The sequence below is a fragment of the Chenopodium quinoa genome, unplaced genomic scaffold (genome assembly GCF_001683475.1).
Source record: "Chenopodium quinoa cultivar QQ74 unplaced genomic scaffold, ASM168347v1, whole genome shotgun sequence".
Lineage (NCBI taxonomy): Eukaryota > Viridiplantae > Streptophyta > Magnoliopsida > Caryophyllales > Amaranthaceae > Chenopodium > Chenopodium quinoa.
Window position 1 is genome coordinate 2,965,826 of NW_018745170.1, and position 72,089 is coordinate 3,037,914.

Here is a 72,089-nt window from a genome sequence, read left to right on the forward strand (position 1 = left end):
GTCAGTAGCCGGACGGTGAATTAGTTTGCCAAACCTTTGGCACTTGTCACATTTTTTCACCATCACCATCGCATCTGCTTCTAAGGTAGGCCAAAAGTAGCCCTGCCGCCTTGCCCGTTGAGCAAGCGTCCTACCGCCTATATGGGAAGCACAGTAACCAGAGTGAAGATCGTCTAGTATCTCTCGTCCCTTTTCTGGAGTAACACACTTTAAGAAGGGTTGAAGGTACCCCTTTTTGTGAAGTTCTCCCTTTATTATTTCAAAACTGGTTGCTCGTTTTTTCAGTGCTGCCGCCTGTTGATGATCATCCGGCAGGGTACCATTTGTCAGATATGCCCTGATTGGATCCATCCAGGTTGAGCTTCTGTCTAGGATTGCAATAGGTTCTTCCTCAATGCTTCTCCTAACCATTACTTCCCAAAAAACAGTTCGAGGAGTATCACAGGAGGCGGATGATGCTAATTTTGAAAGTGCATCCGCCTGGTTGTTTTCTGATCTCGGCACTTGGATCAGATGGAAATCCTCAAGGGAGCCGACTGCTTGTCGGACCGCCTGTAAATACTTGATCATGGCCGGATGGGTTGCTTCGTATTCGCCATTGTACTGACTCACTATCAATTGTGAATCGGAACAGGCGTCTATTTTTCTTGCCCCTGCCGCCTTGCACATGCGGATTCCGGCTAGTAAAGCTTCATATTCTGCCTCATTGTTTGAGGCCTGAAAACTGAAGCGTAGAGCATACTCGTACCTGTCGGCCTCCGGCGACTGACATATGACGCCTGCTCCACAGCCATTTGAAGTAGAGCTTCCGTCCACATATACCTTCCAGACTTGGTCTGGAACTTGAGAGTCAGGAGGACGAGTCATCTCAACAATAAAGTCAGCAAAGGCTTGCCCCTTCACTGCTTTTCTAGGCTCGAAAGTAACTTCGAGGCTCTGTATTTCTATGGCCCATTTGATCATTCGGCCTGACGACTCCATGGTGGTCAGTGGCCGCTTGATAGGTTGGTCTGTATACACGACGACTGCATGTGCCAAAAAGTAGGGCTTCAATTTTTTAACAGCCATGAAGAGTGCAAGACCAAATTTCTCCACTAAGGGATACCTCAACTCGGCCTTTTTCAGTACGTGACTGACAAAGTAGACCGGGAGCTGACAGCCGTCTCTTTCAGCAAGGAGAACAGCGCTTAACGCATGATTAGAGACGGCCAGGTACATGTAGAGTACTTCTTTGGGCAAAGGGCTGACCAGCCTCGGCAAGGAATGCAAGTGAACTTTCAATTTCTGGAAGGCGGCCTCAGCATCCGGCCCCCATTCAAACCTTGCCTTTTTCTTAATTGCCTAGAAAAAGTATAAGCATTTGTCGCCTGGTCGGCTTAGAAATCTTCCCAAGGCCGCCAGACATCCTGTTAACTTCTGAACCTCTCGGATGGTACGAGGCGACTGCATGTCAATGACCGCCTGCACCTTCTCAGGGTTCGCCTCTATTCCTCTCTGATTGATAAGGAATCCAAGAAATTTCCCAGACTCAACTCCAAAGACACATTTCTTGGGATTGAGCATGACATGGTGCCGCCTGAGTGTGGCGAAAGTTTCTCGGAGGTCCGACAGATGATCTTTCTGAAGTTTAGACTTGACAATCATATCATCAATATATGCCTCGACATTTCTCCCAATTTGATCAAAGAACACAGTGTTTATCATTCGCTGGAAAGTGGCCGGGGCATTCTTAAGACCAAACGGCATGACCGTGTAACAGTATAACCCCTGATCAGTGACAAAGGCCGTCTTCTCCTGATCTTTCTTCCATAAAGGAATTTGATGGAAACCAGAGTAGGCGTCCATAAAGCTCATCAAAGCATGGCCGGCTGTTGAGTCGACCAGGTTATCAATTTTAGGCAGAGGGTAACTGTCTTTGGGGCACGCCTTGTTTAAGTCTGTGTAGTCTACACACATTCGCCAGGTGCCATTCGGCTTTTTAACAAGCACCACATTTGCAACCCGGTCTGGGAAGTAACATTGCCGAATGAACCCTGCGTCAAGTAATTTTTTAACTTCGGCGGCTGCCGCCTGACTTCTTTCTTCGCCATGGTTCCGTTTCTTCTGCCGTACCGGCTTCTTTTTTGGATCCACGGCCAGTTTATGTACCGCCAGATCAGGACTAATGTCTGGCATTTCATGGACTTCGAATGCAAAGATGTCCTTGTATTCTTTCAATAGTTTGTGAAAGTCGTCACCAAGGTCTCTCAGAGCAGTCGTCCCAACTTTGACTGTTCGCTCAGGACGTGAGTCGTCTAAGATCAAGTCCGTATGCTCACCAGCCGACTGAGGGCGGAATTCATCCGACCGCTCCTCTGCCAATGATTGCTATTTTTTGTCTTTTCTTGCGGCCCCTGTCTGGGATGCCTTTCTCTTCTTGCCGCCTGCTTCTTGAACAGGCGCACTCTCCTTGACTTTTTCAAGGTCTGTTTTTCCACCAGTCGACCCAGTGGCCATAACAGTGGGCTTGACATCCGAGAGATAGCACTCTCGGGCCATCCTCTGATCTCCCCTTAGGGAGCCGACTGTTCCATTATCCCTCTCAAACTTGAGCAACATAAGAGATGGGAGTATAACAGCCTTGGAATTATTCAGGGTTGGTCGTCCCAGAATCATGTTGTAGGCCGAGAGTTCTTCTACTACCAGGAACCGGACTACCATGTGTCGTCCTTCCCCTTTTTCGCCCAGGCGGATGGGTAAGTCCACTCGTCCCAGTGGGTGGACGACTCATCCGCCAAACCCTACTAAAGGGTGGGATGCCGGATGTATGCAATCAGTCTGATATTTTAGTTTCGACAGATATTTGCTACTGATGAGATCTGAGGAGCTTCCGGTATCTATGAGGATTCGGCCAACTCTCTGGTTGGCCACTTTACATTCAATAACGATAGGGTCGTCATGCGGCCCTCTTACCCCTCCTAGATCTTCTTCAGTGATGACAATCTCAGGAAATGAATATTTGCAGGGTCGTTCTTGGTGAACGGAATTTACATCTAACCGTCTGATATTGTCTTTGTTGCCCCTAATAGTGGGGCCGCCTCCTGAGAAGCCGCCTGCAATGGTGTAGACGACTGCATCATCTGTATCGGAGCTGTCGGCCTGTTGATTCTTTTTGGCCGACTGCTTTTTTGAGGAAGTGTTCCCCGTAGATTTCTTGACATAAGTGTCAAGATCACCTTGCTCAGCCAGGCGGTCCAGATACCGCATGAGACTGATGCAGTCATTGGTGTGATGACCAACATCTTCATGATAAGCACAGAATTTATCTTGGTTCCGTTTGTTTGCAGAACCCTTCATGGGGACCGGCTTCTCAATTGAGATCCGTCCCTTGATTTCTTTTAGGATAAACTGGCTATCCTTGTTAAACGCATACTTTGGGGAGTATGGTTTGAATTCTTTTTTCTTTTTCTGGGCCGGCTGTTTAGAGGAATCAGCCGCCCAGACCTCTTTTCTCTTCTCATCTTTGTTTGACGACTGTTTCTGTCGTCCTTCTCTTTTGTCGAACCTTTTCTCGTCCGACTGTTTTACCGTACAAAGATCAGTCGCCTGTATATAGGCTTCCGCTTCAATCAAGGCCTCTTGAAGAGTCGCCACCCTCTTTCGGACCAAATCAAATTTGAAGGTCGACCCGTCCTTGAGACCTCTGAAAAAGTCAGTATAGGCTACCTCATCCGGTAAACCTTGAATCTGTATTCTCATCAGGTTAAACCGCCTGATGTAAGAACGAAGCCCCTCCTTCTCGCCTTGTTGAATTGTTCCTAAATCAAGGGTCGTCTTCTTCGCAGGGATGTTCATGGCGAAGTTGGAGGTGAATAAGTAAGCAAGCGTCCTGAAGCTATTTACACAACCAGTCGGCAGGTTGCCGAACCATTGTTGTGCGATTCCTTTGAGAGTCGCTGGGAAACACTTGCACCAAGTGGGATCATCCAACCCTTGAAGGTACATCAGGTTGGTGAAGGCCATAAGATGGTCTTCTGGGTTAGTAGTGCCGTCATAGGCGCCTACTAATACATTTTTCACTTTGGCCGGCTGAGCGGCTTCAGTAATTTCCTTGGAGAAGGACGACGGCTGTTCACCAAGTCTAAGCAACCGTAGCTGCCAGTCCATAGGTTGGACGTTTTTTGCTGTATGTCCACCAAACGAAGGTGGCTGTAAAAAATATTGTTGTTGCGGCACAAACGGTAAGTTTGGTAACGCCTGGTCGCTATGAAAGCCGGACTGACGGGAGGTGCCGCCTGACTGACTCTCATGATACGACTGCGTATGCCTCATTGAGGTATTTCGCAGACTGTCTTGGAAGTTTGAAGTAGAGGCCGACTCTGACAATCGGTCACTCTTCTTCTGCTCTAGCAGTAGCCGAGCGTCTGTGTATGATTTCCTCGACCCGTCCGCCTGAATATGACGAACAGGTTTCCTATTTCCTGGAGTAGGAAAACGGTATTTTGTGAAATCAAGGGCAGTCGGCTCCCGCTTCCTAGATTTAGGATGAGGAGTCGCCTCTCGCCCTTGAACTGACTTCCTCTTCAGTGAAGTGGAAGGTTTCTTAGCCGACTGCTCCTTGTCCAGAGCAGGCGGCTTCTTGTTGATCAACTCTTGAATTTCTCGCTTGAAGTCCCTCATGAAGGTCATGAGTTCACTCCTTGTGATGGGAGCAGACCCATCAGTCGGCTGTTGCCGAACAGGCGGTGCGCCTGGCTCGCTTCCAGTATGAAGATGTTCCCGTTCCCTCCTTTCGGTATGACGGGTACGTCGGGCCCTTAGGGTCCCGTCTGAAGCTGTGTGAGCTTCAACTTCAAATTCATCCTCAGTATCGTGGTCCGACTGAACTTGAGGGTCGTCTAGGGGACGCCTCTCTTCAGGAGTCGGTACAGACTTGGATGCCATCTCAGAAGTACTCTCCCCACAGACGGCGCCAAATGTTTCGGGGTTTTCTGATGTCCTGCGGGAGAGTTACAATTCCGAGACTGGAACCGGACGCCTATACCTGCAAAACAACGGAGACTCCTGGTGGTGGGAGCTCCGCCTCCAACGGTCAAGTTAGTACTTGATTAAGGAGTAATTAATGCGGAAATTAAAGTGATTGGGTCTCTCTAGGTGAGAGTGTTTAATGTAGGTAATCTGCTTTGTTAGCGTGATCAACCTGTTATTTCTGTAATCCCCCCTTAATGAGGATTAAGGGAGGTATTTATAACCTTGGGAAACGTGCCAATCCTAGGTTTAGGTTAACCTAGGGCTGATTGGGCTTCCCTCGGAAGTTGGGCCTAGGTGGCCGGTTTCTCCATTAGGCATGGAGTATGCCATGTGTCATGACATAATAGGTCCAAGGTGGACGAATAAGCGTGTGCCACGTGGCAAGCCCTGACAGTTCCAACTAGGGGACACTTGGCAGGACCTGATTGGCCCACGTGGCGCATTTCGATTGGTGGGAGCAAAATCCCCTAATCAACATGCATCAATATTTCAATTGCAATTCAGAGTGCAATGACACATCAATTTCATTGCAGAGATTGCATTGAAGTGTCATGTGGACTTTATATACATGCATGACACCTCAATTTCATTGCAGATATTGCAATGATACATGGATTTCAATTCAGAGTTACTCACATGCAAAATCAGAGCAAATCACATGCATTGATAGTCACTTGGACTATATATACATGCATGTGTTATTCTAAACGGACAGAATCCCAAACAAACCAACTATTATACCATAGCCAAAACATGTCTTTCATTTCCTCCACCTCAAGCTCTAGTTCTTCTGATTTCTCAAATAACGTTGAATTTGATCGGTTAGTTGATGATTATGCTGCTAACCACCTACAACATATTTTAATTCCCCAAGACTCACCACAAGAATTCCAACTTAATAATGATATAGAAAATGTCCCGGAGCCTAAAAGGGATAGGGAAAGAGAAAAAGGGCATGTGCAACTATATAACGATTATTTTGCGAGTAACGCAGTGTATAACGACAACCAATTCCGCCGTAGATTTCGTATGCAAAGATCTTTGTTCTGTCGCATTATGAATAAGGTGGTTGAAGGGGATCAATTCTTCCAACAACGTCGGAATGCAGCTGGAAAGCTTGGTTTATCACCGTTGCAGAAATGCACCGCTGCAATAAGAATGTTAGCGTATAGCGTAGCCCCTGATGTCGTGGATGAATATCTTCGTATAGGTCAAACAACCTCAAAGAATGCATTGCAACATTTCTGTCAGGGGGTTATTACACATTTTGAAAGTGACTATCTACGTAAACCTACAGCTGAAGATCTAAGGAAAATCCTTCACCAAAATGAATTGCGTGGGTTTCCAGGCATGGTTGGTAGTATAGATTGCATGCATTGGGAGTGGAAGAATTGTCCTACGGCTTGGAAAGCACAATATGCTAGTCGTAGCAAAACTGCAACCCTCATTCTTGAAGCCGTTGCTGATCAAGATTTATGGATTTGGCATGCGTTCTTTGGAATGTCTGGCTCATGTAATGATCTTAATGTCCTTTACCGTTCACCGGTGTTTGATGATGTTTTACAAGGTCGTGCACCACCAATAAATTTTTGGGTTAACGGACATCAATATAAGTTGGCCTACTACTTGGCAGATGGGATTTACCCGAGATGGCCAACTTTTATACATGGTATAACACATCCTTAAGTTCAAAAAGACAAGTTGTTTGCTGATCAACAAGCAGCAGTTCGAAAAGACGTTGAACGGGCTTTCGAAGTTTTACAAGCCAGATTTTCTATACTCCGACAACCAGCACTTGCATACGACGAAGATATTCTTTGTGACATTATCAAAGCCTGTATAATAATGCACAACATGATCGTCGAGGATGAACGACACAACTACACCCGTGTAGATGTTTTAAGACGATACTACGAAGAAGATGGACCACAACGTACAGCAGCGCGGCCGGGACCGAGCACAAGTGCCACGGTGAATAACAACGAGCCATTTGAATTCAACGTCGGGCGGCCACCCAACATTGATTTCAACGCGTACTTTCAAAGGAGGATTGCACTTCGTGATAGAGAAATTCATTCGTCTCTCAAACAAGATTTAGTAGAGCACATATGGCAGAACTTTCGTCATAACACGGCCGAATAAGCAAATTTGTAGTTTGTAATCGTATCGTTTTTAGGTTTTAATACCCGTGTTCGTGTATTACTTCAGGCCAAACCGTTTTTTTTAAGTTCGTAACCGTACTGTTTTTTAATATCCGATGTATTTGTATTGCCGTTTATGTGTTCATTTCAAAAATGTGCTTCTAATTAATCGTTTAAGTTAAAAAAAAACATCTTTCGTAGAATCTATAATTGCTGTTATTTGCTTTAGTTTTTATATTCTAATTAAAACGTTAAATAAAAAATTACATTATAAATGGTATATCAGAAATTTTAACCGTAATTAATAGAATAAAAAGAAATTTAAAAAAAAAATTATTACATTATAATTAAAACGTAATTGTAAAAATAAAATAAAATATATTTTTAATTGTATTGAAAAGTTAAATATAGTATAAACATTATTAAAAAAAAAGAGTTAAAAAAATGGTGATGTGTATTATGGTGGGGTATAGTAAATAGTGGAGGATAAAGTGATGAGGGTTTTTTTTTTTTAGCATTGGTGTAGTAAAAAATAAACCTCTCATGAGAGGAATTAGATGGGAAGAGTGAGAAAGTGGGTAGAGAGAGATTGAGGGGTTTATTTTCTCCTCACTGCTGATAGTGGTCTAATGTTCAAAACCGTTTCTACTCTCTCCATCTCAAATCAATAAATTTTAATGTTCAAAACCGTATCTACCATTGGCGGATCTAGGGGGTACACAGAGGTACAAATGTACCCCTATTCCGCCTAAAAAATTAAAAATTAAAAAAACGGATAATAAAGAGACTGGTTGCATCTTATACCCGCTCTCTTAAGTACTGTTATGTAGATAACTCAAGCCACGAACCAGCCCTTATTTAAAAAACTGGTCTCTTGGGTGTTATTTTTAAGTTTTTCCATACCAGATTAGTACTTTTCGATCAAAGAGCATGTTGTCACAAATAAAAAGTCTATTAGATAATTCTTTTTTTTTTTTTTTCCTACCCATACACATATATACTTAGTTACTCATTTATAAGCCTTGTGTCAAAGAATGAGTGTATCGTACCCGTATATACTAATACAATAGTGAAATGAATTAATAACTCAAAATTTAGTTGGAAAAATAAAAAATATTACGCTCCACATATTATTTTGTATTTTTTTTTTAATCAAACTTAACTTTGTACCCCCATTATGTAAATCCTGGATCCGCCATGATTTCTACTCCCTCCATCTTGAAAAAGTCAAAGGTGCAATAAATTTATGTGGAGGGAGCATATAATATCATTTAGTCTAAGGTGCAATAGTAATTAGGCTTATTGCAAATTGGTAGGACAACAAAATCAAATTGGGAGGGCTACCAACGCAATACTTTAAACGTTATGTGATTCGATCATTTCAAAGATTTGGGAACGAGCAACACGACTTTGCAACACAATTAAGTATGCGACAACTGGAAAATGCATCATTGATTGGCAGCTTTTTTTTTTATTAAACTTCTAGTGGAATAAGATTTTTTAATTTATTCTTTTTAACTTACGTTTTAAAAAATAAAAAAATATTAAAGTAAGAGAGTGTATAAAGATGTGTAAATAATGGAAGAAAAAAATTAAATAGAGTAAGAGTGTGAAAAGCTATATTTGTTGTGTCAAAAAAAATAAATAAAAAATAAAAAGGGGTATATTTGTTAGGAAATAAGTGACTTGTTAAGATGATAAAAAATGTATGTCATGAAGTGTTGTTAGATTATTCTCAATTTTTATTATTTCATTGTATTATGAAATAAAGAAATTAGAGCACCAAACTACATATACATACCAATCATCATTTTGAGAAAAATAAAAATAAAAATGAAGTTAGGAAAAATAAATAATTACTTGCCACACTTGCAACACTTTTTGAGTTAGGAAAAATAACAAATCTAATTACTTGCAACACTTTGAGTTATGAAAAATCACATATCTAATTACTTGCAACACTTTGAGTTAGGAAAAATAACATATCTAGCTAATTACTTGCAACACTTTGAGTTAGGAAAAATAACATATCTAATTACTTGCAACACTTTGGAGTTATATATACACTACTTATATAAACTCCACCTTGACTATTTTCGGTGAATTATAGTTAGGAAAAATTTAGTCATGTGGAGTCTTGTTATATTCAGCTCGATTTATACTTTTATAATATCAAATTTTGTAATTTTACTTATTGGAAATCAAAGATATTAGTGATTGAAATCATACATTAACAAGTGTGAAATGAGAAGTGTTATAAGGAAGAGGAAGTGTTATTTAGTTTGTATCATTTGCTATGCATGTGGTCAAACTTAAAAACATTAATTTGACTATGGGTAAACTTATTGATATAAAAAGTTTAGTAGACTAGCTAGGCCAATACAAAAATGATGACTTTAGTTTGTTGGAGGCTTAAATCAACATATGCGTTTTTGTTTTAGCTGGAAGCTAAGAAAAGAAAATACTACCTCCAAGTTTTATTTATTTATTTATTTTTTTTTTTTATGTCTTACAAATAATACCCTTTTGTTGCAAATAACAAGAAACGGAGGTATAATACTTTCCTTTCAGGATTCTCTTAGCTAGAAATTGAGAACAAAGTAACTAGAAAGATTGGTAGAATCACTTTTCCTAGAGGGATCATCTAGAAAGAGTTGTTTTGAATTAACTGCATTCATACCAAAAGTTGGCATAGTTGTTATGGGTGAAATTAATTCTCTTTTGTATTATAATTTCATTCTCCCACCTTAACTTAATATTTATGAATCCTCCATTTTCTATAATTTAAGGAGCCAAATGAAACCAAATGTTTTATATTCGATTTTGAATTAGAGACGTTAAAAGGAAGAAATCAACATTGACAATAAACCCTAGCCTTCCGAGCTAATGATAGATGTGGTGTGATTCCCGCTACCTGCCCTTTTATGTATTAATTAATGCATCATGGAGCTAAATACAACAATTCAAAAACTTGTCTCGTCTTACATAAGTTTTTCAAAACAAAAAATATGCTAAAGCAAATAATGCTAAAAAACCGTAATCAAAATCATCCACAATCTAATGGATAGAACAGAGATTTTCTAAACCTTTGGTATAGGTTCAATTAGCGTTTACTTATCATTCAATATGTTAATTCCGTAGTTTAGAAAATTATGAAAATGTCCAATTTAGAAAGTACACATTAATACGAATCTTATGGTATCTTATACAAGTATAAAATAATTTTTTATCTTAAGAATTAGTTTATAAATAAGTTAAAAATTTTGCAAATGCATGTAAAAACCAAATCAGATCAGAGCTGAAAAATTAAGTTAAATCAGAATAGATGAATAAAACATAATTATAGTGACGTGATCGAAATCATGTTAAATTTATCTTCGTATAAAAATAAAAGCGTTCTTATAATTTTAAATAATAAATGCGACAAATACTAATAAAATAACATATTTAGTACGAGCAATAAATTTAACAACCAATTTAATATTGTTGATTTCAATCCTCAAGTAGATCAGACAACATAAATATGAAACAGATCGACTAGTGACAGGTACTATACGCTATTCTCATTTTTCTAGGAGCCAATAATATCATCAATATTTACTACAACATGATGCATGTAGACAATAAAGTATGTACATGAATATGTGTAGGCAATATAATAATCAAATAATTCTTTAACAATATAGTATTTGCTTGTGTTCTAGTTTGTGTATAAATTTGACCCTCTTTCCCTTCTCATAATAAGCTAACAAATAAAGAGCAATTGTGAAAGAAACAGAGAGAGAAGCAATTTAGCTAGTTTTTGCTTTGAAACAACAAACAAAAATGGCAATAATGACAATGGCAATTGCTTCCCTCTCTTCTTCATCCTCATCACCTCATTTCGTAAGCAATTTCTACTCTTATATATCTCTCACACTCATTGTGCATGAATGCATGCATTTTTAGAAATAAATCTTCAAAAAAATTGCACCTGAATATATAGTGCTTGCTTGAACATCATGATAGAGATCAAATCGAGTATTCTGCATATATTGCCCATCACTTTCTTCCGCATTAGTGAATTTTTGAGTTAGACTCGTATAGCTATAGATTGTTTTAAACATGACATTTATTAATTTTGATTTGCTAAGTGAGATATTGATAAATAACGGATACCCTTTGTTTCATAAATGAGTTGGGGGTAAGTTTGGAATCCCAAATAAATAACAAATGTACAAAAATATATACTTTGTTTAATTAATTTTTTTAATGCTACTTTTAAAAATTATTTTAGTTGCACTATATTTACTTCAGTATAGCACGCACCATTCACATCTTTCGATCTCTAATTTGTGTTTGTATAGGAAAATCATAATCATGTAATTTATTAAGTTCTTGTCAAGATTCATATTAATATAATATGTATTTCTTAATATCAATTATTTATAATTTAAACTTATATATACTTCGTGTATATGTAAGTATAAATAAGGAATGATCAAATTGTGCATTAACAAACAAGCAAAGTTATTAACTTATATTATTATAATACAATATACAAAAAAATAAAATAAATGAAGGAAGCACATTGCTAACTATTTCTCTCACTGCCTTTTCTTATTGGCAAAATGTACACTAGAAGGGATATACTACCTTCATTTTATATTTTTTTGCAACTTTAGGATATTATTTGTAACACATAAAATATTCCAAAGTTATATTTTTTGTAGTGCAATGTACTGATTATTATTATACTTTAATAATTATAACTTCCTTCTATAATCATAGAAATAGTTTGTAAATGATGTTGTTAAGTTCATGCTTTTGCTTCGTTTGATCTTTATCTCAGAATTTCTTTCTTCCTTCTTTGGAACAGAAGTTGGGCTTTGGTTTTTCTCGTATGAGCTCCTCGACCAAGGATAGAAGCTTAAGGGTGATTTCTCTTTCGAAGGCAAGTTTTTCCTTCCTCTTCATTAATCAAATCATTTGGTCACTTTGGGCGTTTTTTTTTTTTTTTTTTTTTAATTGCTCCATTTATGATCTTAATTTTTCTGATTTGATTTGACTTTATTTGATTTATAAATTTGACTTTAAAATAATAAAAATATATCAAATGAGATACCATTAATATATTCCAAATATGGAAGTCTCTAATTTTTTAATAAAGCAATTAAAGATATTCAACGAAAACCAAATGCAAATAAAAATACGTAATTTGATTTGATCCGATTACTCTTTAATTACGGGTGGTTTTGGGGTGTTTAGAGGTGGGTCAACGTCGGAATTTTGGTCAACAGTGGACATTTGGTCAAAGGTAGTATGTTATATTGTAACACTAGGTTAGTTCCCGTGCCTAACTATCATTAAACTATCATTATAATTAGCTTTTTATAAACAAAACAATTTAAAAATATAGTTGACAAATTTTAATCAAAATTAAGGACTACAAAAGATATGTTAGATTTAAAACGACGAAGAAAATTATCAAAATTATGTTAAGAATATTTTTTCTACTTCGTAGCTATACACATATTTGTATTAAGGATATGTCAAATCTTTTTTATATTAAGTAATTATATTTTATAGGAAAAATTGATGGGAATAGTCCCAACTTTGATCACTCTTCTTAAAATAATCCCAACTATAGATATTCTCAAAATAACCACAACTTTGACAAGATCTGCTCATTTTGGTCTGTGACCTGTTGGAAGTGTTTGGTAATCGGTAAAAAAAGTTAATTAGACTTGTGTTTTGTTTTGATTGGTTACAAATTAATTATTCAAAATTTTAATATATAGTTAATAATTAATTTAAGTTTTTAATAATACTCCACCAAGGTCGACGGTATTTAAAACACCGGTGTGACACCACCTCCATTATCACTGCCATGCCAAACACCCCCTTGTTGGGTTTTGCGGTGTCCGACACCGTGCGGAAACAAAATCCGATAACCGGATCGCATGCATAATAAATACAACATATATAAAAGCATCAAATAAACATAAACATAAGAGATGAGAGAGAAAGACTGCTCACCCTAGAAGCGTGCTTCGCTCAACTGTTGAGCTCGGACTTAAAAGGTTCAAGTTCCACAAGTGCGAGAACCTCCGACAGCTCACACCCTCGCTACCGAACCGTAACCGGTCCCTACCCCGTATCTTAGACAGGGCTAGACCAAAAATAACTTAGAGCTTACGAACAAAGGTTTTCTCGCTTTTGGAGTTCCCTTAAAGTTCACCAACTCAAGTGAAGTTCCCAATACCCAATGATGGGTATTTATAGGGAAATGTCCCCAATAATTCTCATCATCTTTCAATGTGGGATAGTTGGTAAAAAGGAAAAATTAAGATTTTGCTATGAAATTAAAGAGAAAGGGAAGAAAATAGGGGAGAGAATAGATCTATATTCTTATTCTTGAATGATGTGGGAGTACATATGTATATATACATGTGATACAATGGGTTTCCTTGTAGCATAATAAACATAGTACATCTAGAATATTCTAGAATTATCATATGGGCATCCACTAAATACATATATTATATAACACTCCCCCTTGGATGACCATTATCGAATAGTGTGACTCGTTAAAACCTTACTAGGAGAAACCCGAAGGGATAAAAAAACCTAGTGAAGGAAAAAGAGTACAACACTGTCGTAATACGCCTTGACATACTGCCTCGTTAAAAACCTTACCAGGAAAACCCAATGTGGGACAAAACCATGATTACGGGAAAAAGAGTGCAGCGCGTATTTTCTCCCCCTGATGAATGCATAACTTGAGATCTTCCAATGTAATGATCCAATGCCTTAGTAACTTCATAGTTGTAGCTGAATAACATTCCTTGATAGTTCATCCTCCCTGATCAAACTTGAATCTTCACTGTAAAACATCTTCATTTCTCCACACTTGTGAGAACAATATCTATGTTGAGTTTACCATTATTATCTTATATGACATTTTTGTTTCAAGTTGTCTTACCATCAAAATTATACCTACTTCTGGAGGTCGTTAAAGTAGCTATTGATAATCAAATATTGATGATAATTTATGGCAACTCATGATATCTTGATATCATTATCTAAGTTTATATGAATTAGTATTAATATAACATAAGTCTTATTATATACTTTACTCATGGTTCTTCTAGACCATAAGAAGATTATCCTTACTGCAAATCTGCAATATAGCTCATTACAATTCTTCTTTAAACATTTTGCATTTTATACGAGAGTTCTTCAATGTGTACAAAATCGATTAACTCTCACTTGGTTAAACTTCAGGTTGATATCTCAATAACTTAGTCACCAATACTCTTCATGAGTTTGATAACAATATCAACATTGTCATTTTTCAGAATATAGAATTTGTAGGGCCAGATATTTGAATACGTTGTATATAAGTTCTGCGGGAACTTTTCATGCATGATTCACAACATGCTATTTGTCATCATATAAACTTTAATCACAATTATAAGCCCATTGGAGTATAAACTTCTTCTTGTAAGCCTTCATCATAATTATAAACTCGTCATACCATAAACAATCACATATAACACAATTGTTGTATAGAACTAATGCATTGCATGCAATATGAGATGTAGACTTCATAATAAAACATAAAACAAAATATATATATGTAATGAGTAATGCATCAAACTACATCCTATACATACGATGAGTAATTCATAAATTTAAAACTCAAACATGCACATAAATAAAAGACTTAAAAATGCAAACTATATAGTGTGGATTTCAGAAATCCATTTTCTATTTGGACTACTAGTCCACGATAAACTTTTGATCATTAGCATTCATATTTCATTGGACTTTTTGTCCATGATAAGATTTTGATTTATTATCTTAGTTTCATGTCGACATCAAAATGGACATATATTTCTGATCCCTTATGCACAAGTCCATTCCTACTGCATATGCATATTGTATATCGGTTCCATCATTTACCAGTATCATCTAATTCCTCAAAGATACAATTTTAATTTGCATGCTATTTTGACAATGATATCTGAATACGTTTCTCATTTGGTACCATCATAATTTTTCTTACATCATAGGCCATCTATTATAATAATTCAGTTATCTATATCACTTTTGGGTATTTCATACACTATGATATTTATATATTATTACAATATTAAAAGTGTTAACCGCACTATCTTGCCACATATCATATCTTTATTTTGGAACCGATCATACCACCCACACTTCAAGTGTAGTGATTCAAGTATAATTGGCAAGATTTTATCTCAATGTATACACATAATATGACCAAAATGTATCTTCAACGCTATGCAACATGAGTCATAACTGAATACAAATCAAATCATAAATGTGCAACATATCTTGATAATACATAGACAAAAGTTGGCATATAACTTTTTAAACTACCTTTATAGGGATCACCAATTATATATTTTCCGATTTTCCAACTTTTGCTAATTTTTCTCCCCCTAAGTTGGTAAAATATCTCATTTATAGGGGTATCTAATTCTATACCAACTTAGTATTGCATTAAAATTCATCTCATGCGAGGATCACAATCAAAATTTATCTCTCCGAAGATTTGTATTAAACAACATTTATCTCTTCTAGAGAAGAATCATTTCTTTATTAACATTTTCCATAATATGTTCTCTTCTGGAGATTAATGTCAATGGAGAGACATTTATTATGCAGTTGTCTATTTTCTTATTCTATTTCTTATGTGCTGACATAAAATAGTCCCAATCAAGAATAATGAAATCACTTGTGTGTAAAGCCACTATATAGTGATCTCCTGGATCTTTGAAGACTTAAATAGTGTATTTGGTGAGCTTCTGATCATCTAATACTTGACAATAATATATAAGTTATTTTGGTGAACTTCTGGTCACCTATTGCTCTTTCGTATATATGAAAATCAAAACCTATTAACTCTAAAAATTTTCATCATTACAAATTATTATAGCTCAATCTCAATGTTATGTCTTGCCATTCAATTTATTTCATATATCTAACATTGAGATAGTGTCAGCACATTATCAAATGAAACTTCAGGTTTCATAACGGGTAATCATTAAACCCGGATGACCTAATTTAATTATCACATCCAATAACTGCTCTGAATTTGAACTTTGGTTAGTTTTCCAACACTAGTGTTCACTTTATTAAACTTACTTTATGCATGGCCATGAATATGATGTGATATTTGAACACCAACATGTGTTTCTTTATACGATTGGCAAGACAATCAACTAATATATTATCTAATAAATAATCATACTCTGCTAGAGTTTTGACTATATCTTAATACATGTTAATCTTGTTGGATATTTCATACTCTTCAGGAGTCTCTTATATTATCATAAAACATATGAATTTTACAAAAAGTGATTTCTTCTAGAAATGTAATGGGATTAATCACTTCCTCAAATTTGTCATTGTCAATAGTGGCTCCCTTCCTTTTCAAAGATATGTAGTTATCTTTAGAACCTATTGATTTATCATGCTTCAGGCGTGCTATAAGTTCATCAATAATTAATGTTGTCATTCTGGACATCAATTTTAATTGGAGTATTTACAACTAGTATATGATTAATGACATTTATTTATATCCATCTTCAGGACGGTATCATTTCAAAATATTTAATTAACATGTGGCCACTTCTATAAAATAAATCGTTGATATGTATGTATCAAACTGACCATAAATATATTTTATTATTTATACATACAATCTCCCCCTAATCCTTGCATATGGGGATATGGAATCAATCCGACAACCTTTAAAATCCTTGCCCCTTTTAAGTTATAAATTCTTTTGGCAATGTCATGTATCAAGTAACGTTTTCCTTTTAGCAAAAACATGCTTAGATAATATTATACTTAATTATAGAACACTTAATCATGTCCTCTTGCCCAATTACATTCATCTTAAAAAAAACCTCTTATATTTATGGGCATAATAAAACGTTGATCATGTAAAGTTTCTCACATTGTCATGTTGCATATTATAAACTCATAAACATTATTTCTTGGCCAATAGTAGATATGTACAAGTAAATATTTTTTTCAATTCTAATTGAACTTTTCAATGAATTGTAATCATGAAAACATCATACAAATTTGCTTTCTTTCAGTCACATGAACTCTCATTCAAAAGGAACTTCAAATCCATATGCATAAGTATTTCATGTTCAATCTACTCATCATCATTCATATAGTTCAACTTAATGCGGGCATAGAGTATCATATATATAATCGAATCCTATCACACATTAATCAATATTTCAACAATGAAATCGTGTCAGTATTAAACAAAAAAATTGAAACTTAGTCCCAAAAAAGGAGGGGGTATACTATTATAGAGTATTAGTTACTAGTAGTACAATACTTGTCTTGACCATTTCGTAGAAATTATATTTATCTCATGTAATAGACATTATTGTCATCACAAACAATACTAATTCATCAATCAACTGCTTTCCCATCTAATTAATAAAATAAATGAATTGTCTTCAAATTCAAAATTACTTTGAATTTTTTTAGCATTGAACTAAATACACCAATGTAGTAATATACCAAACACATGCCATCTATATCTATAAAATAAACATACCTTGAGAAATGTATAATATTATAAATGATGAATTAGAAATTAGCTTAGATAAATATATTCATAATTTATAAACTATCATGAGTAATTAATAACCTTAGATTATTAATAGTAACATATCACATTCACAAAAAAAATATCATGCGATAAAGCTAATCAAGTTTGGTAGCAATCAATAGGCATAATCATGAAATAAAAACAATGATTATAATAGCATAATTTTATAATACCTTTATAAAACCAAATACAAAGTAAACAATAAGAAGCAACCAAACTTGTCCAACTTAAAACTAAAATTATTCTTTATGTCGACCAAAACCAATGAAATAACTAATCCAACCAAATGCAATTCTAATACTTTGTAACATAGTTTATCACACGCTTAACAATCATTTTCTCTAAATCACACCTTCCTGATATTCACAGACTCGCTCAACATCAAAGGAAACAAGGCACACCACAAAAATTGCTTTCTTCAATTCAATATATACTCTGTATGAGCTAGTGGGTACTAAAGAAGTGATGAATGAAAAACTCTCAGCTTTATCATAGAATAAAAGTACTTGGGTTTTCATTAAATCCTATAACACATATCTAACAGTCAAGCTTTAATTTGGTGCCTAATTCAAGAAGGATTTAGTTAACATCTTATGTATTTCATAGGAATTTAGCTAGATCCAAAAATAATCTACAGCTATTAAAACAGTTCATAATTAATATGCTTGAACACTCTATGGTGATGGTAAACCACACACAATTGGAAGCAGCAGGTTGTGTATATTAGATCATCATGTCCGAGAATTTAAAACTGAAAAAAATAAAATCAATATACTATGATCATCACATAATTCAACAGAGATTGATGATGAAACCACCGATTTCATTCTCCAAAATTATAGCTATTCAAATAAGACAAATTAGTCGAAACAAATCAATAGTTAGCCATATTCAAATATGACAACTTAGCTGAAACAAATCAATAGCCATATCCCAAATTTAATAAACTTCGTATTTCTTTTCAATAAAAAAATGGAGCATATGAATTAAATCAATTAAATAACTAGTCTAATATCCTATAATTATCTGATAAATTCGGTAAAAAAATATGGAGAAAAGAATATAGGGATAAGATGATAGAATGTATAGAGTAAAATTCAGAGAGTGATAACCTTATCATCCAATTGAGCAGAAGTAGCACAAGGCATCTCCACTACCGCCACTACTACTTGAACAAACATGCAAAAAACCATTCACCTTATTACCACCATTACTATTACCATGAACACTACCATTCCCATTACCATTTGCTTCAATCACCATATCTCCAAAAACCGCCACAAATTTAGGATTTACAACCCCAAATTCAATTCAATCCCACCAACTTCAAAAATACTCCACAACCAAATAAAAATCGAAGAACTCCCCAAAACTTACCAATATCTTGCGACATCATCCCTTGAACAATCTTTAAACCCACTTAATTCAAACAAGTAATTCCAAAAAGAAGCAATTGTGAAGTTGCAGAGAAGAAGAAGTGAAGTAGGAGAGAGAAAGTGGAAATCGACGACGGAACTCTAGAAAGAGGCGGTTGAGAAGGTGGTGGTGCCGCATAATTGAGGAGAGAGAAAGAAGAGAGACATAGGGTGATATTGGAGAGATACGGTGGATTGAGGGAAGTTAACAATTATGTATATGTATAAGAATCAAAAGAATTATTAATTATTTAGATTTTTGGTGCTGATAACGTGTTATGAAATTAAATAGAAAGGGAAGAAAATAGGGGAGAGAATAGATCTATATTCTTATTTTTGAATGATGTGGGAGTACATATGTCTATATACATGTGATACAATTAGGGTTTCCTTGTAACATAATAAACATAGTACATCTAGAATATTCTAGAATTATCATATGGGCATCCACTAAATACATATATTATATAACAGATTTAATTTAATTCCAAATTAAATTAAAAAGCCAAAAAAACCATCAAACGACAAGTGGCGCAAGGAGAGCAAGGGAGTAGGTAAGGATTACAAAGGTCAGGACCACCTTCCCCTTGCTCCCCAAGCCACCCCTTCACAAAACGGGTGCAATAGGACGACGCTAAGTGGCAGCCCGCCTTGAGCACCAAGGCAGCCATGCTAGCGCCTGGTCTCTCGGCTGGGCCTGCCAGCTAGGCCTTCCCGCACCAGCAAGCCTCGCAAATGCGGGCTACTTTGTTGTTGGGCGCTGCTGCTACTACGCACCATGCTTGGTGCTAGTAGCCTGTGCTTGGCACGCCTCGCTGCTAGCTCTCGCATGTTAGCAAGTTGCTGCTTGCTTGCCGCATGGCCTGCCAGCCACGCATGGTTTGCTCGGCCATGCTGGTGAGCCTTGCCTGCATGGCTGCTCGGCCAGCTCGCCCAGCCATTTCATGCAATGCATGTTGGGCTTGTAGCCAAGCCTTGCCTCGCGGCAAGGAGCCCGGCTAGCCATGCTAGCCTACCCATCCCTCGATTGGCTAGGCCATATCGAGGCTAGGATTTTCACGCGTGTTGACTTGTTGTTTGACTGATTTTTCCGTCTCATCGACTCATAAATTCGACTTAACTTTCGATGCTCGGCTTCGACGTTCTAAGCTCGGTATCCGACGTCTTAGTTCGTAAAAACTCTATTGACTCATTTAACCTTCGGATTAATTCGTCACTTCGGTTCGGTTACACGATTGGGTGTGACTCGAAGGGTTCAGTAAAGATTAAGCTGTAATATTAATTATTCATTAATATTACCGATCGGAAGCGGCCTCCAACTATGCATTCCGATCACTTGACCTCACTGAATAATTAGCTTTGTAATTAATTTCGAATCCTCTATCGGAATAATACACTTATTCGAAGGACACCATCCCTTTCACACCTGACCACCATCATTACCCCAGTCCCCAGCAAATCACCCCCCACACCACCACCAAAGTACGTAAGATCAACCAAAAGTTTAACATACTCCAGAAATAACATACTCAGTAAGTCTAATCGATTAAATTGCACAATTTTCGGGGTAAAACAAATATAAGTAAAATTTACTACTTCGTAATAGTTCTTGTACACAAATACAGAGGAAGAGGTAGATGAAAAAGAAAACCCAAACCGGCAAAAACCCAAACACGGCCACCCAACAACGACAAAATTCCACCCACGATCGCCACAATCACCCAATCATTACAATTATACCCATGATTACAACGATCCACCCCAAAACCACAAACACGACCACCAAAATCCACAAAATTACAACAAAGCCCAACAACAATAACAACCATAGAATTGAAAAAAAAAAAAAAAACAGGAAGAATGGAGGAAGAGAGTGGCGCAATAACAAGAAGGGCGGAGGCAGTGGCGATGGCGGCGTTAAGATTGAGAAAGAGAAGTTGAGAAAGAACAAATAGGATAGACTGATGGAGAAACATCAGTAGACAAAGGGGATAAAAAATACGGAGTTGAATGCAAAACCACAATTGATTTTTTTTTTTAGAAAAATAAGAAAATGAAACAGAGAAGGAAGAGTTGCAGCAAAAAGAAGGGGGGAAGGAGTTGACTGCAAAACAAGATGGTGGCGGCAACAGAGTGGGAAGGCGGCATAACAGTATGAAATCGAGAAGGATGAACAATTGAACATGAGAGGGAGAATGAATGAGGAGAAATGAATGAAAGGGTGAGAGTTAAAAAAGAAAAAAAAATAATTTTACAACGTGCTTAGCAAGTATCCAATCAATTGGATCAAATTGAGAAGATTTTGTCAAAGTTGGGATTATATTGGGAATAATGATAGTAGGGATTATTTTGAGCAGATCATTGAAAGTTGGGATTATTTCCATCAATTTTTTCTATTTTATAAGATTAAGAAACTATTTTTGTATAAAGATTTGTTTCTTTAATAGAATTTTATTCAAAAAAAAAAAAACGTAGGACACACCAGGAGATGACACGTGTTATTGCTGGTGTGTCTTTTAGTATATAGCTAGATTAGGCCCCGTGCCATACACGGTAAGTCAGTAATTCTATTTTTTTTCAAAAATTAGTTATATCTAACAAATAAAATTTGATAAAATATACCTATTAAACATATAGAAAGTAAATTGTCATAAATTTATATTAAAAGACAAAGCAAAATTTTAATGTATAAACTCCTGTTTTAGATTAAAAATTAAAATAAATAAACAAAACTAATCATACAACAATTTGGACTTCATTATTAGAGTACGCACATTATTGAGGAAATCTAAAAATTCTTTCCCCTTTGTTATCTTTACTATTTTTTTTATCTCACATTTCACGAAGTTTCACCTATATTGTTATTAGTTTATTTTTTGAAATTTATTTAAAGAAAACCTTCAAAAAAAAAAAAAATTAGAAGTTGGTAAAATTACAGGAATATTTTACAAAAAAAATAAATCAATTTTTATTGTTTCATAAGATTTCAATTCAATAATATGAATAGAATTGTTTCTTTCCCAACAACCCCCACTATTGTACAACTGTAATGGTAATTCTAATGTTAATTTTTGTATATATATATATGCATGTCATGTTATTTTATATTTGTATTAAAATTCGTATTTTATACGTCACTAAAAATGACGGTCAATAAAGTTAGTAAATGAATATTGAGAAAAGGTCGAATGTGTCATTTATTTAGGAACGAAGGGGTATTATGTTTTTTTTTTTTTTGGTAAAATCTAATTCTCCATATAAAAGATGATAAATTGATAATAGAAGAGTTGGTTCTGTAATAAAAATAAATAAATAAAAGAGTTGGAATAATATTTTAGTTAAATGTGCATGGAAAAATTAAGAATAACAAATAAAAAGGAATATTTATAAAAGATTTTGAATAGTTGAATCATACAAATATTCTAAAAATTATTTTGGCTAAAAAGGAAGGGGAGTTTTGAAGGGAAAAAACAGCACCAGGAAGTGACACGTGTCACTCCCGGTGTCTGTTTTGATACAAAGTTGTTGATTGATTATAAATTTTGCTTTTTTTAAGGTAATTTCTTACATCGTACCCTAATTTTAATATGTATATACTCCTATCATAAATTCCAGGTTTTATTAAGTAGTTTTTGATAAAAAAAAAAATCCTAATTTTTTTTGTTTTAATTTAACATATTGATGCGTGTAATTATTGCTATATTTACATAATAATATTTTGGTTTCACTTTTAATTTCTTACATGTAGCCTTAAATACGTATATACTCCTATCCATACCAGTATTTTGTTCGAAGTTGGGCTTATTTTAATTTCGCTATAATTATCTTATTGCAGGAAAGTAACGTTCTTGAACTAAGTAGAACTAACCAAGATGAACTCCAAAATGCAAAAACACGGCCAACTTCGAACAATGATTTGATGACTTACCCAATTGAGATACCTAAAGAATCAAAAATCACTCCATTAGTTACTGCACTTGAAAATGCAATAGAAGAAAACTATGCAAGTTTCCAATTTCCAGGACATAATTTAGGACTTGCAGCTCCATCATCGTTAACTCGACTCATCGGTGAACTACCCTTCCATTACGATTTGGGAGAAATCGACGGTCAGTTTACTCTGGAAAACCCGATTTTAGAAGCAGAGAAGCAAGCAGCAGAGGTGTTTGGTGCATCAAAGACATGGTTTCTTCTAGGAGGTTCAACTTGTGGTGTTCTTGCAGCTATTATGGGTACCTGCAACCCCGGGGATACGTTGATTCTGCCTCGAAACTGTCATATATCAGCAATCTCTGCATTGTTCTTGTGTGGAGCCATTCCTAAGTATATATTCCCTGATTATGATTCTCACTGGGATGCTGCAACTTCAGTCTCTCTATCAGAGGTATGTTCATATCGAAATTGATCATTAGTACACTTAGATATTTTCTTATCTAAACTTATTGGCGCTTATCTGACCTTTTTATAACAAAACTAATTGGCTTTTGTTGAAATTAAATTTCTTGAAACTTTTAATCTTTTTTGGAAGAGTACTTATGGGATACCCTGTATAATTCTTATGAAAGGTGGAGAGGGCAATCCAGGAATCGGAGATTGAAGGGCGAAAACCAGCTGCAGTTTTTATTACTTCCCCAACATACAATGGAATATGCAGTAATGTAAAAGAGATTGCTACGTTGTGTCATTCACGCGGTATACCTTTGATTGTAGACGAAGCTCATGGGGCACACTTCGGTTTCCATCCACAGCTTCCGATTTCAGCTCTTCAACAAGGCGCCGATGTAGTTGTGCAATCAACTCACAAAGTGTTAATGTCTCTAACTCAATCATCAATGTTACATATATCACAAAGCTTACTAGTAGACAAGGAAAAAATAAACAGATGCCTTCAGATTCTTCAGAGTACTAGCCCAAGTTTTCTGCTTTTAGCCTCACTTGATGCTACTGCAGCTCAGTTAAAAGAAAACCCGGAAATTGTCTTTGACAACGCGATTCAGCTAGCAAAAGAAGCTAAAACTGCACTGAAACAAATTCCAGGCATATCAGTACTCGATTTTCCTAACACAGACCCTTTAAGAGTGACTGTTGGTGTTCATGATCTTAATGTTTCCGGGTATGAAGCAAAGGACTTCTTGTTCAATGATCAAAGGGTAGTCCCGGTTTTAACTGGATCTCGTGCCATTACATTTTTGTTTACTCCAGGAAGCTGTAAAGAGCATGTTACTAGACTTATCGCGGGGTTTGTGAACCTGTCATCGTCCTGCACCCTGCAGAAGACTAAGAAGCAGGGGGTTGAGCGCACTGCAATACAACCATTTGTTGATATTGAAATTAAACTTACTCCTAGGGAAGCATTTTTTGCTAAGAAAAAGAAGGTAGATGTAAAAGACACCCTTGGGAAGATTTGCGGCGAGCTGATATGTCCGTATCCACCAGGCGTTCCGGTTATGATTCCAGGTGAAGTGATATCAGAAAAAGCCCTGAATATATTGTTACAAGCTAAAGCATATGGTGCTAGAATTACGGGAGCTTCTGATCCTAATTTGTCATCGATTTTAGTTTGTGATGTCTAAATGAAGATGAGGGTAGTGATTACTAAATATTTTAAGCCTTTGCTTGATAAAGATTGAAGTTTGAAGTGTAGGTAATAATGTTGATTTCTAAATTTAATTAAATTTACTCTTTTGTACTCCGTATTGTAAAACCTAATAATGTTGATTTCTAAAAATAATGCGAAGTAATTTTTTTTTTTATTTTTTTACTTTTTTTTTGGTGGAAATTCTTAATGGTAAACATATAAAATTATGCATCATATCATATCATATCATCATATCACTAATCTATGACATATACAAAAGTCCCAAGCACCAAATTTACTGTTCACTTAGCAATAGTGACGTTCCTTTTCTGCCCTTAGCCCCCTAAACTGGACCCCCCAAATCACTAGGGTTATTTTTGTCTTTTCGTTTCTCCTTTTTTTTTTTTTTTTTGTGGGGGGGGGGGGGGGGGGGGTTAGTTTTGTCTGAACTTCTAGCTTGGCGTGATGTGTCTTCTTCTCCTTTGCTCTTACCTTGTTAGTTATGAGTGCTTTGCATGACTGGTACTGATCTTTCCTCCTTTTTTTCCTTTTCTTCCATCTAATGTCGTAACATTTTGTGGCGGAGTTTTCTTCTACCACGGTGATGCCGGCGGAAATTGATCGACGGCTGATGCTGCTGGTGCTGCGACGGTCCTGGCCCATGTAAACAATTGTTTTGAGCTGCGACATTGATTAAAACGGGAAAAATTGAAGAAAATCAAAACCCTTAAAATTGACATTCGACCATTACACAAAGAAAACATCTTTACCTTAGAAAGTCGTTTCAGTGGAAGGTAGATAGAAATCAGAAGCCACTTCAATGGAGATGTGTCCTGGTTCTTTGGGGTAAATTGTTCGATGGCGTGGTTGTGTGGAGCTTGGGTTGTGGCTGCATTGCAGTTGTGGTTTGCACATTTTAAGGTTTGTTGTTTTCCGGTTCGGTTTTGCTTCGTAATTGATTGTTGTTTGGTTTATTAAGTTTGTAATAGTGTGATTAGAGGTGTTTGATTAGGGGATTTGTTTTTTTTAATGCAATTTAGGCTTGAATTGGATTGGAATTGTTTCAGAAATATACCTAGCTTTGATTATATTAGCTTATTAGCAGTTGTAGTTATGATTAAATGATGGTTTCGTTGCTATTATTGTTTGCTAATTGTTTTACGCAAGAAATGTTGTGCTGTTTATCTTGATGTAATTAAAAAAGAATATTATTAGTAGTTGTTGATTGTTAAAGGCTGGTTTGGGAGTTAAATTAGCTGATTATTAGTAGTTTTGGTTGTTAAAGGCTGTTTTGGGAGTTATTACTGTTAGTGACTGGTTTTTGAACAGTGAATGTAATGGTTTGTTTGTAGAATTTGTACTTTAATTGTGATTTTTTGTTTTTAGAATTGCTTAGGAAATGTACTTCACTGCATATTTTTTTTTGTTATTTTTTATTGTTAAAAAGGAAGATATTTTTCTTATATTAGTAACAACTTCTATGGTAAATTGTCCTTTCATTTTTGCCTCTTTTTGAATATATATATATATATATATATATATATATATATATATATATATATATATAGGAGAGGGTTAAGGTGAGAACCCCTCCCTTAGGTGAGAACCATCTTAAAATGAGAATCAATCTTACACCATCCATTTATTTAGATCTGACGGTTGACAGCTTGCGTAGTAAAGCACGTAACATTGCATCAATACAGTTGCAAAAAAAAAATAAACAAAAAATAAAAAAATAAAAAAATATAAAAACATTACATTAATACACGTAATGAGCAGTTTCCCTCGAAATTTTAAAACCATCATTGACGGTTATGAAGTGACTCTTCAATTTCCTGTCATTTCAAACCCAATTTCCTCCATTTGAAACACACAACGCCTCCATAACTGCAAAAAAAACTTCCTATAACCGCTACAGTTTTCCTATAAAAGTTCCCAGAAATCACCATTTTACATTTTACAATCCTTCCACAAAATTACACCCAAAAAGCGATTTTATTTTGTCGGCATTAGAAATGACGACGAAGAGTAATTTTCAACAAAATTCAAAAAACTTCAAGCAAATCAATGGACAAGAAGAAAATTGCAAGCATTCGACGCAAAGAGAATTTCAAAAACTTCCACGTATGAAATTGGTCATTTGATTGGTGTGCATACACATATGAAAACCTAATCACCTCCGTTGCAGAATGGAAAGATGGAGCTTCTTTTTTCACAGGACCTCTGCCATTTTTTATGGTAACATTCTGCTGTTTCATAAAATATTTCTACTGTTCCATTTAATAATTTTAAGGGTAATTTGTAAATTTCCACCCAAAATAAGACCAATATTGACATAACCACCCAACACAAAATTATTTTTATTTAACCACCCATTAAATTAAATAAGAGCGCAGATTACCACCCATTTTGAATTTTCGGTGGAATTTCCGTTTGTGGACCCCACCCAACGGCTAGTAACAGCTATTTTTTTCTTTCTAAATCATTCCCTCTCCGATTTTTTCCCATAAAACACTTCCCCTTAGTTAAATAGCAATTTCTTCTTCTATTTCTCCCAAAATTCTCACAAAATACACTTCCCCTAATTGCAGACGCATCCCCAAGAAAGACAGCAGGTGAATTCACATCAAATATTCTTATTTTTTTAAAAAAAAAATTAGGGTTCTTGTTGCACTGTAATTGGGGAAAAATGGGGGGATTAGTTAATTAGGGTTCTTGTTGCCCTATAATTGGGGAAATTTGGGGGATTAGTTAATTAAGGTTCTTGTTCCAAGCACGAATTATTTGTGTTATTTCAACAATTAGAGTACCTGGTACTAATGAATTGGGGGTTTCTATGATTGATTGTTAGTTAGCATTTGTGAAATTGAGTTTACAATTTATTTATTCATGTACTGTTTTGATTGATTGGATGATGTTGTTCTCAGCTTGTTATGTTTATTTGTTGTTGGAATTGTTGTGGCAGAAATGGAGGAGAATAAGGTGGTTTTCAGATTTGAGTATTTGAGTGTTGTTGTTGACATTGAATATGAAGTAGGCAAAAGTAACTTGTTGGATACAACAATAGAAATTGAAGATCAACTTCGTGAAATGGAAGACCTAGTAGAAGGATCAATTGACATCCTGCACCCCACATTTCAGTATATTTATAGAGGGAAGTACAGGACTTTAGAGGATGATGGTGATGTGTTCAAGATGATTAGGAGGTTACCTAATAAGGACATGTATACCATACATGTTGGGAGCACAGATGACCCTGGTTTCTTGGCTGATTGTATCTTGGAGTACGGGATGAAACAAAATGGGACATGGCCACCCCCTAGTTATCCTCATTATGGAGGCCAACCACAACAATGACTAGGTGTGGTTGAGTAGATGTGTATAATATGTTGTGTAATGGAAGTGTTTGGTTAAATTGACATTTTTTTATGGTACTTGCAGGTTGGAAGATGTCCTGGAATAACTCATCTCCCACAAACCAGAAGAAATGCAATTGTGGGTTGCCTGTTGCAAAGTTGGCATCTTGGACCAGGGAGAATCTAGGGAGGAAATTCAGGGCTTGCAAATTCTATGACCCTATCACTGAAAGTACGGGGTGCAAGTGTTTTAAATGGGTTGACACTGATGATGGAACTGAGTGGGAGAGAGATGTGATCAACCAACTTGTGCTTGACAAGAAACTGATGAAGGGTGAAGTTAACTCACTGAAGAGGGAGGTTGATGACTTGACTGGGCAAAGAAGATGTTTGCTAAATGAGGTTGACAGTTTGAAAGAAATGCAAGGCCCTAAGTGGTGACAGGAAGAAGATGATCAGCAGCAATGGCAATTCTGACAGCAAGCTAATGGTTGTTGTAGTTGTTATGTGTTCTGTTTTTTTAGTTTTAGCTTCTGTTGTAATCAATAAACTGGTTTAAGGGGGAGATGAAGACTGATTGTAATGCTACTATTATGCTGTTATGGAATGAAATAAAACAGTTGTTTTAGTAATAAAAAGCAACACATACATCTGTATATTCTTGAAATTTCATTGAAAACATTCATATCATTTCCTAACACATTATAGCCATCAACATTCTAACATGGCCATCCAAATTTCATATGTTCATATCTAACATTGTTCCAAAAGGTGAAAAAATTGCACTTATCATCTACTACTAACATACAAAACAGGAGCAACATGTATCTAGTTGCTAGGTCTGATTACATGCAGCTTGGATCTTGGTGGCTTGGATGCAGCTGTTGTGGATGATGTAGGAAGTGGTGTAGAGGTTGTGGCAGCTGTTGTGGAAGAACCTTGACTGTACTGAGTCTTCTGCTTCCTCTAATGCTCTTCTTAAGGGAACCTCTTGCTGGCAATACTGTTTAGTCCAGGGGTACCACCAACTGCACTCTGTAAAGCACACAAAAAGTAGATTTAGTTTTTATTATCAAAACTCCAAAAAGCACAGCTAACATACAAAACTGTTATTTACCTTTTTCAAAGCTCTCTCTGCCCTCTTCTTTCTCTGGTCATTCACCCAGTCACTGTTCAAATATGGTCTTTCTCCTTCTTTCTTTGGTGAAGAGACAACTACTGGTGTGGCAGTAGGGTTTTTGCAAGTTTTGGCATAGTGTCCAAGCTGGCCACAGTTCTTACATGTGCTCCTCCTTTTGATTGGCCGCTGCACATGCTGGTTTTGCCCACCCAATTCTCCTTGCTCCAACTTCCTCTTCTTAGACTTAGGCCTCCCAGGCTGGACTTTGATGGCTGGTGGTAGTGGTTGCCTCAGCTTAACCTTTTCCCAATGTTTTGGACCAGGCATAGGTTCAACCTCAAGCCTGTATGCCAACATGTATGTGGACACAAGGTAAGCGCTGTCCACATAATCTTCAAGGTCTGCCCTTTTGTCCATGATGCATGCATATGCATGGACACAGGGGATACCAGTTAGGTCCCAATGGAAGCAATTGCATGTTGCCTTGCTTAGGTCAATTATTACTAGGTCAGAGTTAAGCTCAACCTCATAACAGTCACCCCTAGAAACTTGCACAATGCAATGCCTTGCAGCTGGTTCTATCCTTTGGAATGTTTTCTTCACATATGGAACAACCTTCCCTTCCATTTTCAGAAAACTTTCCCATTTGTCATTGTTTCTTTTCATCATGTACCTCCTAAGCCACTCCATCTGAGTCAAAATAGGCTTATCCCTTGCTTCTTTGATTGCAGCATTAAAAGTCTCACAAATGTTTTGAGCAACATGTTTGACTTTGGGAATGTACTAAATGCATGTCTAGACTAGTGTTTGCTGGGATGTCAGCAAGATATTCAAAAGCTTCCTCAGACAAGAACCTTATTGACTCCATTGCTACCTCAAAGTCAAACTACAACAGGAAGGGTAAACATTCAAACATATAAAATCAGAACACAAACACTCACTCGTGGATGTTAAATGAAACAGACAACATTACATAACAGTGTAAATACCAAGCATACCAATGTTGTTGCCCTTGCTGCTGACCAGAACAACTCTTTGAAAGTGGATCCACTGAACTGCAACTTGAAGTTAGCCCATATATGTCTGACATAGTACCTTGTGTCTGCATAAGGAACAACCTGTTGCAAAGCTTCTACCAAACCCTGTTCACACATCACATGTACTAAATCAGTGAAGTAACTTGAAATTAAATTCATCATTCTAAATTGTATGGATATATGTTTACCTTTTGCCTGTCAGATATAAAGGTATATCCTAGGCCTCGATCTTCATCCTTTAAGGCTTTCATTAGGCTCTCAAGGAACCAAACCCATGTTTTTGTATTCTCTATTTCAACTGTAGCCCAGGAAATAGGGTAAATGTTATTATTCACATCCTTACCAAATGCAACTAGTATTTGACCAGGATATGGACCTTTGAGATGGCATCCATCAACCCCTATTAGTGGTCTGCAACCAGACAGAAATCCTTTCCTCAGTGGTGCAAGGAAAATGAACATCATCATGAATAATGGGGGCTCAATCTGCTCCAATCCATCAACCACAACATTACATTCATCAACCACAACATTACATTCACTGCCAGGGCTATGCTGCATCAAAGCCTTCCCATAGTACCACACTCTTGCATATTATTCTACTGTTGATCCATAAATCATGAGCTTTGCCCTAGCCCTTGCCATCCAAGCTTGCTGTATGTAATTTCTATGCCAAAATCGCCTAAAACCCTCCTTCTAAAGCTTTTTATTTTCCACCCTGGCTCACTTCTCCAATTCTCAATGTACTTCTCAGCTAAAAATTCAGCAGTAAGGTTGAGATTGCTGCTGGCCCTTAAACACTTGTGCTGCAAATTTAGATTCTTAATCTGCCAATAATCTTGGTTGACAGACGTCCTTGCAACCACCCTAAAATGACATCTCTTCCCCCCAACACAAGTACACATAGGCAGCCTACACTTTTTTTTATTCCATTTGCATTGACACCTCCTTCTACACTGGATAGTTACTTTGCTGCTATCGTTGTGCAAAAACCAATATTCATACCTATTCTCAATGGCATGAAGCTTTAGAGCTTTCCTCATCAATTTGTTGGTGATGAACTTCTGTCCTTTCAGCAACTAAATAGGCCTTTTAAAGTCTACTGAGGGATGAAACCATGGACAATTATCTTTCTCATCATCAGAATCTCTAGGGCTATCCAACTGCTCTGAATTAGAAGTGAACTCAACTTGTATAGAAATTTCTTTGCTCAACAACTCAGTTTGAAGCAGATCCTCATTGTTCTCCACATCATATTCAATCTTATCTTGCCCACACTTTAGACTAGCATTCACTTCTTCAATTATCTTACTTACAGTGTTGTCAACACCTTCTCCTATGTCAGCATCCTCATATCCCCCCTCCTCTTCCCCTGCTTCCCACTCTATGTCAGTGTTAAGGCAGTCAGAACTTGAGGAACCATATCCAGAATCTGATTCCACCTCAACCTCTCTCTCTTTGTCTACCTCTTCCTTTTCTCCTTTGTTTTCCCCTTTCCCTATCCCTTTTCCTTCACCCTTTTTCTCCCAGATGTGCCATCCTCTTCACCTTTCTTTTTCTTCCCTTTCACACTCTCCGAGAACAATGCCTTTCTTGTTGTTTTCTCAGTGTGCTCTACAACCTTATGCCCCCCTTTTTGTTGTTTTCTGTCTCATCCTTGTCTGTATTTGGCAACTGCTGCTTAAACTTTGGGCTTCCCCTAACTTGAGTGGGCTTAACATCTTTGCTTTGACTGTTTTGGGTGGGTTGAACTACACTAGGTTCTTGGTTAGTACAATAAACTACAACAAACCCATCCTTAGTCTTTGTCTCCAAAAAGCCCTTCACATCATCATCGCTCATAATTTCCTTTTTACCATTTGACCAAGTCTTCCCCTTTTTTTCTTATACCAAATACTCCACATGCTTGGCACATGCAAATCTAACTTCACAAACCCCCAAATGCAACTTTCCCTAAGTAGGTTTACTAACATCTCACTAACTTTGCACTTATACCTCCAGTAATCCCACTCACCCTCATACCCACACAAAGTCTTCCCCCTTATTTTTTTTGTTCACAAACACACCCCTTAATCTAACCTTAACATCTACAAATTCAACATCAGCAGCAATTTGTGCATATAATAAAGCAATATTAATTCATGTGCATAACACCAAATTGTTTATCCCCATAGCAGCATTAAACATAGCAGCATTAAAAAAAGCAATATGTTCTACATAGCAGCAATAAACAAATCCCCCAATTGACTGTCCTAGCAACATACTTACACAATTCAACAATAATTACAGAATAATTGACCCCTATTATATAATTCAATCACGTACACAACGAACCCTAACTTTCCACATAATTGCAATTATACCATCAACAACCAACAACTTTCAAAATTAAAGTCAAGGAACAAAATTGCTTACCTCTGTCGACGCCATTGTTGCAGACCTAAGCTACTTCTCTCCAACAAACAGCCAAAAGATGTCGACTTTACACAATGTACCTTTTGCAAACAGCCAGGAGTAACTCCTTTGCAGAACAAACACAAAGTTAGGGTTTATTGGAAAAGTTAGGGTTTTAATTTGAAGAATTGTTGATAATTTATGAACAAACAGGGAAACAAAGTAGATTAATCAATTTTTCAGAGAGAATTTATGAGGAATTCAATGACGAAGAGAGTGAAAGTCAGTTCAGAAGCTTCAAAAGAGAGTGAAGTCGAGATAGAAGGCAAAAAAAGGAGGGAAATAAATTAGGTGAGGTCCACAAACGGAAATTCCACCGGAAATTCGAAATGGGTGGTAATCTGCGCGCTTATTTAATTTAATGGGTGGTTAAATAAAAATAATTTTGTTTTGGGTGGTTATGTCAATATTGGTCTTATTTTAGGGTGGTAATTTACAAATTCACTAATTTTAAAGTTTCAAAAAATAAAACTATTGTTATACCAATTACAATATGCCTAATGTTGATTCAGTAATCAATTATCTGATGCTCCAGTATATATATATTATGTTGTTTCATATTATATAGCTATTGTTCCAATCTTTAAGTCTACTGTTCCATAAACTGTATGTAATGTTCCAACAATAAAACATACCTATTCTATAAAATTGCAATATGCCTAATGTTGATTCAGTAATATTCTGCTGTTTCATAAGAAAGTTATACTATTCCATCTAATTATTTTACTGTTTCAAAAAATATACTTTATGTTACACCAATTCCAATATGCATAATGTTGACTTAGTAATCAATTATCTGATGCTCCAGTATATATACTCTATTTTTCATAGTATACATATATTGTTCCACTTTTTAAATCTATTGTTCCAGAAGCTGTTTGTAATGTTCCAGCAATAAAACATACCTGTTGATTCATTAATCATTTCTTTTATGTTCCACTATTTATATCCTGTTATTTCATGAGAGATATATATTGTTCTAATTAATGTGCCTATTGTTCCAGTATTTTACACAACTAAGTAACTAATCTATTTTCTTAAATAGGTTCTGTACTTTGACAGACTGAAACGAGGAACAGCTCAACCCCCAAGGACAATACCCCTCTTGTTCGTTTAGAACAAGGAAATGTTTTCACAGGACCTTTGTGCATCCAACATAGTTTTATACCTCATGAAAAACTCCACAAGAGACACATGAGGATTAACAAATGACGTTAAAAAATTATTTTCTCTCAGACCTTGATGTAGTTCTCATAATTCCTCCTATAAAAACGTCTCTAAAATACGTAGGAATCCACATAGATCTTATCTCAAACATCAAATTAAGACAATCATGGTCTTCTAAATTGAACTCAACAAGAACATTGTTCCACATCTCTTCAATTTCAGTTGGCTCAATATCTAAATTCCAAACACACTTACTGAGTTTCTTCAAAAATTCAGTCTCTTGAGTGATACTCCTTCCTACTTTATTAGGCAGCTTTTTCATAATATGCCACATACAAAATCTGCAGACCAATATCATTACAACAAAATAAGTATGGGACATTAGGACAAAATTCCGGAACAATGTCCTATAAAAATGGTACATTAACATAATAATATGGAACAGATAAATAAAAAATGAACAATAATTCGGAACAGCTAATTAAAAACATGGAACATTAGAACAACATTTCGGAACAATGTCCTATAAAACTGGAACGTTAATATAATAATTCGGAACAAATAAATAAAAAATAACCAACAATTTGGAGCAGATCATTAACAATGTGGACCAGTAAAACGATAATGTGAAACATTATAATTAAAAAATGGAACAATTACATAATAATTCGGAACATATAATAAACAAAATGGAAAATTTAAAAAAATAATTCAGAATAACTAATTAAAAATATGGAACATTAGAGCAATAATGTGGGACAATACAAAAAAAAACTGGAACATTAAAATGACAATAGAATATCAGATACCTGTGCTCACATTGCTCAAAAACAGAATTAACAGCAATCTTCATCGCTGGATCTTCTTCATCTTGAACATCAATGACTTCTTCTTCATTCATGTCCTCTTTATCTTGAATAACATTGTCTTCTTCTTCACTAATATCTCCTTTATCTTGAACAACGTTCTTCCCTTTTTCCTTGTACCCAGCTTTATTACACAAAATAATTTGAAAAGAAATCATACCATTTTTTTTTCCGTAGATTTTCTAGTAATAAAACCAACAACAGCTGCATATGACTTGTAAAAACGTAACCCATCATCCACATTTGAAAATCTCATACCTATGCATGGTATTATTTCACTATCACAACATGGAATCCATAGCTTTGTTCCACTAGGAGTACAAACATGAACAACATTCGCCATATCGCATTCAACTGAAACAGCGCAATTTTCTTCTACATCCATGCTTCATTTTACGTAATGAACAAGAAGCTCGAAAAAAAAAATGAAGAATGTTGATGAAAATTTCAGCAAAGAAAAAAAAATCAGACCAAAACGTCATAAAAAATGAAGAATGTTGAGGAACAATTTTCTAATTATAATTTAAAAAAATGGAAAATCTCTTGGTTTTCCAATGCATATTACCGTGTTTCAATGCAGAAAAAAAAAAAAAAACCATGTTCCAAGGGTTTGCAATGATGACTGATTGCGTGTTCCAATACAAAAAAAAAGAAGCCCACATGTACGAGTCAGCAATCCGAAATTCAATCTCAACCATCCATAATATGAAAACGGATGGTGTAAGATGGGTTCTCATCTTTAGAATAGTTATCACCTAAGGTAAGGGTTCTCACATGATCCCTTATATATATATATATATATATATATATATATATATATATATATATATATATATATATATATATATATATATATATATATATATATATATATATATATATATTATCTATTTCCCTTAGATTCATTTATTTCTGTACTTTTTTCTTCATTACATTGTGAGAAAAAAAGGTTGGTCTTTTTAATTCTGGCTGAGGTTTTAATGCTTTGTGGTGATTATGTAGTGATTTGGACTTGAAAGTACATGATTAAGTAGTAATTAGCATCATAAAAGTATACAAAACTCTGCTTAACTGATTTGACAATTTACTAACTTACATACAATTGCTTACTTGGACTTTAACAACCAGAATTCATACTTTACAATCACATGTATTGGCTTATCATTAATGAAAAACAGGATGAATGTGTTAAGTTTACTAGCTATTTTTTTTATATGCTATGGTTGTGTATTTGTTTGGTGACTGATAATTTATTCCCTTTTTTTTTTGGTGGGGGGGGGGGGAGGGGTGTGTGGAGTGGGGGAATAAAAGATTTGTAGGTTTCGATTTCTTGAGCTGGCTTTGGTTGGAAAATCACTTACAGTTGTTATTGGTAAGTTTGTAGGTCAGGTTTGATTTGAAAATATACATGTTTATTTATGTTGCTTGCATGGATTGCCTTTAAATGTTGTAAATTAGTTTGCAAATTAATTTTATTGGCCTATTTTTCACCCTAAATGCTATTTTTAGCGCTTCCAGGTCATGGCTACTGAATCAAACAAAATTACTATCCCATTTTGACCTCTTTTGGGTCAAGTGCTTGACTGTTTAAGTTTTCCTAAACCAGTACATGGGTTTGTAGACCAAGTTAGGAATAATGCTTTTGTGTGTGTAAAAACTGAATCTGGCGTGTCTGAGTTTGTGTTTTTGGGTAGGGAAGCTAACACAATTCAAGAGTCCCAAGAGAGAGCTGCTCAAAAGGCTGTGCAGAAATTGATGAGCCACTTTGAAGTACGTGTGGGAGATTTTACAGCTGATCGACTGAGGATGTATCAGCTGTGTAGTAAGCTTTCTAGGCACAAAGTTATTGAAATATATCATGAAAGGGGTTTAGATCTTCCTGCTATACAAGGCAATCTGGGTAGAAAAAACCATCTAATGATGTTGTTCATGTGACTATTGACTATGTAGAGTTTTTAGGTGCTGTTGTTAGGAAAACTGGAGTATGTGTGAGTTCATTGGAGCATGTTTTTGTTGAAGGTTTGGGGTACGTGGCTTGGGTGACGGTGACTTGTTTGCATTGTGGAAGTGCCATGGAGTGCGTTCATAGCAATCCTTTTCCTGAGCCTGCTGCTGCAATGCAAAAGGCTGCTAAGTTTATTACCTGGCTGCTCGATATAAGCTAGAGATAGTTGATGCTAATTATAGAGCTGCTGCAGAAAAAAGTGTTCTGCTTTAAAGGAGAAGTTTTACCAATTAAAGGAGTGTTTAGCTACTAGAGGAGATCCTTTCATTGAGGATGAGTACTATACTCCGAAAGCTGAGATATTTCGGATACCTAATTCTGATGTACCACCAGTTACTCATGTTAAGCGACGCTCAAGTGCTCTAATGGAAGGTGCATCTTCTTTTGGTGTTAGGATTACTGAACCTTTGGTTTCTGGCATACCTGTACTAGAAACTGTTAAGAAGCGTGCGAAGTTTATCTAAGGAGTTTAGTTTATTACTTTCTTTTTTTGGTGGAGCATAGTGTTTAGATGATCTAGGTGTTTATGATTAGAATGGACAATGTCTATTATGATGCAGACTTTTGTTTTAAGTTATTTTGTTATATAGTATGATCAAGGTGGCAGTAAGACCACAAGAAATTGAAAGGACAATTTTTTCTACCAAAATAAGCTTGTATAGGATATAAAAGTACATAAGATTTAATCAGAAGATTTATATTTGAAAAGTTGATATTTTTAAATTATTTTCTATGGTAAAAATTTTGCTAGCTTAATAAGTTCAACCTAATCTATTCCAAAGAATTCAAGTATAAACCGACAGTTTGCTCTCTTTTTCTTTTAGAGGTATGGAATGTACAGGAAAACAGTGTACAAGGACAAAAGGAAAGGACATACACATTATTGTCCACTGTTTAATACATTGACCAGTACTCATACCTTTTCTATATTGTGGTTGTGTATTTTTATTATCAATTTTCATTATATAAAAAGACTAATTGCTCTCATATTTACTTTCACATAAAGAGCTACAAAGAAAAGCTTATCAAGCATGGAAGGTATAATTCACTGCTAACATATTAATTTTAATCTTGGTATTTTTATCATTTAGTAATGTTAAATTTCCTACATTGCAAATTTTAGAATGTTATTTACAACAGCATGGATTTATTATAAGAATCATCTAAAAATTATAATTTTGTGTATTAAATTTTGACATTGATGCATGCTTATAGAACAGAGATACAGGACAGCTAAACCAAAACCTGAGCAAGTGTATTTGAATGAATTAAATTCGTCTAGCTGATACTATATAGTGAAGGTGCCTATTGCTGAAAAGGGCAGAGATATACTATCCTCTAAGAAAACTGTCAGATTTCAGACCTTGATTTTAAAGGATGAAAAGGTATAAATTTATTGCTTCCATTATTATGCATTACCATGTATTCTGATACATTCAAGAATCTTTTTAGCTTTAATATTCCATTACTATGCATTACTGTGCATTACCATGTTAAAAACATACTTTAAATGAACAAGGAAAACTAAATAGACTTAAATTGCACTGATATACAAAGTTTAGTACAGATAAATACTGTCAATGAGATAAAAGGCCTATTTTGATAGATTAGACTCTTTTTAGCTGTCTCTTTAAAGTAATAATGTTCTAATTATATATATAATCACAGTTATGTATCAACTTAAATATAACAACAAATTACACCAGGGGAAAGAAATTCTGATGCACTGTAACAAGGACTTTTTTAGGTTTAGTATCCCTGCAGTGTGGATCAATAACTAAAAGATGAAATATAAGCATATCTCAGAAATTAAATATGTTAATTTTTCTGCCTAACATCAAGTAATACTTTAATTAAATCTATTAGTTGATTTCAATTATCAACTACATCTAAACTTAGATAAAAAAAAAAATTAATAAATAAAAATAAAGGACTGTTAATAATGTACATGTCTTAGGTAAATTATATCTTAAACCTATTATAAGTAGACAATTCAACTATAACATATAAAGATTTGATCTGATTCTATAATTATTCAAACTTTACTTAATTTATAGGGTAATAGAATGTGTGGTACTCTATTTGGTGACCAAATCGTGGCTTTCGAAGAAGCACTGTAGTATTTGGGAGAATATCACATTTCTGTTGCACCAATTAGATACATAGATGAAAAATGGAGGAATGAGCAAGATCAATTTCCTTATCAGATGACTTTTGGTGCTAAAATAGTGATACAACCACTGTATCCCAAACTTGGACCAGTTGAACCTAACCATCAACCAATATCATCTACGCCTCGTGCAATAGACCCTGGTGAGAAATATGGTATAGTCAAATACTAACAATTTAATTTCATTAGCAGCTCTTTATTATATATAGTGACATGAATTCTTCTAATGAATTAGATGTAGTGGGTGTTCTGCTATTTGCTGAAGAATCACCAAGACCAATTATACATAGGGAAGGAGGGCGTGAAAGTCTTGTATGAGAAATAGTAATGACTGATCAAAGGTAATAGATAGATAACTTCAACCAGTATTTTTTTATTCATCATTCTTATTGGTCTCTGTCATACAAGTTAAACTACTTATTATCTCTTATTAAAATTACAGCTGCGACCAGCCATTAGTTATCTTAGTGTGGAATGATCTTACGTCTCCAAAGTATTTTGACAGGCTATTGGGTTGGGCAGATAGGTTTATGGTTATAGGATTCAAAGCTCTTAAACCACATACTCGATGTGGTAAAACAATTGCTATGAATACTAACTATTTTATATATTCCATACCATAATTAGAACAATTTAACTTTATCACTTTTATAGGTTTTTCAATGAATTCTGCAATGTCTACTCGAATCATATATGAACCTAAAGGAGAGCGTGCTCGAGTCTTGTCTGACTGGTAATTTACATAGAATTAATCTCAAGGGTGTATTAATATGTATATTATACTAACACAATCTGTGATGGATAATCTGTTAGGGCAAGGCTATTCAATCAAAGATTAGTAGACAGGCAAGCTAGAGTGCTAGATGTTAGGTTCTAAAATGGGGAAAAGAAAATAGTTTCAATTGTTGATCTAAGGAAAAAAAAGGTGACAATTTATAATTTCATAATTAAATACACAAGTTACTAAGATGAGACTATTTTGCAAGCTATATCTACAAATCAAAGATTTTATTTAATAAATGTTAATTTGTATACAGCCAAGAAATGCATTGCAAGATGAAATTCTGGGATAGAAGTGACCATACCTGAGGCAGAATTAAGCAACATAAATGCTTACATTGGTTGTTCAAACCGCAATAATCTTCCACTTGATGAGATTTATTCCTGCCCCTCATGTTTCCACAAAGAATGTATTTTGACACACATGTAATACTTAACTGTATTATATAATAAACCCAGTACATGAACTTTAAGCTCATCTTCATATCACGTTTTGTTTTATCAGATTGACTTTTGAGTTTGAAGCTGCTGATGATACTGGCACTATTACCACTTTCAATGATGATTCAGAAAGATAATTCAGAAAGACTGCAACAGAAGTCTATGCCACAAAAGAAAATGTGAGTTTCATATAATATCATAAAATTTGAGCTGGTATCTGAAAACTTAATGTAGACTTTACATTAATTACAAACTAAAAAAACCATCGCTTTTACAAATTCCAACAACAAAGACTTTTAAAATGTTATGATTCACCCTTTAAATTTTGCATATTAAGTTGATTATTTCTCTTTTCAATAACTTTGAGCATGTATTAATATACAATTACCTGATAATAATGTACTAGAAAACTTCTTAATATCTTTTTTAATCAGAATATAATTACAAACTGTTGAGCTGTGATACTAATCTTTTATGTCATTAAAAATTTAATGCAGGATGACCTTCATGCATTTCAGAAAGTTCAGGGACTTCTTGCAAAGAAAAATTTTTACATCAAAGTTACTCCTACTTTTCACCTAGCAACAAATAATGTCCTGGAGTGGTTTTTAAAGGGAGTAGAATAAAAAGAGGATCCTGAAACACCATAGGCAAGCCAAACCAGTATTGAAGGTTCTACTAAGGAACAGACTGCAATGGAAACCTCAAACAAAGAAGCTGCCTTTGTCCTGGAAGATCCTGAACCTATTATTTCAACTCCAGTTATAAAAGGAGGTTCAGGAAAAGGTATTCAAGTTGAAGCTCATACTGATGATCAAATGTCACCTGAAGAAAGATCAGAATCTCTTAAAAGGAAAAGATCGTTAGGTAAAAGTCCTATTGAATGCGATGCTGAAGGTAATGTCGCACACCAAACAGAGGGAAAAGAAAGTGCTAAGAAGAAAGCTTAACTTCGGTGGAATGACTCCAAGAAAGAGCACGAGAGGCCATAATCCAGGGATATCTCTAGGGAAGGAAAGCTGTGATGACATAGAAGATGAACCTGAAACAGATTTCAGCCAAGGCACAACTGTTATAGTCAAAACTGAGCGCACAAAGGGGGGCTCAAATGAAGCACACACTGAAGGCAACTAATGTTTCGAATCGGATCCCTGTACATAGTAAAATAATACAGATGCCAATATCTACTACTAAGGTGCGCTACTAGCACAGGGCTTTAAAATGTGTAGTATTTTGCATGCAGCATTATTGGATCTGTATCAAGTATCTAACAGCAGAGTGACCAAAGTATATAACATTTTGATGAGCATCAAGTAGCTTAGTTTAGACTAAGTTTCAGATACAAAACTCTGCGTAGTTTCGGTATTAGTTCAGCATTGCCTAGCTTAAATAACTATATATAAATAGCAGTACAATGCAATGCTGATAAATCTAAATATTTTGAAGAGTTTTCTAGGAACAAAATCCAGAATGTATGTTCCAAGCAAACTCTTAAGAAGAACCTTGATCTAATGTTAAGATGTACTACTCTCTTTATATCTATGAAAATATAGTAGTTTATATATATTGCTTTTCATGAAATTTATTACTCTAGTGTTTTTTTTTAATCCTTCAAATTATGATATAACATTAAGCAAAATATAGAGAATAATAAAATTTTTAAAATCACAGTAATTTACTAACAGTGACATAAGCAAGACTGTTCTAAAAAGCCCTTAATACATATAATACATATTAACTATACATTACAACCATAAATACGTTACATTTATTTAAACAACGATAATACTAACAACACTGATAAGATCAACGTGCCTAAAGATTGCAACAGACTCGCACACACAACCATACGTACTCCCACTAACAGCTTATACAAATTTAACATCCTAATGCAACATAGTCTAAAACATACATCAGATCAAAGATAGTTAAGTTCTAGCAGCTAGGCAGGTCCGAGAATTAATTCAAACATGATAGGATAGCCTTGGCGATACGCCACCAAAGTCCCAACACTATCAACTATACCCTGCTCTTCATAAAATAAGTCAACACCATTCTTCAGTGAACTATCAACGATTAAGTTGCCTTCTCGTACTAAATGCAATTCAACACACCACTGCTTGGTTTTATTGCGGAGTCAAACAACAGGGCAAGGTTCTGCAACGCGAAAATAATTCCTAACAAACAACACAGGAACAACCTGCACAAATCATAAAGATATAAACGTTCAAGAATTACATGAAATGCACATCATTAAACTAAACAGACTATATCAAGGAAATTACTTACAATGATTCCTTGATAAATGCATTGAAAGACAAAAATATACTTAAAGGACAGATGTGGGCATTCTTGCTGCATTAGATTTAAATGAGCATCCATTTTAGAGATGCTCAATGGAAGTCTCCTTCAATAGGCACATTTCTTGTTGTTAGTACATTTAGATAGGTCTTTTCCTCACCATAGGAATTAAAGATATTTGTATGAAATACACAATTGCCCATGAAATACATTATCAGAGTATCTCCAACTTCAATGTCATTCTCAGACATAAATTCCTTCCACCCAACATCAATATACATACCACTAATCATTTTTCTAATGCAAGTCTTTCTAATAACTATATCCCATGAAAGTCCATCTTCTCCATGGAAAATCTTACAAGATCCACATTGGTTGCTAGAATGTGGTAAAAGAAAACAGGAATTTCCTAGTATAGAAAGCAAAATCAGAGTTGGACTAAAAACTATGGGCAAAATTTAATAACATTAACTTAGGAATAAATGTTAGCAAACCATACAACAACTTCTTGATGTTCTTCATCAACTTTCAAAATCCATTTCATAAGAGCATTATTACCGGCCTATCAATTCATGAGAAATAAATAAAAATAAAAAAACCCACACACACATACATGGAAAACATTTAGAATTTAGAAATTTATGAAGTTATAACTTAGATTAGTATTAAAAATTCACATACCATAATCCCTGTCAAGTCTTTTACACCATTATAAAAATCTCAGCTTTATCGAATTACAGACATTCGATGCATTATATAATAGTAAGAATTCATGTAGAAATAAATAAATGCTAATATAAAGCCAAATTAGCTATAAATTGTAGCCATGTGAATCTGAAATAAACAAGAGCATCTTTCATGGACTAGCAGGGCTTCCAAGCTCTGATCAATTCATCTATAAAGAAAACTAAAATACAGTAATACAATAGTTTAATAAAGCATAACCGGTTATAAAAAAAAAAAAAAAAGCATCTTTGCAGTATGAGATGAAAACTCTCTGAGTAAACTTATTAAAGTGTACTGATATGTAAACATATTTCATATGCATAAATTTTCTCAGACCACTAAATAATGAACCCATACCATTCAAACCTTGCCAAAAAGTGCTACGACTAAACTTGGGAAAGTATTAATGCTTGACATACTTCATAATCAATATTAATTGAGACTTATGCAGAACAATCAAGCACAAATAAATAAAGATAACAGAAATCAACTAAAAGTGGGGATGCTAAGAAATTCTTCAAAAACTATGATTTCAATATAGTCTGAAGAAATACCTAAAATTAAAATTTAAGAAATTCTTCAAAACTTTGATTTCATTGGCTCATAGAGTTGCAACAAGCAATAATTATTGAAATAAAATACAATCAAACATTGTTGTGGCAGACTGGGAATTATTCGAATCCATCAGAATATTAAAATAACAGGAAGAAAGGCCTGCTATGCTAGAGTTTGAGTGAAACAGAACATCTAAACCACTGTGTTCTACTCCAAACTTAGCATATTACAGGCATATGGCATAGGCATGATAGTTCATCCTAAGGCCAGAAGTGAAAGGAGAGCGATGTCATGGTAATTTAGCAATGTATAGAATTAGGGTAAGCTTGAAGTTTCATTAATGGAGAAAACTTCTAGCTTACCCCAATTCTAAACATAATTCATCTTTCACAATAATCTCAATCAATGTACTCCATCATCAAAAGTTATCAATTAATCACTAATAAGTCAACCACAAGTCAATTCAATAATAAATAATAAAAAAAAAAAAACCTCAGCAAATCAATCTAAAATATAAACACTCTCAAGATCGTGACAACACTACACTTATATGAACTATGCTTATATAAACTATTTTAGAGCAAACTAACATGAGATTTGCTTAGTTTATAAAATAGTTTAATTACACTTGGTATTGACTATTTTAGATGACTTATGAAAGGTGGGAAAATCTTGTATGATAACTTATTTTATACACTTAACCCAGCTCTCTATAGTTAATCCTGATAAAATGGAAAACAAGAAACAATTATAACAAAGCAGCCAGCATTCAGAGAATATAGTACCAAAGAGATCTTTTAATTTAACAAGATAACAAAGCCAATTACCTAAATTCACTCTCCTTTAGTCACTTTAACATCTCACAATCCGGTAACTTAACTTATTTCCTCAATGGCAGAATCGTAAATCATTAAGTCATTCATCAACTCTACTTCTCTAGGCAAGAGACTGGATATACACTTCTAGATAAGAAGCTCATAAAGACTATCACATATATCAGCCTATCATTTCAGAAGCTAAGAACACAATGATATCCTTTTGACTTGGAAAGAAATATGGCTTAAGAAATGTAATATTGAAACCAGACTATGAAGTGATCATGAAAAGGCTACAAAAATCGATTACATTCTATACCAAGATAGAGTAGCCTTAAAAACAAATTCAAATACTTGTAATTACTTCATCTATTACTGTTATCAATTCATTAACTTTGAATTATTCAGATTTTGATATGCAACCTAAGAAATTTCAAATGCAAGCTAAGAAAATTCAAAACAACAAATAATCAAGAGAATATCATTGTTACAATATGATTCTCCTCCATAAATTTAATAATTTCAGACTTCAAAAAAGGAGTCAATCAGACAATGAAGTAATCTGATTCTACTACTACAAACAGCACCATATTATCTTAACACTATAATATAATCTGCCTATCATAATTCAAAGCAAAAAAATACTGCCTTGATAAAATCAATTCAATCTAAGACTGTCTCTCCAATAATTTACTTTGATCTACCCATTACACAACCACAATCAATAGTATTCAAGAGCAATAAAACAAAACAACTCACAGACCATGTATAGCATAGCCATGCTTACTTATCATAGCCTTGACAGACAAAGATATCCAAATGACACAAAGTTTCGGAAAATCTTTAAAAAATCTATACCACCATCACAATATATGAACAAGTGTTATCAACTGTTAACTTTTTTTTTTAAAAAAAAAAATTTCCTTATGTAAAAATAATAAATTATAGCCATATTCTTACTACAAATATACCACTAGAAATTTAGTCAATGCATCTCCACATTACCAAAGTGAACCAAAAAAATCACTACACACAATATAAATACAAATACATCACTTGCTCATTACGTAGTTTAAATTATGTCTCCAAAAGAAAGTCATAAAAGTAAAAACTTTCATCTGCCACTTATCAAGCAAAAAATTTTTTAGCTTATCTCAAAATTCCATTACATATAACAAAAACCTTTACATTCAGTAGCAGAATTTTTGCTAATATAAGGAATCAGTAGCATAACTTTTGCTAATGTATTCCTAAAAACTATTCTTTAATACAAATATGAAGCCACCAGTTAAATTTACTTCGCGAGCAACATATTTGTATTAAAGTTTCTCAATAGTTATTTAGGTGTATTGTCAATCAAAAATATCATATAGAATTGGCAACTAAACACCTAAATAACACCCAAGCCTGGCATTCAAGCAAATGGAGTCGGTGTTTATGTAAAGCAAATGGAATCAACTTCCATCAAATGAAGCTTACTCCTACCGAAAGGCTTGGGAAAAATGCGCCAACATAAAAGAAATTTCTATTTAGAAATTTTAGTTTTTCTTTAGGAAAGTTAGGAATTTGGAGAATTTTGCATATTGGGCGAAAATGAAAGGGGTTTTAGAGGCTTTAGAATTTACTCAAAAAAAAAAAAATTAAAAATTGGAATTGAATGTAAGAAGTGAAGTTGTAATGAGAAGCTAAGGGGAAAGATATTTCTTGATGGGAAGAAACAAGAATCAGAAAATAGATCTGAGTAGATATAACGACTACAAACGCTCTTCTACTTCCTTAATTCCTTTAGACCTTTAGATATAAACTTATATCGAGTCGAGTATCTTTTTATGTCGAGTTGCCGAGTTTATAGTGAATTTAAGACAAGGAGTACTCCTTTCATCTCATAGTGTTTAATTTTATTTACGCGGTGTTCTATAGAAAATTGCTAACTATGATTAGTATGTTTTACATATGGAGAAGCAATTTAGATAATCTCCTTCTATGCTATGTTGAAATTTATAACCTCTAGAGGAAATGTAATCATAGCATTGTACATTGTAGCTATGACAATTAGTGAGGTGCTATGTGAGATGTTAAAGTGACTGAAGGAGAATTGAAATTGGGTAATTGTCTTTGTTATGTTGTTATGTTAAAAGATCTCTTTGGTATTATATTCTCTGAATGCTGGCTATAGAATACAGATTACTATACGTCTTTTGCAAAATTCCGTTGTAAATTTTCTAACAGAGCAACAAAGTATTAATATAAATCAAATATAACAATTAAAATAAGGAAAATTTGACAGGAATATTATTTTGGGGCCTTTATTAAATCTGAAGATGGGCTTTTGGTTTAGGGGCCCAGGGCGGTCACTCCACCTGTCCTGACCTTGCTACGTCCCTAGGGTGGCTGGAGAAATGTTCCGAGCAGGTGGGGCTGCTGAACGGGAAGGAAGGAGGGGTTTTTTTTTTTTTTTTGAAGTTTTTTTCATTTTTTTAAAAGAAATATGTTAAAATTAAATTAAAAAATTCTAGCCAATCGTAATGTGACACGTGTCCTTCCTTAACCTATTATACAAGTTACCAGTTTTTTTATCCTATTTTTGGAAGATGATGTACAAAGGTCATTTTATTGGGAGATTATCAAAAGATGGTTTTATGTAAAGCGGAGCGGGCAAATGTCATAATATTCTTGTCAATTTTTCCTAAAAATAAAAACTTTGAAACTTGTAAATAGATATAAATTTATAAATTACAATCATCCCCATAAGATTACTAGCTACATAAGTTTGAAAACGATTAATACTACTAAATCTTACTTATTATCTTAATTTAAGCCAAACTAAACTTAATAAGCAAAAACAGAAAACCAAAACAGCTTAAACTAAACATTCTAAACTAATAATAGCAGTTATAATTGAAATTACCCACAACATTGCTACTCAAATCAGTCATACAATTGCAACCCTCAAAAGCTCTTTACCAACCACCAAATTAATCACCCTCTAAACCCACGCTGCCTTCTTCCTCCATTCCCCTCAACAACATAACTCTCTACTTCCTCACCAAATTGAGCATCCATTTTAGCAGCTTCTACGCACGCATTTTCCTCGGCCCTTCTAGCATCGACAGCATCTTGCAATTCCTGCATCCTACTACCGGTATCTGCAATTTTTTCTTCAACTTGTCGTTTTGTAGCCCGCATCTCAGCCAATTCTCTCTTTAATTCTTCTCTACGGGATATAAGGTTCCTAAGACGTCGTCGTAGAAACGCCAACTGATACCAGCGAGGAGTATTCCTAGGAGTATTTGATGAACATGAAAAGGAACCGTTTTACTTGCCATTACGAATTTACAGAGAGAAATCAACAAGGAAACACTTTCAATACAAAAATGAAAGTCAAAAGAACACTAAAGAATATAAAAGTCTAACACTAATAAAGAATAAGAAAATTTATTTTTTATAGACTAGCCAATTAATGCAGCAACCAATCATATTCTTGGCAAAATAGAAGTGCATTCCATTCTTTATTGGTGTACCATTTTTATTTATAACCTTGTACCCTTTCCTGAATAACCTTTTCAAATAATAATAATTAGTTAACAAGCTATGACAATCTAAACTTAAACATTCTATATGATACTATTTCCAATAGATAAAATTCTACATTACCAACATGATAAGTATATTCATAAAGTAAGGAAAGAACATCAATTGAACTTTATAGTATTTCAACATCCAAGCTAAAAATGTAAGTTTTTCAAATAGGAACTTTATAATGTATGTTCTAGATTCATAACACAAGCTCTTACAAAACTAAATGTACAAATATATATAAACACCTAACTACTAAAAATTGCAATTAGAATCTTCTCGCTTCATATCACAACATTAGCAACATTTAAGACCAAAAACTGATCAAAAATCACCAAATTTGGGGGATCGCGCGTGAAGCACGCGGGCCCACAACTAATAAAAGGAAAGTGATGCAAAAAAAAAAAGAAAAAAAAAAGAAAAAACCAAACCGGAGGGAGTAAAAAAAAACATGCAACTTACTAGGACTCCACGGGTCTATATGATCACACCTACAGGCTATAGCCAAACGAGTCTGTATAATCACATCATATATGTTACGTTTTAAGTATAGATTTTTTAAAGATAAATAGTTAGTTTAGAGTTTTATGAATTTTTGGAATAAAATTCTTGGTTTAGATAAAGTTGTACGATTAGCTGGCACACTACAATGATACTTGACACTCCAACTTTTCAATAAATATCTTATAAATTTGTTATTAACATGAATACAATTAAAGACATTAAAATCACAACTTATCCTACAAATGTTATCTAATACTGAACATGAATATAAGAGCCACTTCAAATTAATTTCTTTGAATTGCTTTGACCAAGCTACTTGCATCTCTTTCTAGAACTACATTAGATAGATTATTAAGCTCTTTCCAAAACCACCCACAACTTTATGAGCGATGGTATATTTTTTATTCAACAAATATAATTATTAATCATTAATTCATGAGTAGCAAATTCAAATAACATAGGTATTTTTCTCACATTAGTATATAATTTTATAATATAAATAGTGTTTTTACAAAAATAAATTCAATGGTATCCAACATCAAAATATCTTAAATCAAAAGTATATACACCTTTCACATAACACTATTTGTATCACTAATTTGTTTAAAATTTGGCATATATACAAATAAAATGTTTACTCTGTGTCTTAATAATAACAAATAACTCAGGCATCGCACGGCCATAATATTAAAATTGCGCATCATATAACTAATATATAAAGCTAAACCTTTACCCAGGACACGAGACAGCGACACTTGGTATTCCAATTTTCTGTCAACTGTCGCGCCACGTAGGTTATAATTAATTATTAATATGATAACTAAGATTTATTTGAATATGTTTTTTGTAGAATAGAATAAAAAAGTTATTTTAGAGTTTTATTTTCAATAAAACTTTGATTTAAAATTTTATTTTCAATAAAATACCAATATTCTTACACAAAATGGCGGATCCAGCACAGAAAGGTACAAAAGGAAAAAAATGAAAAATCCAAGAAACCTGTTATAACCGTTCTCTTAAGTCTTAACATGCAACCAGTCTTTCCCTAGATGTTCAGTGAAAATGAAAAGAGATCACAACTTTAGACAACTGTTCTTTTTAGTTGTACATTATTATTTCTGATTTTTTTAGATTGACAAGTGATTATTAATCCATAAAATACCCATAAATGGACAAGTATGATTGTCAAGTGATTATATACATGAGTAGAAAGTTCAAATAACATATATATTTTAGATAAATTTTTTATTATTTTATAATTTAATAAACAACCCGAGCATCGCACAAAACTAGTCTATAAATATAAATAAACTTATACTAAAAGCGAATAATCAATGACACTTGTCATTATCTTGCTTGTGAAAAAAATTTCCGCCTTTTTTTTGGGCAAAATCTTCAAAAAATAAAAACTATTCATAACTAACCTATGATATTTCTTTCCCGTCTAACAATCATATTTATTCCATATACACTAAACTACAATATTTCTGTATATTTTTTTATATATTTTATATTTTGTATTTTCTTTAAATGAACATATATATTAAGTATCCCTTCAAAAAAAAAACATATATATTAAGTAATTATTAAAATTTCTTCAAAAAAGAAAGTAATTTATAACTTAATTAATTATATACTAAAAGCAAAACTAAAGATGACACGTTTTATCTCGTGGTTAAAAGTTTTCCAGTCAAGTAAAAAAAAATCTTCTTATAGAATATTTAATATAGGTAATATAATACTTTCCTTCCAATTTGGTCATTATGTTTCTTCCTTACCTTTTATACTAAAGTACGGAGTATACTTTAGTCAAATTTTGTCCTGTTTTTATTTTACTTTTGACAAGTTTTAATTCTATAATTAAATACTAATTATTGTGTTACAATAGCGAAATAACGATATTTCCTTAAAAAAAACCGAAGTAACGATAATCACAAATTATTGTATTACACCAATAATAATATAAAAATTACCGTGCATGACACGAGAACTTACTAGTTCTCAATATTTGCAGAATTTATCCTAAAATCTCTTAAATAGCATTTAAGTTATAAATCCCAATCCATTTGCCCTTTATGCAATCCCTTTTTAACCCTAACGACAATAATCCAAGCCTTTTTTTTTTCCTCCCATTGTGAACCCAAACCCGTTTCAAGCTATCTACACAACTTTCGTCAAGCTCAATTTCCCAAACCCAAACCCAAACCCAAACCTAACCCTAATTCGAAAAATTAGAAAGCACGTCTTAGGAGAGGCCGTCAAACATAAATCTCTTCAAAATCTGATACAACTAGCAGAAATAAGATTTTACGCAAAAAAAACCTTCACTTTGCCGCGCTACGACAAACATGCCACGTCATGGTAGAACTAGCGCGACAGGCCAATTCTGGCGTGTTGTGCCAGATGTTGACGAGGAGTGTAAGCGCCAGCTATACGTCTTCATCTTCAAGGCTAGTATTGTCCACATCAAAGCTATAAATAGGAACCTAATTCTAGGACTCCGGGGGCAGGAACGAATAACAGTACAACATTTCGAACATAATACAAGCCTTTTATCATTATTATAATACGTAATTCAAGAATTGTTTTCAATCAATTCAAAGTCTCTTACAATACTAAAAGTTCTACTCTTAAACCTAGGCATAAAAGGTTGAAAATATGAGAGTTTGGACAAATCTCAACTTTATTTTAATTTAATTCTTTCAATTTAATTTATATTGTTAAAGTTACTAACAATTTATTCATATAGTAATTTATAGGAGCGTGCGCAATGTGAGTAACTAATTTAGTAATTAAAAAAATTTCCACTACATAATTACAGAACTATCTGTTTGTTATATTTTCTGTTTTTTTTGTTTTTTTTTATTTGACATAAGCTGTTTGTTATGTCAAAGTAATATGAAAGGTTGAAAAAAAAAGTCAAAAGATAACCAAGGCGGATAAATTTTTGTATATATGTTTTATATTTATCTTCCGAGATTTCCTAACATAGTTAAGACTTGTACATTGTAACCCTATATATTGAGAAATAGTACAATTCACTCCAATTTGAGGAGCTAACCTGAAATCTAACATTTTATAGCATTGGAGTAAAATTTTATAGGAATCTTTTGAGTTTGTTGAGGTCTTCTCAGCAATGAATTTATTCCCCAATCAACTTTTGTAGACACTAATAAGCAGGTTGGAGTAACATAGTGCTCTCACATACAAAGTACTCCGTATGTATGAAGTGTGGACGAATGGTTTGTTGTTAACATCAGGGGCAGAGGGGGGAAGGGACATGGTAGAGCACGTGCCGTACAATTTTCAATAGTTTTTTTTATTTATTTTTGAGTTTAATTTTTTGTTTTATAAAAAACAAAATAAAAAAACAAACTTAACAAGATCTGCAAGCAATTAACTACTCTAATTAGCTAGCGGGTCTAGTATTTTCAATTTTAGTTCATGTACTTAATACTTTAGATATATGCATGGATTAGTATTGTGATTAAGGATAACTGATCACTCCTAGGGAACACGCTTCACGTGTTTGTTTAGAAACCCCAAATCCACCAAACCAAGCCCACTATTTTCATGTACCCCTAATACAGCTTTTCCCTTTCAACAGAGATCCGACGGGCCGCCGGCGATTAGAGTGGGTTGGCTTGCTCCTTGATCGCTAGCGACCCCCATGTCAAGCCACACGGCCCACACCGTCAACAGTGTTCGTAGCGTCGAGCCGCCATACCTAGCTGAACCAAGGAGCCACCAGTGGTTGAAATTCCGAGCCGCTACACCCACCTCTGTCAACGGCGATCGGGTTGCCTCAGAGGCAAGTTGTTGCCCTCCTCCATCAGCCCTAGCCTCCTTCACGTTTATTTCCGCTGCTATTCTAGCTAAGTCTTTAACCCAAGTTCTTTAAGCTGGGCTTCGTCCACCTCTATAAAGTTGTTTATGACTTTAATTTAAGTTTGCGACTTTGAATTAAGGTCTGTTTCACCTTGGGTTCTGTTTGTTTGTTCTCTTTCGTGAAGTTGTTACTCAAGCCCCTTTCGTGTTAGAAGTTTGTTATGGACTGCCAAAAATTACTATGCGCCCTTATGCACACCCACTTGAACAAAGATTTTGACAAAAGCATTGTCAACTTTGCCAAAAATAATTGTCCCCGGGATATTCTTAATCAAGCAAAAGAATTGAAGGAGGAGGGCAATACTTACTTCAAGAAAAGTGAAGTCATTTTTGCTGGGGCTAAGTATGTCAGAGGGCTGAAACTTCTGTGCTTTTGTCTCCCAAGAAATGAAGATGATTGTGTCTTTCTATGAAACCTTACCATATCCCTTGAGTTAAAACTCGCACCTTGCGCCCTAAAAGTTTGGGATTTCGAACAAACTAAGGAGCTCTGCTCATTAGTTATTATGCTTGATGCTAACAATACTAAATCCCTTTACAGAAGGGCTTTAGCCGAAATCAAGCTTTATCAACTCGAACAGGCCCATGAAGATCTTGGCAATGCAGGTAAGACAGGGCCTAAAAATTAGGACATTATTCGCGAGATGGAGAAGGTGGAGGGGTTGAGAACGAAGACATGCTAGCAAGATCAAGGGAGAGAGGGGCACTAAGTCATCTGACTTGACCCACACCATCTTCATCAAAAAGGGGAAGATCAGCAATCCCTCTGTCAGTCTAAACTCTTTCAGGTTGCCTAGTAGCGATGCTTACAGTGATATTATGGCCTTACCCACCATGGAAGCTGCTAATGAGAGCCTTATCACTACATCCAATGTTCTTACCACTTTGAAAAAGGGGGACGATGATGTTACTAGCCCTCCGAACAACCAAAATTCTAGACATGATAAGGATAAGGATCAAGGAAATTTCATATGTTCCTCAATGGATCGAGAAGTAATCAATCCCTTAAAATTTCCAATTTATCTTATTCGGATCTCAGACAAGGGAAAACCTTGAGTTTCTCCAAACATTCTGCTGTATCATGGATGACTATACGAGTGAAGAAAAAGAACACCTATCATGTTTTTGTAGTATGAAATTTACAAGCATAAACATTATCATATATGCACTCATGATATTTTCTTTTTTCTTTTTTTTCTTTTTTTTTTGACAAAAAGGAACCAACTCTAATAAGATAATGCTTCAAAATTAGATATTACAACTTCCTGAATATAATTTTTTTTTACACGGTAAGATACGGGGGGTGCTCCTCCTGTCACAGGAGTGGCGGGGTGAGGATCGAACTCAGGTCACTCCTGGGGGAGAAGGAGGGACAAACCGTTCCTCCACTCCATGATCCTCACTTCATGAATATCATATGGGTTCAATTCTAACCAATCTTTGCCAATAATTGCCTCCTCTTTTGACAAAGGAAAAAGAGCAAGCTTGATAATATCCTTCAGAATAGTATGTTAATAGTATGGGTAAATAAAAAAAAATATTTGAAAAAGTAAGGTAAAAGTAGTTAAAGTAGTTACATTGCCATGGAAAATAGATGTGTACACCAAACAAAGTAAGGGAAGTGACTTCCTTGAAAATTAAAATTCCTATTTTGTCAAACAAATAAAATTAGCCCAATTTCAAGGGAATTACCAAAGGAAAGTATTGCTCATGAATTGAAATTCCAATAGGAAATTATTTCTCATGTGAACCAAACAACACCTAAGTGTAGGTGTATTGACACATTCTTCTAATAGGTTACACTAGTCGAAGCCACTAGTCCAAGCCACACATTCACAAATTAATTCCTAATTCGGAGTAGGTTACACTAGTCCAAGCCACACACTAGATATAGTACTGAAACATTTTTCTTTCGATTTCCTTTTAGTCTTCTTTTTAGTCTATACATTGGATAGAGTAGGTGTATGTATAATTGTATATATTGTCTTCTTGGTTGTATTGATGGATTAACTGTTCTGCTCCATATTCATGTAATTGTATGACTAGTATAAGTAAACTACTACATCCGTTTAATATTATTTGTAACGATATGACATTAAACCTAAGTAAAAGATGTTTAATCATTGCAAATAATATAAAACAGAAGTGATATCTTTTTTAATAAGGAAAAATTCATGGAAATAATCCCATCTTTAGGCCATTCTTTTTTAATAATCCCACCTTTGAGATATTATTTAATAATCCGACCTTTGGATGCCTTTAATTTTTATTGGTCCCTACCAGTCATGTAACATGTTAATGACACGTGACGGCATGTGATTGGTCAAAAAAATAAAAATAAAATTAAAAAACAAACAACAACAAAAAATTAACAAGAAAAAAAAAAACTTTTTTTTGCCCCTTTCCTTTTCCTCTTTCCTCTTTCCTTTTCCCCTGCCCTTACCCTCTTTCTCACCTCCATGAATTCCGAAGATCTGAAGATCACTTAGCATCAGTCTCTGGCTTCAAACACGAAGATCTGACCTCTGTCAAGAGCTATGTTACCCATTATCCCTCTAGAGAGCTCCGTCAAGGCATGAAATCTGGTAATTAATTAATAATATACTCAAGCTAGATGAATCCCTTTATATTTTTATTAGATTTTAATTGCTTTATTGAATTATTTTAATTATACTTTGAGTCAGGTAAGGTTCCGGGTTTCGGATAAGCGAGTACTGAACTCAGCGATAATGAGGATTTATATCAGCAGAAGTACGACATTGATGACGAGGATGGTTGAAGGATGAAGAGTGATATGTAAAGCTTACAATTTTTAGAATGCTTAATTGAACAGCTCGCATTCAACCCAACCAGCCATCCGAAAAAAAAAGTGAAATGTCGTTGCAGATTACGTGCATCGGTTGATCATGAAATGCTTACCTTGCTTACAGAATTTACACTCTTTAAAATGCTTAGTTGTTAGATATATTTTATGGTGGCTGGTGATGTGGTTGTGGGGTTGTAGCTTGTTGTTGTTGTTGTAGGTTGTTGTTGATGAATTAGAGGAGCAGGGGAGCTGAATTGGGATAGCTGGTGGTTATGGAGGGAAGATGGGAAAGGGGAAGGGGGGCTGGGTTCTGGGTGGGGTTTTTTTTTTTACCAATTAAGAAACGGCACGTGTAAATTAAACTTACAAAAAAAATTTACCTACTCAACCGATTTCTGGTCAAGTGGGACCAATAAAAATTAAAGGCACCCAAAGGTCGGATTATTAAATAATATCTCAAAGGTGGGATTATTCCCATGAATTTTTCCTTTTAATAAATAATAATTGGCCCTTTGCCTCTTACCGGGACCATGAGTAGCGGAGTATTGCATCTACCAATTTGGGGAAAGGAATGGTGTCCTTCGAACAAGTGTATTATTCTGATAGAGGGTTTGAAATTAATTAGAAAAGCTAATTATTCAGTGAGATCAAGTGATCGGAATGCGTAGCTGGAGGCCACTTCCAATCAGTAATATTAATGTATAATTAGTATTACAGCTTGCTCTTGACTGAACCCTTCGGATCACACCCAATCGTGTAACCGAACCAAAGCGGCGAATTAATCCGAAGGATTAAATGAGTTGATAAAGATTTACGAACTAATTAGACGTCGGATTCCGAGCTTAGAACGTCAAAGCCGAGCGTCGAAAGTCGAGTCAAATTTATGTAATCGACGAGAAAGAAAGATTAGTCAAACAACAAGTCACAATGTATAGCCCTAGCCTCGGAACGGCCTAGCCATGTGAGGGCTAGGTCAATGCGGCTAGCAAGGGCTGCTAACACGCAAGGCTTGGCCACAAGCCAAGCAGCAGCATGCACGTGCTAACTGGGCAGTCGCGCCATGCAAAGCTAGCTAGCAGCGCTAGCAAGGCCAGCAGCTAGCAAGCTCCCTGGGCCTCGCTAGCTGCTGCTAGCACCAGCCACTCAGCAGCCTGCAAGCGCGCAATGCTTGTTAGGCGTGCGAGCAGCGCATGGGCCTCGCTGCCGGCCCATCCGTGCACAAAGGCTGCTAGCGTGGCGTGCCTTGTTGCTCAAGGATAGGCAGCCAGCTGGTCGGTTCCTATTGGGGTCGTTCAAATGGGGAGGGTGCCTTAGGGAACAAGGGAAGGGTGGTCCTTCTCTTGTGGTCCTCACCTACTCCCTTGCTCTCTTTGTGACACTTGTTGTTTGATGATTGTTTTGTCATTCTAATTTAATTTAGAATTAAATTAATTCATTCTTTTTGGCATTTCACCAATTCTCCCACATGGAAAGATGATGGGAAATCTTGGGAACAATTCCCTATAAATACTAATCATTAGATATTGGGAATTTCACTTGAGTTGGTGAACTCTAAGGGATCTCCCAAAGTGTGACAAAACCTTAGTTCGTAAACTGAGTAATCTTGGTCTAGCCCTGTCTAAGCTACGGGGTAGGGACCGGTTCGGTAATCGAGGGTGTGAGACGTCGGAAGTCTTGCATTTGTGAGGCTTGATGTTTTCCAAGTCCGAGCTCGATTAGTGAGCGAATCACGTGTCTAGGGTGAGCTTCTTTCTCTCTCTTCTCTTTATGTGTTTGTGTTTTATTTATTTGCATGCTTTTGTTTTTGTTGTAATTATTATGCATATGATCCGGTTTTCGAGTTTTGTTTCTACACGGTGTCGGACACCGCAAAACCCAACAGCGGTATAAGAGCCTCTTGCATTTAATTTTTACAACTAAAATTAATTAAGGTGATTTAAAATGGATTTAAATTTCTGGTTTAGCATCCTAATTAGATTAGGACCTTGTTTTTAATTAGATTAAATCCGTATTTATGCTATTTTTGGCCTACGAACCCTGATTTCAACTCAAAAATAATGAATTTTGGGTGGATCGACGTTCTAAATCATTCTTTACCCATAAATTGGTTAAAAATGACCTTCTAAAAGCCAAAATCCACCCAAACAGTAGTTTTTTGAGGGGTTTTTTCGTTCGGAACAAAAAATTTTAAATCTTTAAATCTTGATTAATTATGGCATGCAATTGTTGGATTATGTGTTTGATTATATAGTTAATCTTCTACAATTTTACTCCTTATTAAGCATGTTTATACAGTCATATTGGTTGCTTAATTTGGTGAGCTTTTAATTTCACATAAACTTGAAATTTCACATTCTTGCAAATAAATTGCTTGTAGTGTGAAAGTTTATGGTGAATATGATTTTTGAAGCCCCTAAATGTTAAAGATTCAATCTTTAATAGTTTAAATGGTTGAATCATAACTTGCTAAGATCCATAATGAACTAATTTTTGGTTTTAATCATTTTGGAAGTTGATTAAAATCTTAAATGTTCATACTTGTGCTTGAAATATTGTTGTTCTTCATATTGGAAGGTTACAATATTCAAATGTGCATAAGTAAGTGTTGGATAAATTATTTCATTGAATGATTGATTATTTATAAATCTATTTTTGTCAAATCTCATTATTAATTTATGTTGGTTAAATTAATTGTGAGAACAACCCTCAATTTTTTGTTGCATCAAGTTGATCCAAAAGTAATTTAAAGAATGGTTCTTGAATTAATTTTGGTTTGTGCACTAAAAATGAATTTATTTAAGTTGGACTTGTTTTATTTTCAATATTGCTCAGTATTAGTTCTAAAATCAATTTAGAATTAATTTTACATCATACAAAAATTCGGAATAAAGTCCTGAAGCACAATAAGCACAAAATAGAAGCCAATGCTTTGAGCACCTAGGCTTGGCTAGCAGGGCTACTTGTGCGGCCCACATGTTGCTGCCGAGCCAAGGGGTGTGCTTGTGTTTGCGCTGTGTGCGAGCAAGTGTGTGGAGGGTGCGACAAGGGTGCCCGCAAGCACTGCCAAGCAACGCCCTGCCCGCATAGGCTAGGGCTGCCAGGCAGCGCATAGTGCGAACAATAGCAGGCAGGCCAGGCACTGCCAGCGCAAGCAGCGTGCGTGTGTGCGTAGCATGCCGCGAGGCTGCTGGTGCCTGCAGGCGCGCCATGCGCTGCTAACTGGGCGTGCCAGCACCATAGGCTGGGGTGCCTAGCAAGCGTAGCCCCTTGGCTTAGATGCTAGGCACTCGTCCATGGAGGGGTTTGCTATTTTGCTAATTTTGCGGTTTTGTTTTAACTAAAACGAGGCTAGGCCTCGGTTTTTCCCAGCACTTGCAAAATTATTTGACAAAATTTTAGGTTAACCGACTTAATTAATTTTAATTGGATTAATTTTAATTAAGTTGGATGTGGAATTTAGTGGGAGCTTCATTAATTGTTTGAGCTTAAAATTAGCCTTGTTTGTGCTATTTGTGCATTAATCACATAATCGAATAATTACTTTGACTAGTTTTAATTAGACGCGTTAATCGGATTACCCACCTAAGTTAGTAACTAGTTTTGCGCTCGTTTTGAATTGTTGCTAGAATTATTTGTAAAATGCATGGGCCATTCACTTTAAAAGTGAATGGATGAATGAAATATATATTCTAATGCAGGTTTTTAAAATGGCAACTAGTGGGGCCCGACTAGGATAGTAAATACGGACTGCATTCCGTTATGTATTTTTTTAAATCTAAATACGGACTGCGTGCCGTTAAGTATTTTTGTACGTAAATTATTTAGATTAGTCTTAGCTTTTCTAGTAGTTGCATAATTAGTGGTGATGTCTCGATGACGGCGTTTCTAAGAAGACGAAGCCAAGAAGATGCAATGAAGGCTCTTGAAGAATTGAAGATTCAAGTTTCAAGGGGTCATGCTAGTTGCCAAATGCATCTTTATTTATGCCTTATATATTTTGCTTATATATATAATTGCTATATTAGATGCATGTTTAGGATTTCGAATGTTGAATGATTAATTTAGTTCACTTAAATCAACCAACATGGAAACCCTAAGTCCCTATTACACTTACCGAACTAATGAGAATATATAGTAATGAGCTATGCCAAAGCAAAGCATTATTACTTTCCTAGGGACGTAAGGTATACTAGGTATACGCGTTACTTTTTGTTAAACTCAACGATATCAGTGAGGAGTCCTTAGATGTCGTGGGAATGGAGATAAACGTCAAGAAAGCATTAGATGCGACGTTTTATCAAACCATGAAAAGCTTAGAGCTATTAGCAATTGGATTGCTTACCTTTAAAATATTAAGTGTTAAGACAAGCCAAAGCATGCTTAATAACTTTTTGATATTTGGGATCTTGGAATCGTTTTATTCTTGCCTAAAAGGGACAATTTAAATGTGTGGATAAAACACTTAATAAGATTGAAAGTTTGCATGTATGCTTTAAATTTCTTTCTTATTGGTTTTATGAATGGTTTTTCATTGCAAATTCTTTCATTTGTAGTAAGATGTCTGTATTTAACAACAACAACATGAAGATAAAGCAACTGGAAGAGTAGCGAACATGTCTTTGTTGTTTACAAGGCCTTTCGAAGAGCGAGATGGACTGTGAAAATGCATCGCTGTGCTCAAATGGATTTTAGAAATCATCGGCTTATTGACAGTCGAACTCGGAAATCGAGAAACATTTCTGGACGTAATAAGGATGACGAAGAATATTACCTTATAGTTCATGAAGAGCAATTAACTGACAATACACAAACAACACACTTGTTCGGAAGGACTAGTGGGAGATTAAAAGGAATGATGTCCTTCGAACAAGTATATTATTCCGATAGAGGGTTCGGAATTAATTAGGAAAGCTAATTATTCAATCAGGTCAAGTGATCGAAATGCTTAGCTGGAGGCCGCTTCTGATTAGTAATATTAATGTATAATTAATATTACAGCTTGCTCTTTACTAAATCCTTCGGGTCACACCCAATCGTGTTACCAAACCAAAGCGACGAATTAATCCAAAAGATTAAATGAGTCGATAGAGATTATACAAACTAAGACGTCGGATTTCGAGCTTAGAGCGTCAAAGCCGAGCGTCGAAAGTCGAGTCGAATTTATGCAATCAACGAGACAAAAAAATTAGTCAAACAACAAGTCACAACGTATAACCCTAGCCTCGAAATGGCCTAGCCATATGAGGGCTAGGGCAATGCGGCTAGCAAGGGTTGCTAGCACGCAAGGCATGGCCGCAAGCCCAGTAGCAGCATGTGCGTGCTAGTTGGGCAGTCACGCCATGCAAAGCTAGCTAGCAGCGCTAGCAAGGTCAGCAGCTAGCAAGCTCGCTGGGCCTCGCTAGCTGCTGCTAGCACCAGCCGTTCAGCAGTGGCAAGCGCGCAATGCTTGTTGGGCGTGCGAGCATCGCATGGGCCTCGCTGGCCGGCCCATCCAAGCACAAGGGTTGCCAGCGTGGCGTGCCTTGTTGCTCAGGGATAGGCGGCCAGCTAGCCAATTCCTATTGGGGTCGGTCAAATGGTGAGGGTGCCTTGGGGAGCAAGGGAAGAGTGGTCCTTCCCTTGTGGTCCTCACCTACTCCCTTGCTCTCCTTGTGACACTTGTTGTTTGATGATTGTTTTGCCATTTTAATTTGATATAGAATTAAATTAATTCATTCTTTTTGGCATTTCACCAATTCTCCCACATGGAAAGATGATGGGAAATCTTGGGAACAATTACCTATAAATACCAATCATTAGGTATTTGGAATTTCAATTGAGTTGGTAAACTCTAAGGGATCTCCCAAAGTGTGAGAAAACATTAGTTCGTAAACTCTAAGTAATCTTGGTCTAGCCCCTTCTAAGCTACGGGGTAGGGACCGGTTTGGAAATCGGGGGTGTGAGACATCGAAGGTCTTGCATTTGCGGGGCTTGAAGTTTTCCAAGTCCGAGCTTGATTAGTGAGAGAAGCACGCGTCTAGGGTGAGCTTCTTTCTCTCTCTTCTCTTTATGTGTTTATTTATTTATTTGCATGCTTTTGTTTATATTATAATTATTATGCATGCGATCCGGTTTTCGGGTTTTGTTTCCGCGCGGTGTCGGACATCGCAAAACCCAACATTTGGTTACTAGGGAATTCTTTTAAGTTTAATTGGGTACTCTTGCTCTTTACCTTTAATTTCCTCTCTCATACTCTTAGGTAGAGGGGTCAAAAACTATACCTATGTTCCGATCTGATCTAAATTGAAAAAAAATCCAATTCAAATTTGAATTCATATTGAAACTATAATTTAGCATGACTCAACTTTGAAGTAGACCGTACCCACCCCACCCTTCACTGAATCTGACTCAAGTACTCGGGTTGACAGTTCTACTTTTAGAGGCACCAACTATAATACTTCGTATTTATCTTCAAAATTCTTTCCAATACATAAGAAAAAGGTCAAGTGGGGACTTGTTTGATTCGTCTCGACAAGTACTTAATAATTTTTACACTTGATCATAACCTTATTGCTACTCCTGCTATTGTTTTGGACCAGATTAGAGGTTTTCTGCGTTGTACGTCATGCGGTTGAGATGGCTTTTGTGCTCAACACAACACCTTATGGATTGCTTAAGTGGTCCTGTAGTTGCTGTTTCAGATGAGTTGGTGGACTCTATTACACTGGTGGTTAATCTCTTTCTCGCTAAGAAATGTCCTGCTGAGTTGGGTGAATATATTGCTAGTACTCCTCTCACGCCACTTATTAAGCCTGGTGGTGGTATTCGACCTATTACTGCGGGTACCGTTTAGAGGCGCCTAGTTTCAAAGGTTGGGGCGGCTTTAATTGGTCCACATCTGGGAAGCTATTTAGGAGGTCTTCAGTTTTGTGTTAGGGTGACGGCGGGCGGTGAGGATATTCTTTATGCTTTTAATCGTTTGGTTAAGGCTTGTGGTGGTGATGTTGGCCTCTCTGTGTTGCTAATGGATTTCCGAAATGCCTTCAATTTGGTTGATCATACGACTTTGTTGCATGAAGTTCGTCTACATTATCCAGCTCTCTCTCGTTGTATTGAATTCTGTTACTCTACTCTAGCCAGGTTGTTTTATGGCGAGTATACCTTATGGTCATGTCAAGGAGTATAACAAGGTGATCCTCTTGGCCATTTGCTTTTTGCTTTGATTCTCCATCTGCTGGTGTGTCGAATCAAGGGTTCTTTTGACTTATGTTTGCAGGCTTGGTTTTTGTATGACGGCACTATTATCGGTGACACCTTGGTGGTTGTAAGGTTATGGAGTTCATTTTGGCAAAGGGACCTTGTCTCGGCCTCCATGTAAACGTGGAGAAAACGGAAGTTTTCTAGCCCACGAAGGACCCACATAGCCGTCTCGTAGGTATCTTTCCTCCTGATATTGCTCGTCTTATGCATAGTGTTAAGTTGCTTGGTGGTCCTGTCAGTGCGGATTCCTCTTTTTGTGGTGAACTTGTTTCGCAGAGAGTGTTTAAGACCATTGCTAATGGATGTTGTTGCTAAAGCTTGATGATCCCCAATGTGAGCTGTTACTACTTTGTGCGATTACTAGGGTTTCAAAACTCTACTTTTCTATGCTCACTTGTCCCCCTCGTCTTTTTGAAGCGGCCTAGCTATCTTTTAATGTGGCCCTTCGGGCTTCTTTGGAGCGCATTGTAACTGCTTCGGGGCTTGGTTTTGGTGATTGGCAATGACGACTTGCCACCTTACCTTTTGCTTATGGAAGACTGGGTGTTTATTCAGTGGGTGATGTTTGGCACTATGCTTTCCTTGCGTTGCGTTTGCAGTCTACTGGTCTTCAAGCTACGCTTCTTTGCAACTCTGGTATTGTTGGTCAGGGACCAACCTTCGATGATGCTCTTAGTCTTTTTAATAGGACTGTGGAGACTGACCTTATGAGTAACCCTAGTGAGATCGATGTCCCCAAACTCATGAATAAATTGACAGATATATATTTCACAAAGGTTACTACATCTGCAACATCCACTTTCTCTTTATCTCCGCGTCAGGTTGCCTTATGGAAATCCAAGCAGGGAGTCATGCCTCTGCCTGGTTGCGGGCTGTCCCAATCTCGGGTTTGGGTCAGACTGTGAATAGTAAGGCTTACCGTTGTGTTCTTTTCTAGGTTGGGTGTTCCTTTATTCTCCGTTTCGACAACGTGTTCTGATTGCTCAAGGGTTTTTGATGGGCATATTTTTGGGGATTATGTAGTGTCCTATGCTAGGATGGTGGGTATTAAACATTAGCATAATGTTCTTCGTGATACCCTTGTTGATATTTGTTTTCGGCCTAGGATTTTTGCAAGAAAGGAGGTTGACGTTAGGTTGACTAGAGGGAACGACAGGACTATTTGACCTGCAGATGTATTACTTATTCCAAGGACAGAGGCCTTGATGTGTGTGTTGACTTGACATGGTCTTCTCCTTTAACACAATCTGGGTTGTCTGACTTCGTACCTGGTCGTGTTGTGTTGGTTGCAGTTTAGCGGAAACGGGACAAGTATGGGGCACTTAATGTGTAGGGCTATTGGCTATGGTTTTCTTCCTTTCTCCTTTTCTTCGTTGGGGGAATTAGAGAAGAAGGTTGTTGCATTACTGAAGCAGGTTCAGGCCTTCACTAGGACTAAGGATATTGGTGCTCGTGCAGTTGCTCACATTTTCAGCAGGATCGGGTTCGCTATAGCTAGAGAGGTGGGGGCCTAGATTTTATCTCGGCTCCCCACTAATTTCTTGTAATTCAGTTGACTTTGTAAGTTATTGTTATTTTTTCAACGACTTCCACGTCCAATTTCCTGCAGCTTTCTGGCGGCATCATGCGCGTTTAGGTCAGGTGCAGGGTTCTTGGTGTGTATGCATTCAAGTCAGGAGATTTTGAGGTCGTTTCCTCGTTTTTTTTGGGCAAAAATCGGGTGGAATCGGGCTTCATTGGTGCAGGCTTGAATGGCGTATTCTAGGAGGCTTTTAGGCGGTTTTTCGACTTGAAGGTGGTTTCTGGTGACTCTTTTTTGGGTTTGTTTTAGGGTGGTTTTTTAGGTAGTTTGTGGACAGTTTGGCTTTGTTTTTGGTCTGGTTTTTGGGCAGTTTGTGTGCAGTTTTCAGGCGGTGTTAAGAGATGTTTTGCTGCAGTTTCGGTTGTGGTTTCAAGGCAGATTCTGGGGGTTGTTTTCATGCAGTTAAAGGGTTATTCTGCTTCTATTTCAGCTGAGTTTTGGTGCGTTTTTGCTGTAGTGTCTCGGAGGTTTTGGGTGCGTTCTAGTGCGCGTTAACGCATTCTGTTTCTGGTGCATTTTCTGATACATTAATCTTTCTTTTGGTGTCAGTTATTGGTGTAATTTGCAGCATTAGTTTGTTTGTTGTTTTTGGTTGTTTTGTATCGATTTTTGTTGGTTTTTTTATGGTGGTATCTACTGTAGTTTTTGATGGTGGCTGTGTGTGATTATGTCGGCTACCATTGTGAGGTTGCATTGTCCCTTTGTGATGGGTCTTAGTGGTTGTCAAGATGGGGTGGAAATGGCTTTACTAGAAGTTCTCTAATTAAGCATCTTTGTGATCGTCATTGTTGTATCAGTGCGCGGGATATCACACGGCATTCTCTTACTTCTAATTTGGTTGTTTATACTAACACTACTACAAAAATGCTCAAAGACCTTAAATAAGAGACCAATTAATTAAATAAATGGTTTCTCTGTTTCAAGAGACCAAATATTCTAAATAAATGGTCTCTTAGGTACAATCTTAGGGTGATGAAAATGAAGGAGAGACCACTTTTCTTAAATAAATGGTCCCTCTTTTTTTTACTTATTTAATTTATAAAAAAAGAGAGACCACTTCTCTTAAATAAATGGTCTCTCTTTTTTATTTATTTAATTTTAGAAAAAAAGAGACCACTTCTCTTAAATAAATAGTCTTATTTTATTTTTATTTATTTAATTAAAAAAAAAAGAGATCACTTCTTTTAAATAAATGATCTCTCTTGTTTTTTTATTTAATTAAAAAAAAAAAGGAGAGACCACTTCCCTTATATAAATGATCTCTTTTATTTTTCTGTGATCATCACACGGATTACCAACGTGTCAAACCTTATAGCTACCTCATTCTCTCTCTTCCCTCAAACCTTATAGCGCCCTTTCCTCTGAATGCCAGTATGTTGTATCTATTTTAAACATGTCAAATATTATTATTATTATTATTATTATTATTATTATTATTATTTACTGATGAGATTGGGGGGGGGGGGGGGGGGTTGTTGATGTTAACAATTACCGATGGAAGTTAACGATAAAGATGGAAACTACTACCAACTACAGGGGGAAGCTTAAAGTATACTACAGTACTACGTATATCACACGTTATCATGCATTTACTAACAGAAATATATTAAGGGCCGATTACTTAATTTACTTCTTGGACTTGTTTTGTACTCGTACAAGTAATTTGTAGCACTTGTAAAACCAGGGCTCTCAATAGCCCAAGCTGTTTTGTTTGTTTACTTTTGGTAAACTTTGTTTAATTAATGCAAATTGAGAATTTGAAATTGTTTAATTAATGCAAATTGAGTTGAGGCTGCTATGTCACCTCCACAACATACCTCTTATTGTAGATGAGGCTCACGGTGCTCATTTTGGGTTTCACCCGTCGCTTCCTTTACCGGCCCTCCAACAAGGTGGCGACGTGGTTGCACAATCCACACATAAAGTATTATTTTCTCTAAGTCAGTCATCCATGTTGCATGTGTCCCATAATAGTACTCTTATAGACAAAGGAAAAAATAGGCAAATGCCTTAGTAGCCTGCAAACCACTAGTCCAAGTCCCTTACTTTTAGCTTCAGTAGATGCTACTACACATCAACTCAAGGAAAACTCTCACACCATTTTCGACAATGCCATTAATTTAGCAATTGAGGCTAAACAAGAAATCCAACAAATCCTAGGCTACGCCGTGTTTGATTTACATGGACCCCTTACGTGTTACAATCGGAGTCTTTGATCTCTATTTTTCAGGTTATGAAGTCGACGACTTCTTATATATGGATCAGAAAGTGGTGTCTGAGCTACCTGGATCGCGCTTTATCACATTTCCATTCCTTCCAAGAACTTGTAAAGAGCATGTAGATAGGCTAATTTTGGGGTTTAAGAACTTTATATTGTCAACAACGTTCATCCAGCGCCATCATCAAAGGTCTCATACTCTCTCACATTCGGTTAATAAACGCGTTGACCTTGAACCGTGGAGTGATATTAAGATGGAACTCACTCCACGAGATGCTTTCTTTGCAAAGAAGAAATATGTTGGTATCAAAGACGCCGTTGGAAAGATATGTGGAGAATCGATATGTCCATTCCCACCCGGCGTTCCAATAATCACACCGGGTGAAGTGATCTCTAAAAGAGTTATACAAATTTTACACCAATGTAAAGCTGATGGTACTACACTAGTCAGGCCCGTCCCTGAGGCAGGGCAGGAGGGGCGGCCGCCCTAGGCCCAGGAAAAAGAGATTTAAACCCTAGATTGTGAAATTGATGTGATGATAACAACAACAAACAACTTCCCTTAGAAGCTGCTTCAATGGGGGATACAAGAATTAGATTCAACGGAGAACGCTTCAATGGAGAACGTTGAGTGCGCTTCAATGAAATAACTCTAGAGAGGTAGGAAATAAAAATGGAGGCCTTTAAAAGCCATGACCCCCATAGTTATAATATGGGTTAGATCCGTATGATAAATAAATGGGACGGGTCTTTATATGATCGTCTAATTATGATACAAGTGGGCTTTATAAAGGTTTTAAGTAAACATGTTTTAAATAATAATAATAATAATAATAATAATAATAATAATAATAATAATCTAATATACATACATACATACATACATACATACATACATACATACATACATACATACATACATACATACATACATACATACATACATACATACATATATATATATATATAGTAGGCATTTTTGGGGACATTCGGAGCGTTATGTAAGAAATATACTTATTTCGACCAATAAGAAGAAAAATTTGTATTTTATTTTTGAATTAAAAAATTATGTCGCCACCTAGATAAAAGTAACGAATTAGATTTGATATATCTAAAATTACAATGCTACGTAGATTATAATCCACGAATTAAATTATTTTAATGAAAAAAATAAAGCAAAAATATAGGAAAAGATAAATTTATTAATTCAATACTACGAATATAAGAAATCCAAAAAGAAATATACCAAAAAATATTAAAATGATAAACGCTTATAGTAAAGTTTGATACCTATCATTATAAGATAAATTTTGATAGTATTTATGATAAGAAATACAAATTGTTCGTTAATTATAATTAAATTAAAATTTGTGATACCTACCATTATAAATTGATACATCATACGACACAAACAAAATTTCATATCAATAAAAAAACCCATCAAGCCAATTTTGTGTTAGTAATTTTGTGTTAATTTTTTGTCATCAATGGCCGGGTAATTTGTAGCTTAATTTTTAAAATCCTATGTTTAAATTAGTATTTCTAATTATTACTTACATTGTATTAATTTGGGATACTCAACGATTATATGTTTATGTTTTATTTACTAAATGTTTTTTTACATGCAGATCTAACACATCATACGACACAAATAAAATTTCGTATCAATACAAAACCCCATCAAGCGAATTTTGTGTTAGTAATTTTGTGTTAGTTTTAGGTCTTCAATGTCCGGGTAATTTTTAAAATCTTATGTTTAAATTTATATTTGTAATTATTAGTTACATTGTATTTATTTAGGATACTTAACGATTTATGTAATGGCATACGATTAGATGTTGTATACTTAATATATGGATGGCTTTGGTTATTTTTGGAGGTGATGAAAAAATTCCAATGCATAGATTTGATTTTATATCGCAACAATTTTTCATTTATTGGTAAATATATTGATTTGTTTTATGTAAATGTAAAGATTTAATTTATATCAATTTTAGTTTGGCTAACATTTCACGGTTCAATTTATCCATTGATGTAGTAGGTTGGTTGTGGACGAGGTTGGTGATTCTATTGAAATAAAAGATATGGTAAAACAATGAATAATGATTTAGGATTTAAATTATTAAAAATTTATCATTTCACATTAAAGATTTTATATAACGGAAAAAATATCATATTTACAATTTATTTATATTTAATAAATTCATTATAAATTATAGTAAAAAAAAGTAAAATTAAACTTTTGTAATTTTGTCTGAAATTATTAAATACAATAAATCAAATAATTAAAAATCTTAGATGAAAAAAATGCACGGGCTTCCATCTAGTAATAATATATAACTATATACTAAAAGGCACACCACCAATGACACGTGTCATTTCTTGGTGTGCCCTTAATTTTATTTTATTTTGAAAAAAATATCATTCATAGAATAAAATCTTATACGAAAATAATTTATTATATATGTTAATAACAAAGATAATTACTTTAAATATAAAAGATTTGATTTACCTTTTCACACAAACATTTATGACTATAATAGAAAATATTAATATGATTTGCGACATATAATGATTTACTACACGAGAGTATTTATATTTTTTTTTCCCGGCCTAAAATTGTTTATCTATTGATTAGAATTCACAATAGAGTAGTGCATATACTTTTACGACCCCTTGAATGATAATAACCCCACTCTTTCCCTTCTCTAAGTGAAAATGAGTTATTGTATTAAATTATTTTATTTTATTTATAGAAACATTACTATTTACTACCTTAATATATAAAAATTAGTTAGACTATACTTCATAATATTAATATAAACACACACAAAAATCTCATGAAGATCAATATTACAATATTATTTATTGCCCTCATTCAAAATATGTTGTACTATATATAATTATATATATTTGAATACAATATCTACACATCAATATTTCAATTACTTAATAGACGATTTTATTACTTTGTATTTAAGAATATCTAATTATTCAATTTATACTTATTAGATATATCCACTTATTTTTCATATTTTAATCAAAGATTGTCTATAGTGTTTTTAGATATTTTGTTTTATTGTTGTAAAATAACCAATTATATTGAAAAGTTGATATTAATTTTTTAAAATTGTCGTGCATGGCACGAGATCTAACCTAGTTTTTAATATCTCCATACACCAAAGCTTGTATCAATTCTTTGTAAGTTTTTTAGATTTTTTTTTTTTAAAAAAAAAAGCTTAAATTACATTAATTAAACTGAGTTTACAACAAACAAAAGGATAGTAAAGTAACATAAGTTACTATTGGCATAAGAAGCCCTTACACAATACCAATTAAGGTCATTAACGATATGTACCTTTAAGCTATTACAACGAGTGAGGACAATGTATATAAGGCTTACCAATATACATTTAAACATGCGATGGGACTATTGATAGAACAAGGGAAGTTGGTGATGATGTTTCGTGTTATACAAGGTATTTTCTAACATACAATTAAAAGTCTATGAATGTTGCTGAAATGACGGAGACAACCCAAAATCAGTATGCCTAACCCTAAGGGACCCCAATAATCCAAATGGATAAAATTTTCTTGAGATCTATGCGTCATACATGTCAATCACATTTCTTTGTGATCTGGCAAAACCATATCTTATACTCCCTCCGTCCCATAATATAGTTCCTATTGTGTTTTTTTTCACGGTATTTAAGAAATGGGATGAGAAGTGGAAAAAAGTTGGACAAAAGTACAAGGCAAGTGGATAATTTAAGGGGAAAAGAGTGAAAAATACAATTATAGACAAAAGTTAGAGAGAGAAAGTGAAAAATACAATTATAGACAAAAGTTAGAGAGAGAAAGTGAAAAAAGTACAATGCAAGTAGATAAGTTAGGGGTAAATTAGGAAGTTCAATGAATAAAGTCAAAAAATAAGGATATAATGGTCTTTACATACTATTCAAAAATAGAAACATGAACAACATTTTGGGTCTATAAAATAGGAAAGCAGAAACTATATTGTGGGATAGAGGGAGTATATAGTCTCATACAAGGTCGTGATGTTGTAATGACTTTTACCATTATCACATATAAATGGGTTTAACAACACCTACTACCATCCTCCTTCAACAAGGGTTTATGTAAATCTGAAATTGAAATTTTGCTACATCTCCCAACAAACATAAGTAACACCGCTTCCATTAAAGGAACACATTTTTATTAAAACTAAAGAGATTAAAAAGGGCAATTCCAAGAGACAAACGACTCCATTTCATCCTCCAATTAACTCTGAATTCGACTTGTCTTCGCTTTTCGATTTATTATATTGGGTGCTTCCAAAACCTAAGTTTTATTTTTTTTTAGAAAAATTCACTTTAATTTATTAATCTGAACTTTCATCGATTTACTCTCAATAATCCCAACTTACATTTATTAAGGAGCACTATGAACTTTTGGGTTAACTTTCTTCCACTAGGTTGATTTACCAGTAACTTAAAGAAAGGGTGATTTTTATTTTGTGAAAGCCACGTGTGATGTGTCGCAACATAATTGGTCCAATTTTTTTTTGTAAAAAAAGAAAAAAAAAATAATTTAAAACCCTTCCCAGCCACCATCCTTCCTCCCCTTAGCCCCAACCCCTAGCTCGATCGAAATTCGACCGCCCCCCTCCCCTAACAACCTATAACAACCGGTCGGCCCCTCCCTACCCCTAAAATCACTCGCGCGACCCACCTACATCATCAAAACCACCCCCTTCCCCCATCCCCAAAATAGCCCCTCCCTTCTCAGGTCGATGAAACCGCCCCTCCTCCCTTCCCTCGTCGTCGAAACGGCCGATTTTTTAGCCCCTCAATTGAAGATTATTGCCAAGAAATTAAATGTAGTTGTGTTACTCAAGGTTTTTGTGGTAGATTTTTTTAGATTTTTTTTTTACAAAAAAAGTAAATAAATAAATGGTAGTTATTGTTCTCAAAGTAGTCATTATAATGGTAGTTGTTGGTAAATATAACTTAAATTTTCACAAAATTACCCTATATCTAAAGTATAATACTCCATTTGTCCCTTTTATTGAATACGTTTTGATTTTTACACGTCAATCTCATAAAAAATTATGCCGATTAAAGTGATGCGCACTTTAAAAAATGGAGGGATTATTTTTCTTGCATTAAATGTATGAATTTATTATAAAAATGATTTATTATAATTGTAGTTAAATAAAGATATCTTAATGAATGCTATTTTTTTATAGTAATAATTTATATCAAAGTTATCAAAATCGAGATTCTACTTTGAATTCGAAGAGATTTAGATGTGTATGTGTTACTGTTGATAGTAGACGTTTCAGAAGTTTTCCTACAAGTTTTTATTTCTCACATGAGAAGGTTTTTTCTTGTTTTAGGCTTAGAATATTTTAATTATGCAATTTTATTTTGACAATAATTATTCTTACGATATAGGAGAATTCGAGTGAGATGATTTTTAGTGGTTGTGACTATTCACCATAATTTTATTTGGTATGTATTCATTTATGAATTTTTTAATACTCGCATAGTATCATATTAGGTATTTTATATACTTTGAAAATTGAAGTGACATCATTATAGGAAAATTATGATTTTTGGATTGTTTGATAATTCCATTTAATGACTTGTTAACAAGCAAGATAAGAAATGATAATTTAATTATG

General features: G+C 35.0%; 2 protein-coding genes and 1 pseudogene across 2 annotated transcripts; all 3 read left to right on the forward strand.

Annotated features, from left to right (window-relative positions):
• The first annotated feature begins 5,763 nt into the window (after positions 1–5,763).
• Positions 5,764–6,696, forward strand: LOC110710265. The gene has a single exon (XM_021888536.1). The coding sequence runs from the start codon at positions 5,764–5,766 to the stop codon at positions 6,694–6,696; it is 933 nt and encodes a 310-aa protein (XP_021744228.1).
• A 16,376-nt stretch (positions 6,697–23,072) lies between these two features.
• LOC110710267 (arginine decarboxylase-like) lies at positions 23,073–26,315 on the forward strand. The gene is made up of 2 exons (XM_021888539.1): positions 23,073–23,604; positions 23,786–26,315. Exons 1-2 carry the CDS (start codon positions 23,140–23,142, stop codon positions 24,791–24,793), a joined length of 1,473 nt encoding a protein of 490 aa, XP_021744231.1. The 5' UTR covers positions 23,073–23,139; the 3' UTR covers positions 24,794–26,315.
• A 39,644-nt stretch (positions 26,316–65,959) lies between these two features.
• Positions 65,960–66,894, forward strand: LOC110710409 (annotated as a pseudogene).
• Positions 66,895–72,089: the final 5,195 nt, after the last annotated feature.

Excerpts from the sequence above, each read along its gene's own strand:
- LOC110710265 (XM_021888536.1), top strand. The coding sequence starts at position 5,764 with ATGTCTTTCATTTCCTCCACCTCAAGCTCTAGTTCTTCTGATTTCTCA.
- LOC110710267 (XM_021888539.1), top strand. The coding sequence starts at position 23,140 with ATGACTTACCCAATTGAGATACCTAAAGAATCAAAAATCACTCCATTA. Across the intron at positions 23,605-23,785 it reads CTTCAGTCTCTCTATCAGAG|GTGGAGAGGGCAATCCAGGA; the intron begins GTATGTTCATAT and ends TTCTTATGAAAG.